The following is a 71,599-nucleotide window of genomic DNA, read 5'->3' as shown; positions in this document are numbered from 1 at the left end:
CTCTGAACCTGACAACTCAAACAGCATTAAACCTGCTGGAGACGGTGGAAGGGCGGGCAGAGGAACACAGATAAACACGCTCTATTAACACAATCAGGATAACAGCGCCGCCCTGTAATCACCTTGTCCAACATTCCCATCCTCAGATTTTGGAGTAATCCTTTTTCCCCCAGTGAGGGAGACGAGGGAGACCGGGGAGACGAGGGAGACGAGCCTCCCAACAGCCAATAAATTAACATGTTTTTACATGGTGTTATCATGTGCGTTTTGGATGGATGTCGTTTGGGGAGGAGTTGCTGTGCTCGTCCCCGCCTGACAAAACAGCGGCTGTAGAACAGAGGCTTTACACGGGGAAGTAATTCATACAAGTGAATTAGGCTGAAGGTGAAGATATACTGTACACTACAGATTGTTATTTAACAATGTGACGTCCATCGCATCAAAGCCAAGTTTGTTTCGAGCTGGTGCACTGGAAAGGGATTATAAAGAGGAAGTATGTCAAAATAAAATCAGCATATTTACAGGTGAAGATACATAACATGAAACAACGCCAACCACCAGGAAGTTTGCCAAAGTGCTTCATGCAAATATTGAATTTTCAGCATTTCAGCATCAACATGATGAAGTTTGATTTAGGGCTGGGACGATTATCCGACGTAATCGACGTTGTCGATTATAAAAATTATTCGACGTGGAATTTTAGTGTCGACACGTCGTCTAAAACCACACAGGGTAAATGTTCATAGAACAAAACCGGAACTTTCTAATGGGACCGTTTATATCCATCGTCTTTGGTTTACCCGGATACAAATGCAGCGCACGGACTGGGACAACACGGTGACATAATTGAAGTCATTGACTACGTGAATGATTTGCGTCTGTGTAATCTATTTGAACAACACGGCGGCGTCTACCAGCAGTACGACGGAGCGTGTGGAGCAACACGCGGCAAAAAAGGCTCGCACACGGTCCTCCAAAGTTTGAGAATACTTTAATCTTGACACCAACGGTGCGGTAGTCTGCAGACTCTGCAAAGTGCATCTGGCATATCACTCTAGCACGACAGTCATGCACGAGCACATAAAGAGGAAACACCATGGTGCAGCGAGTCAAGATGTTGGACGGTGCAAATTGTTATATTAAATGACTAACTTGAAAATAATTTCAATAAAATTACTGTTAGGTTAATAAAAAAATAATCGTTAGATTAGTCGAATAATTGAAAAAATAATCGCTAGATTAATCGTTTAAAAAATAATCGTTTGGGACAGCCCTAGTTTGATTTGTCAGCTAAAGGGTCTGTTCACTAAAATGACTAAATATTATATATAATATAATAATAATTAATATTCTCCTCAATCACCTGTTTCAATTTTCTGTTTCTGAGAATCCTCCATGATCAGGAAGGTTAGGAAGGTTCCTAACTGAGTGAAATGACCCAGAAGTATCAAGCAGCAGCCACAATAAAAGCTGGTTGAATCCTCTAAATGCTGAGGAAAGGAGCTTCGATGCTTCCTATCTTATCTCTTATCTCCTTTAGCATAGAAAACACTGAACCTTCCTTTACGAAAAGAAAGGAGATAATGCCATCCCGGCAGACACACGTTACGGAGGAAAGCAGTATTTATCTTCCATGTATTATGAATTATGTTGGTCGAGGTCGAGGAAAAGTGATCGGTGAGTCTGAGGAGCACCTGCCCGCTCATTGTTGATCTGCCCATCAGTTGTCAGTTCTGGAAAGTCACAAAAATGGGGCACCACAGACCTCCATATCTGACGTCCTGAAAAAAGCAGGCTTACCACTTTCAGACTGATTGCATGTCTATGACCTGATTCAGACAGAATGGAAGCGGTAGAGAGAGGGAAGGAGATGGAGACAAAAGAGGAAGAAGGGGGTTGTAAACGACCATAATGAAAAAGAAGACAGGAGAGCAGATTGTTTTTCCAGACTCTCTTGTCACTCATTGATTTCCTGGTGTGGTTTGGCAGGCGATACAGGACTCATCTCCTCCTCACATCTCCTAAAAAGATGAAAGATTTTCGACTTTTATCTCTTCTCTCTCTCAGGGAAATAAAACCACAACAGAGTCACAGTGCTCCTCCGACTCACCTGAACACTGCAAGTCATCAGTCAAGATACGGAGTTCAAACTCCCGTCTCTTTCCAGCATCTCTGTGTCAACAGGCACCAAGAGCCCTGAGGTTGACTCCTATTACAAAGACGGAGAGACCAGGCGTGTGCAGACAGACCCGGCAAAGAAAAGCAGGCAGACAGACAGGGAGTCTATTCTCCTCTCGCTTCCTGGATAAATATTTGATCAGCGGAACTCTGATGGGTATTGATTAGAGCCCTTATCCGCTCTTTATTGATCCCTACTGACTGTGATCACTATTTAGACGAACACACACACACACACACACACACACTCCTGTAACCTCTGAATGTCAAATCAGAGTGAAAGGTTAAAGGCTTAAAGCATTTAGCTACACTGAAGCCTTTTCTAAAGAGATGATAGTAAGGCTGTTCAGAGAATAACACTGTAAAGCACTGATACTACAGATAAAGGAAAAGATGCGTTTTGTGTGTGTGTGTGTGTGTGTGTGTGTGTGTGTGTGTGCGTGTGTGTGTGTGTGACCATGCCCTGTGGTGTATATAAGTAGCCACTATCAGGTTACAGTGCTTTCCCACTCTTAGGCTATCAAACCCTCCCTACGAGTCCTATCAACAACTAAGATTACATTACCGTGACGTCCTTGAGCCCCATGTTGGGTGACCCCTGCTGTAGTGCTTACACAAGCACCTCTGCCTTCAAAAAAAAAAAAAAAATGATGGGAACTACCATCACAACACAGATGTGTGCGTGCATGTGTGACATGTGTGGTTTGGAGAGGAGGACCAAGAGTGTCGTTTGCCACTTTAATCTGATCATAGCACTACAGTAACATTGTGATGTGAGGTGAAACACATTATCCTGACCTGACACCACTGTACAAATCCAATAAAGCCAGCATCAGGACCAAGCAGTGGACACTTTGAGAATAAGGTCGCCTCTAGACAAACAAACGGCAAGGTACTACACTGGTATGGGGATATTATTATTACAGGTAAATCCAGTTTGACTATTCATGAGTCTGAAGGCTTATGACTGTTTATGATTCTGTTCAGCAACATTTTACAACTCTGAACAGTTATCACATAAAGTTGCCGTCACCCATAGGTTTCTGAAGAGTGGGCTGCACCGCCGTCGCCATCTTGGCAGTGCCTGACTCCACCTAACTCCCGGCTATTCCAAAAATAGGCAAAGAGGTTTGTGAAAAGCAAGCGCTCAACCACTTGTCACTCAAAGCGATACGCCCTCAATTATGCAAAATTTTAAGCCTTAATAAAATTTAAAAGTAAGTTATATATAAATTCACCCCCCGTTGTTTTGTTGTCATCTTGTTGTTCATTTCTGGCTTAAAGTTTAAAGAATTTTAACATGAGTCTATGGGGATTGACTCACTTTTGGAGCCAGCCTCAAGTGGTCATTAGAGAAACTGTTTCTTTCGTGTTGGCTTCATTCTTTAGCCTCGAAGGTTGCCGCTTGGTATGAACACAGCCAAATGGCTCATCAGCTGCAATGAAAAAACTGAGGTGTGATTTCACAAATAAGGAATGAAATGAAACAAGGCAGGAAAGGTTAAATCTACGAGAAACGAACACTGCAAAAGCAAAAAAAAGCCTAAAAATTTTCCCAGTGACTGACATTAAAAATATGTACCTTCCTCGGTACCAATGAATTCTACAACCAGTCTCTCTGCCAGCATCCTTCTGAAAAGAAGGGACACATTATTCCAGTGGACTATTGACCCTTTCAAACTTATTCATTTGGTTTGCGGGGAGTTGTGACCATTCATCCTTGAAATTTACTGTATGTAGTTGCCTTTTAGTCAGAATAATCTTTATTCTAAGGCAACCAACTGCCCTCAAACCTTTATTCTATTTCCTCATGATTCATTTACAAGAGTAGTGCAGTAGTGAGAGATGAAAGGGGGGAACAGAGAAACAAAGTGCTGATGTTGGGATTGAACTCCAGTCTCTAGGGGTTACCATGTGTGGGTGGGAGACAGTGATGTATTTTTTCTCTGCGACATTGCAAACCAAATCTTTCAGACATGAATGCAGCCTCCGTTAATCGCCACTGAAACCTCTGCAGGGAACTTATTATTTTCTCTAATCATGGTATCATTTCTGATCTGTCGAAAGCACAGTACCGCCTGACATTAGGTCCACTGACCTAATGAATGTCAATACCACACCTGAAACACTGGGAACGTGCAGCTCTTGCAGGTTCTTGCAACAACTTAATCAGGCCGAGGCAGCCAAGCCAAGCCATGCGTGAATCAATCACAGGCAAACACATCATATTTGATTCCATTTGATTATACTGATCGACTCTGACAGAGGGTAATATGTCCAAGTGGGGAAGGTAAAATTAAAGGTAACTGAATTCCAAGGATGCAGTTACAGCCTGCTGTCAGTATGGGCAAAGGCGCCTTTAGGCAATATTCACTCCTACACCAAGCTATACAAAAGCCTTCAGGCGATCGCAGTGAGAGAGAGTCACGTCTACAGTTTTTTGATTTCTTGAGACCAAACCTCATTAGAAAACTTTACTTTGCTGTAATTTTTTTTTAATCTTGAATCCTATTGACTTTATTCTTTAAGCTGAAGGAAAAGAATATTTGGTTTTCATTTATTTTTCACCACATATTGCATTAGTCTCTAACAGTTTCTTTGACAAATATTTTACTTCATTAAGACTGTGTGTTCCACTCTGATTTGTGCGGCTTTGCACATTAAAGATTCAGCCTAAAAATCTTGCTTTATTTATCTTCATTTGACAATTTATATCCATTTTTTTTTCATTAAATAGAAAAAGGCATGTAGCCTGCCTTGCATTGTTATTGCACCTCACTGCCCCTTTGTGTTCTGCATTTAACAATCAACCAAATATCACACTGTTGAGACACCCTTAATCACCACAGGGGAAATTCCTTCACAGTGACAGCACTAAAGCCATCTATATTATTTTATATCTTTGGCATGAGCACAAAACTTCAATGGGCTCATCAGCAGCTCATTTATTGAACAGACTGCTCCCGTCATCCCGCTTGGTTACTTATTATGGCAGTAGAGAATCGTAGCAGCAAACATGACACAGAGATTAAGAGAACTGAGACTGACCATGAGTCCACATTTCATTTTGTTCACCTCAGCTTTCCGTACAAGACAAACTGCTTTCTATCATATGTCAACATCAATTTCTTTATTCCATAAATCAATGGGATCTTGGGATCTTGGAATTGTGTTCATATTGCTTTCCAAAGAAATAGCAGCTTTCTTCACAGAGAGTAAAAACCTGCATTTTGAGGCATTCTTGATACGTCTTATGAGCAATTTGTTCTCTACTGAAGACATTAAATCACTTCAAAAGCAACCAAATACACTATTACATCATAATGCTGTTGACATTGGCCCTGTTCTCCATGTATCCAATATAAAACAAGACAGACGCTGGGCTTCAAACCATCCTTAATGTTTTGATAGCTCATCACAAGTCAACACTCATCAGTTTCTGCACAGCCTTGCAGTTACAATTCAAGAGCACACTTCATTATATTATGAGAGTCACTGACCTGTGACAAATAGATTCCCTGGCAAAAAGTGATTTGTTTTCCTTGTATATAGCAAGAGCCTTTGATATCCGCATTCTGCCTTCATCGCCCTGCGCTCCACACGTCTTGGAGATGGCCGAGGAAAACCAGGTGCGGATGATCAAGTGTCTTTTTCTAGCTTCTTGATCTCAGGCAGGAGGCCACAGTCTGGGCTCAGCAGCTGTGTATACACAGCACCTGGATCAATAGCAGCAGAGAGCCTGTATTGATTATGTGTGTAAGTGATACTAGAATGGGGGTTGTTAGGGAAGAGGAGGAGGGAGGCGGGAGAGGTAGGCGTCCTGGATTAAGGTAACGGGGATACAGCCTTGTGGTGACCCCAATGAGCCGTGTGTGTGTGTGTGTGTGTGTGTGTGTGTGTGTGTGTGTGTGTGTGTGTGTGTGTTGCTATTTGGCTTCCCTGTTCTCTCACATGCTAGTCTGTCATAGAGGACACACCCCTGGTGTCCTGGTCTGACCCTTGCGACTAGACTCTCAAAAATGTTGAAGTCAGTTCTGGACAAAATTCAGCAAAACTACTGTAAAAATTCTCTGCCATTAACCTGTGATTCTGCTTTTCTGCTGTTAGATTTTCAAAAAGACAAGCTGAATACTTGGAAACCATTTTCATTTTAGCTTCCAGGTGTTAACTTTAAAGTGGATGGAAAATGTAAGTTCAACCCAGGTGGCGAAAAATGCAAGAAATCCACTGATGTTAAAAGTCCAAAACCTATTTGCACTTCAATCAATTCCATCTGCAAAAAACCAAATAACTTGATAAAAGCCAGTGTACATTATATTTGAAAACAAGATATTCAAACATTAGTGCTTGGTTATTAGTGTGGGCTAATGCATAAATTGGATATTTCTGAAAATACCTCTAAAAGCATCATTAATGCACCATTTATATTAACAATAAGACCAGCCACATGGCGCTTCATTCACAAACAGCCTGAGCCTGCAGCACTACTGGCTTTCAAAAGACATTATAAGGGCATATGTTCCAATTCAAGGCATTGTAACCCATTTGAGTACTTAAGTTTTGTAGACGTGATATAGAGTAGCTAAAAGCTCAATTTTAACAGTTGAAAAAAAAAAAAAACTGTTCATTATTATCCTTGTGCCATTTATATATTTCCTAGTGAGCTTCCCCTTTCAACTGAAACAGAAACCATGACCTGCCTGTCAACCCTGCGGCCCTTTATTTACATTGATTGTGTCTTTGCTATAGACAGAATCACATGAAAAACATCTGTTCTAACGCCAAGCTTAGTGCTCCCTAAGGACTTGAATGGCTCAATTACAACAGAGCTCCATGTCCGCAGCACCACCCTCCAAAACAGAGCTGAGACAGCGCCCGGCACCACCTCCTGGGATCAGAAACTCCAGATCCTGAATGTATCCAGGACCACTGCGATACAGGTATCAAATATCCCTGTGGCATTCCCACTAATGGGCCGTTACACTTACATCTGAAATACCATCAGGGTGCTGAGACATTTCAATCAACCATGGGAGCTGCTGTGTGGACAGCAGCACATCTCCACAACCTTCAAGTAAAAATCATTTGAATTCTGAGCATGTTCCCGTCAAATGAACCGCCTGTTCAGAACAGACACAGATCAAGTGTCTATGATTAAAAGGGTCGGTACTATCTTGATTTTTCTAGTTATGAGAGGTAAATTTATCCAACAAACGCACTAAGTGATTTCACAGCCAAAGTCAATGCAGTATCAGGCACATTTTTTACATTAACATTCACACATTTCCTCGATTGGAGCCACAAAGAGCATCACGTCCGCACTAATTCAACAGACAGTAATCGCACCAGTGAGTAACAACACTGAGCATCCAGAATAACTTGGACCCTACTAACTGCCATCATATTGATTATTTATGAAAATTGTTAAGTTTTTGTTGTCTCCAAAAGGTTGCTACACTACAGGAAAAAACAAAAACACAAACACAACAAAAAGCACACTTGCTTCTCAGTCAGTTATTAAGTGAATTGTGACTATTTCAAGTGTGTTTGCAGTGAGAGAAGATTAGGTTGCTTGTTGCAGCTAAAAATGTCTCCAATGAGCAACATAATTATTTTAAATGAAACATATTTTTGTTGTCCATATCTGCAGTTTGTTACTCAACATGCAAATCAATAAAGTTAGAAAATACATCTAAGCAGCAAGCAGTGTTCTTCGAGTACAGAAACAAGCAGTTATAATTAGCTGCTTCCCGCTTCAGTGTGCTGAGAAGTTATTCATCCTTCAGATTCAACACTACGTCGACTCCCTTGCAGCGCAATGACTACAGTGTGCATTAAGATGCAGAGAAAAGAAGCAGCGGTGGGGAGGTGGAGAGAGAATGGGGGAAGGTACTGGAGACAGGAAATCATTGTCTGATTCATCACTCAGGTCTAACAGATTAAACACGGAGAGTCACTGGTGGAAGATCTGTTCCATGAATAAAATGGGATTATTTATTCAGAGAGATAAAAGAAGTGTCAAGGTGTAATCCCTCCATAGGAATGCAAATAAATTATCTCATGGACACTACACGCCAACAAAGGCACTACAATGGATGAGCTTGGATTTCATAAAGATGTATTCAGTCAGGATGTGTACACGTTTCTGTAAACCTGTGGTACAGTGCTTAAACCTGGGTTTATGTCTTTGGCTTTTGGCTTGTTGTAATATGAACCCACTGTGTGGTGCTCTTCGATTCTCTGACAAAAAAATAGATTAAATTTACAGCAACAGTGAGAACAAAAATATAATTTTCCAGCTTTGAAAGAATAAAAAAATAAATAAAAAAGGCCCCATGTTCCCTCAGTGCCATTGTTCATCGTCTCAGTGCCAATTGTATTTCCTACAGCCCTGCAGGCAGACCGTGTCCAGCAATATTTCATTGGACAACACATGGTAGAAATCTCTATTTCTTGTAACAAAGGAGGCTGATGGAGAGAAAGTTTGTCCAGCTTCCCTTCCCCGCCTCTCTCCAAATGTGGCGGATTTACACCATGGGCTCAGTGATGGAGGTAGGGCCGAGGTTAAGAGGCTGTAAAGTGTGTGTATATGTGGGGTGGTGGTGGGGGGCGGATTGGCTGGAGGAAAGAGAAGAACCTCCATCTCCACACTCGGGGCTACAGATGAAAAGCAGCACCTTTTTTTTTTTTTTTTTTTACCCTCATCCCTCCTTATCACTTGGAAAATTCCTGGTGTGTAAAATTGAATTCCGGCGGTATTTCCCAGGATCAAGATGAGAGGGCAGGGATTGGTGAAAACATAATGTGGAGAAGCTGGGACAACTGCTCTTAACACTGCTCAATCCCTCTCTTTTACACACATTCACATTCACAACCACACACACACACACACACAACAGTGCCTCTGTATTCCTAGAACAAAGGCAAAAGTGGATACACATTAAGCAAATGATGCAAACAAAAACCCACTTCCAGCATCACACATGCTGATCCGGTGGCTCTGTGATGTTGCATGTGTTCACACCCGAGCAGCAGCAGCAAACGACAGGAAGAAGCCCTTTTGTCGTTTTTTAATCTAGAATTTCACCTTCCTGTTTCTATCTATTCCAGTCACATATACACACACACACAACCTGAGCCCGGAGCTATCCTAACAGGTGCTGCACATGGATTTTCTTTTATTTTTTATGAGCTTGAGGTGGGAAAAAAAATGGCATACCTAATAATATGAAATATATCCACTGGCAAAAACTCATCAAAATAACTGCTCTTAGAGGAAAAACAATTAAACGGTGAAAGTGGTAGCAGCATTTAAGTCTGATGGGGGGTGGGCAGCTTTAAAATAAGCTCTCCCCAGATACAACAAACGCTAGGTCTCAGCTTTAATTATAACCTCATTATTCAATTAAATGAAAGACAAAAGAGTCCTTAATTTATAAAGACTGTTCCCGATTCACAGCCACCTGCTCAAACGATGAAAAAATGTCTCGTTCTCGATGCGTATGTGTGGATGTATGTGGATACAATGACCACAGCACAGAGGAAATCCCATCGCCGCAGGAGCGAGCTGAAGCACCTGTTCATCGGCCGAGCACCTCCTCTGAACCAGACTGAACCAGATCTTACCCACTGACCCCCAGACAGGGATTACAATGTTGTGTGAGTCAGAACAGCCGGACCATCACACACCCTGCTGAGTGTGTTACTGTCAACACCGTTTCTCCGGCCATACACACACACACACACACACACACACACACACACACACACACACACAGAGTACAGAAGCTGAACTCCAACTGAAAATGTACATACAGTATACTGGTGATTTGTACGGTTCAAATTCAGCTGTATGTTGTACTGTTGCCCATTCTGCCTAATGAAACAGAACATATTTTTCTCAAGTCTGTCTTTTTTCCAGCAGGGTAGAAAATTAATGAAGGCAGACGGCAGAAATACTGTCTTAAACTGAACTAAAAATCTGTTCATGCAATTAAAAATGAGTGGAGACATGCAGGTTTGATGTATACATTTACATTTCAATAAGTTATCTCATCTTTTATTTTGTTAGATGAAGATAGACACACAAGTTTATCTTGTTTTATATTACTGTCTCAGTAAAACTGCTGTCGTGTTTTGGCCACTGTAGGCGAAGATGATTCTCATTTAGAGACAATGAAGTGATTTTTGTTCAAGCAGAAAAACATGTCTCTCATTATCAAATTAGTTGCAATTCTAGAAATGACATCCGTATATATTTATTTTTGAAATGAATCATTGCTGTTGTACAAATTTGCAGAATCACCAAAAATGAACAGCGAATGTTGTAAATCCTGAAGCTGGTCTGAACATGACCATAAAATACAGATTGAAGATGTCTTTCCAGGGTCATCAAGGATGTCCTTCCTGACAGGAAGCTGAGCAGGCATTTGGTATGTGATGGGTCAGTGTATTAGGGGGCCCAGCTAGCCAATCGTGTTGCCCCGTAGCTGAAGTCCAGGCCATCCCACCAGCCTCTGCCACCTGTCCTTCACCCTCCCTCGGGGTGTGGGGAGAGGGTGACGGCCAGATGGCTCTTGAGGTCCAAGCACCATCCTGAGTGCAGCATCCTCCCCACCCCCAGCCTCAGAGCTCCTGGTCCCACCTCCACCCTCTGACCCTCCCTCCCTTTCCCCAGTCCAAACCCCTGAGCCCCAACGCTCGTCAGTGCTGCATGACTGAGCAAACACAGTCCTTCACCAAAATAAATCCCCCGTCTCTCCTATGCAGCTGCTTGGTTTGCAAGAAAAGCTTAGCCGGTGCCTAAAAGAGCCTTCATCTCTACTGGCAAAGCGGCGTTCATGACATTAAGATTTTCACTATCACAAAGTGCCAGAACCTGCTTCTGATGCTAACAAAAAATCTTTAAGAGAAAATGGTTTGTGTCTGTTCCAGCCACAGAGTACCTCAGCTAAATAAGATAATGAGTACTAGCCAATGCGATCTCTGAAGATAGTAATCATCTATCTGAGCCATCCAGTCGGGCCGGCTGGAGAGGAGCAACTGTTAAAGAGGGATAATGTCTACAATAGGTTCTAAATAATCTCACAAGGCTGCTCATTTGTCATCACGCTATCCTATCTCTCTGATATTACATTCAATTAGTTTCAGATACCAGCAGTGCAGGGCTGCTGGCACGCACAATCAATCAAACGCTGTCAATGACAAATCGTCACCCCTCTGGTCGCTCTCTATATCTAGGCAACAGGCCAACGTAGCAGTGGAGACATGATTGGGGGCGGTGATCACCAAGTCTAATGGATGTCTCAACCTGGGGTCAGAATCCAGCGTCAATTCTCGCTGAGAGCAAAAAGATGGGCCCATCATTCAAATCCGTTCAGGTCGAAAATATGCGCAGTACTGTACGCTGCAGACGGCTATGGCCTTCACTGTTTGTTAGCTTGTTTAAGAGAATTATGCAGGAGGGCACTGACTGCAGTAATCTGAGTGGTGGGCAGCACAGATGTTGCAGTCCTAATGAACAGGTTGGCAGCTGAGGGAGGGTACGGCCACAGTGACCTTGCCCATATGTCTGGCTAAATGTCCACTGTTGGGAGGAAATACTGTCGAGAGAGCAGTAAAAAGTTATTTTTCTGTTGCCTACATTATCTTTACGAGCACAATGATCTGATACAACTCAGGCATATGTCGTAATGGAAACATAAACACCTTAACCCTTTCAGAATGAAGTTATGATCTGAGAAAGATCAGCATCTTTCCTCAATCTCTGACAGCTGAAATCCACATAAAGCAGGTAGTTACAACAACTGCAATCTACTAGTGATCTGATACTCCAAGCAATGAAGATGTTTCCATGTACCACAAGCCAAACATTGTGGATTCAAGACACTGAAATGAGTTTCATTTGCAGGATCCCTGGGCTCAGTCTCAGGAACATGCTGAGGAGCTCAGAAAAGTGGAGGAGGAGATGAGAGCAGAAACGCTGTGACTTTGCAGAGGAAGAAGCCAGTACAGGTGGTTCAGCATCTGATCAGGATGCCTCCATGATGCCTCCCTGTGGAGGTTCTCCAGGATCATCCAACAAGGAGAACAACCCAGGGCTGGATGGATGGATGGATGGATGGATGGATGGATGGATGCTGGTGTGCATGTAAGCATGCAGGTACTTAGGCTTACTAACTTTAAGAGCATTCTTCGGTTTGATAACTGTCTTTACATCACTTTATAAATCAGATTTTAGTGAGGATGACTGTAATTTCCCACCATAATCTGTCAGTTTAACTATTGGCTGGTAGGGCTGGGCAATACAGCCAAAAATGTTACCACAATAAACATTTTCATATCAGTTAATATTGATCATTATTTTTCATTTTTAATTACCTATTTGTTAAATAATATCGTACATATCGTTTTATCGCCCAGGCCTACAAGCCAGTGTCTCATCATCAAGTCTCACATCACTGGACCACTCCAAGTCTGGAAAGAAACTGAAGTTTACTAGCCAGGCGTCTCCCGCTGAGTGTGTAACCTGAGGTTCAGGATTAAGTCCATCTTGTGAAGGAAATAAACAAAGCCATGTAGGATTTCCCACTCATCTGTGTCTCTTAACTAATTATGAGAGTGTTACAGAATGACTGCAGCAGAGCAGTCAGCGACACACACATCCACCGTAAACACCTCATTATCCTACAGAACCCCACCCAACCGCATCAAACGCCCCTTAATGAGCAGTCAGAAACTAGACTGGTGAAAATAAATACATAATTTCCAATGGCTCTGATTGAGCAATTAGTGTCACATTGCCTTTCATCTTCATTGAGCTGAATCAATAGTAGATTCCATTAGAGAATGGTCTCTGTCACCTTCTGAATGTCCTTCGTCGTTTGTATCAGACACCAGTGGAGTCGGTGGAGATCTGCTGTCGGACTCGTCTTTGGTTTAAAAACATACCGAACTATTGAAATACTGCACATTTTTTCTATTAATGTTCTCCCGATGGTCTGTTTGAAGACCTTGCACTTTCTCAGCATAATGAACCCCTGGCTGTGCATAATGAACATACTGTGAACATTAGAGTGGTAAAACTGGACTGTATCCATACAAATCAAAGAGCAGTTGAATAACATGGCATTCAGTGTTTCAGTAGCGCTCCCTCAAGAGCCGGGCTGTATGGGAGGCGGGGATATCCCATATGCTGCACAGACATTGTTAATCAAAGATGGGCTCAGAGCTCCTTTTCTTTGACTGTGCTCTAATAAATGAAGCATGCACGTATAGACCTGGAGTTCACAGGTGTTTAAATCTTTTTAGAACCTAATTTCACGCTGGCTCTCACAAATCTGTAACGGAGAGGAGACGCAACGCATGAATCAAAAATGATGAATATGTAATGCTGTTGTCAGACAAAAACCTACTTTTTAGTAACTCAGAAAGGCAACCTCTTCTTCTTTTATTTTTTTAGGGAAAGTAATTTCCATGTTGTATATGTTTTTGGGAACCAAGTAATATTTGGTCAAACCAAACGACATCTGATGCATAGTAATGTGAACGCACCAATTTATCACCAAACACCCCACTTTCCATGACTTCTTCAGTGCTGCTGGGGGTTTCTACCAGGTTCTTATGTAGATAAAATTGACATAGTCTACATCTTTAATCCTTCCTTGAGTGCAGCTCTGCAATACATAACACTAGATATCACATCTCATGGAGTCCTAGTCCAGTGATATCAACTGACTACAAACAGGCAGGTTTCTGATAGTCTGCAGTTCTGCTCCGTCAAACATTGAGCCCCGATTCACCACAACACAATACATCCCTCTCTGCTTTCCCATGTAGGGCCGTGATTGCTGCTCAATGAACATTAATATACGGAGCAGGGGACAATTGAAGGAGTAAATCTACAAAGAGAACAAAATCCAATTACCTCCTACTGGGGCGAATATCACATATAGGATCGTGAACTCACACAGCCTGGGTAATTGTCTGGGGACATTGAATCTTACTGCATGAGGAGCCTGGGGTAATTCTCCAACAATGAGTGTCCGTGCGTCCAGGTTCCTACCTCAGTGCTTTCAATTTATTTAAGTCGGCTGATGTCCATTAAGAGGGAAGGTGAGTATTGGCTAAGTCTAGCACAACCTCTCTTCCCTGGAGAGCGCCGGGCCTCGTCTGGTCCCCCCAACCGATGATGACGCCACGTTTGCGGCTGCAAGTGAGGCTTCTGATGAAATCTAGATCTAGATCTAGATCTAGATCTACATGTTGCTGCTGATAATTCATTGAGCAAAAACTCACTTTATGAATGGTATCAGGGTCCATTGAAAAAAAAATGTTGTAGATATTTAGCTCCATGCTGCATCCTAAACACTGGAGATACTGAAGCCCTTGTGCCACTTCGCTTCCAGAAAGAGGCTCGGCAGTCTGGAAAATTGGAAAACAGCAGCTGGGGCTTTGGTCGCATCAATTAATATTCATGTTCTACATAATCCCATGTGATTAATTTAACACACCTGATCGAATCAATAATTTACAGGGGGAGGACCAGGGAGGACGGGAAAAAGGAATAAACCTTCTTATTAAATCTGATCCCAGGCGCACCTTTAGCTGAGGGACCAGAGTCCAGCAAACCTCCACACCATCTGAAACGGAGCCAGACTTAGCTAGTGACCAAACTCAAACAGCTGTCTACTCTTCAGCTGCTCCGAGTGGTGGACCCCACGTGTAGGAAAAACCGGATGAGATCACCCACCCAGAGGAATTGGGGATCCCTCCTGTTTTGCTACCTTAGCTGTAAACACATAGTAAACAGAACGGTGGATGTGGCATTAAAGCTGTAAGTCAGCTGAGTCAGCGTCCACAGCATGAAAGCAGAAGAAATTCAGTCCGCCACCACATTAAAGGGTTCATACACACAAGGAGCTGTCAGTTATTTTCATCCTGCAGAGGACCAAGTAATCCTTCATCTAAAGTCAAGCCACAAAAAAACAGGAAAACCAGAGCTATGAGGTTTGCATACAACAACAGCACTACATCAACATCATGTGGAAAATGCAGAGCGAAGCTGAAACGGGGAAAATGAGTCGCGGTATCAAGTGCTCCATCAATCTTAGTGCAGACTGCTGAAGTAATTCTACACAACCACAGAGCATCAAAGAAGACTTAACAGACGCCTTGATGCTTTCACTCACTCTTTGGCTTTGAATCAATCACGTTAAGCTTCCTTTGACACCTCGTTTATGTAGCAGAGGTCGAATCAGGTCAGAATGCAGATATTCAAGGTATTTTTGATTTTGCAAGAAGACAAACAGTTTTTCTTTTTTGTTAACAATTTTGAATCTAAATGTACAATTTCCAAGACATTTGGAGTTCAGGGGATGTTAAGTTAAGTAGCAACAGTTTTGTTTTGCTTGTTGACCACCTATGCATCAACCTATCCGGACTCAGCTGTCAACATTCAAACTCTACCTTCAAAGATTGCTTGTCCACTCTACACTCAAAAGCACTCAGTCAGCCTTGCTGTACTCTCAAACCGTCACACATCACAGAGCAGACAGGTAGATCGGGAGGATCAAAAAGAGGATCAGTCGTTAACTCACCCTTTTCTGGTCCTCCAAGCAGTGCAGCACAGGCTTCCTCCTCGGGTGCTGTTGTGGACTAGCCTCTGCTCCCGCCTCCATCTTCCCATAAGTGAGTGAGTCCTCAGGTTCTTCCACAGCTAAATATCCTTCTCGGGAATGAAGGGAAATACCTGCTCACAGTATTTCAGTCCCCTTCCCACTTGGTTCCCAGTTGTGGTGCATGAATGTCTATCCAAAAAAAAAAAGAGCAAAAGCTGTCTGTCCATCAACTTTGTTTCATGAAAAAGATGGCACCCAATCTCTGGGGGGATCCAACCTCAGCCACATGTCGTGTCTCAGTCATATCGTTTCTTGATGGTTTTTCTTTGCAGTTCCTGGTGAAGAGGGGCTGGCCTGAAGTGAGCATCAGGGCAGAGAGCAGGAACAGAAGATAGGCAGGATGGTTCTCTCCCCGAAAAACATCTTCTAATCTAAAAGGAGGATGCGATCAACATGATGTGAGGTTCAATCTGTGTCCCTCTGGACAGACAATGTGGGCAGGTTTCGGTTTCCATGTAGCAAAATGAGCAGACTTCAGGGAACATCCACCAGTATAAAAAGAAAAAAGCAAAAAAATGTCCAGCGAAAGCAGATGTGTAAAAGCTGGTGTCACTCACAGCAAAGGTCACATCTGGTATCCCAACAGCGAACAATTGCCTGTGTTGAGAAACAAAACAGAGTTAAATTGAAGCATCATAGCAAAGGCTGTGGTGTCAGAAAGAACTTGAGATACTTGTTCAGTATCAGACTATGAATTATTATACTAGGTAACATATATATATATATATATATATATATATATATATATATATATAATATGGTAACATTATTATTATTATCAATACATTATAATAAGTTAAAGTTGACTTGTGCTGACTGAGTATTTACAAGATTTTTGTTTTATTTGTTATTGTCAACACATCCAGAGAAAAGACCAAAACCAACAAATCATTAGTCCATGTCTCAATACTTCCCCAACCTGTCTGCAGGACTCAGCTACAAGTCCACTCCATCCATTCCTAGTCACATTACATTAAAAAAAAGGTTAATAATTTCCATAGGCAGCTGAGCACTGTTAGTTTTAGCAAATGTTACTAAAACTGGAGAAAACTGCATATTTGGAGCTACTTTCAGCCAAGGATTAATGCACATTTTGTGCTCTTGTGGGTATTTACAGCAGCAGGATGGAGTGTGCAAGATTGACTCAAACCAAATGATACAGTGCACACATTCATTGCAATAAAGGAACATAATCCCAGTGCAACAGTGTGGCTCACTGATGTGTTTTTAATACTTTTGGAGCAAGAACTGAAGTGTACGGCACAGGGGAATGAGATGTTGGCTATATCAGACTTTAAACATAGAATACTTGTTTGCAGGATCAGTTCATGGTTGGTTGCAGTCTTTTCATGGGATTTGCTGGCAATAACAAAAATGCACAACATCACCAGCAGTATCCTTTAAATGCTGCGCAAGGACCATTTGTATCTAGCGCTCAGGACATAGTTTACCCAACAAACCGCCGGCTAATTGCTGCAGGTGTGGGCTTTTCAACAGTCACGCCATGAAAAAACACTTCTTAAATCCTAACTAGCTAACTTTTTCGTGGTCACAAACTTGCTATCGTGCTATGCAGTTCTTAGAGTTATCGTAAACGTGACTTTTTAGCCTCCGTTTGACAACAAACATTAACTCAAGAGTTACAATGTGGAACAAATTGCTTGCCGAAGGTTTGAGCTACTGCAGCATCCCTGCAGGAGAATCTGCGAGCACTCACAGGCTGCCTGAGACACTGGCTGCTGCTCCGAGCTTTCTGGAAACTGTTCGTAATTGGCTAAATTGACGAACAATAAAGAAACTACGAGGAGAAATAAACATTATACAAGAGTTTCCTTGTGAAGAAATGATGCTCACCCCGCACTTCTCTGTTTCTTTCCTTCCCGGTGGAGATGATCCCTGCCTCGTGTGCTGCGCTGTCCGTTCCTCTGGCTGCGAGCGGAGCAGCCAGCTGCTGCATTCACGTGCTGTAGGAAACATCGTGATGGTCAACAATGTGGACGTTGTCGCCTCACGATTTCTTTGCAGCACAAACCACAAACTCTTTTAAATATTACCAACAAACATGTTTTCTAAAAAATTGCTTTAAATGTGCTTTGTTTTGTCCTTTTTTGTGCTTTTCATTTGGTAAAGCAAATTGTGACCTTGTTTTGCAAAGTGCTGCAAAAATAAAGTTTGTTGTATATCTTATTTTACAAGTGAGAAGGGAAAACAGCTGTCTATTTCATCCTTTCATGATCATTTTTACTTTTGTTTGACTGTTATCCCAAATAACTGTCACAATTTTTAAACTAGAGAAAAAATATGCTGGATGTGACATCTCTCAGCAGTGAAGCACTTAGAGATACACACCAGCATCAACTGTACACAGTTCTCCAGCTTTTTAGATAAAGAAAATAACTGATATATACCAGCATCCTTAGGTTTAAATTCTAAGGAGAAATTCTTAAAAGACTTCATTAGAAATTGTCGCTATTTTCTGTCATTTTACAGAAAAAAACGATAAAGAAAGAAAATAATTAAAGCTGATGAATTGATCTGAAAATAGCCGTTATATGTGGCCCTGTGGAACATAAATAAACGCAGGAAATACAAATACATCTCTGGCTCTACCTCTGGTAGTTTTATAATTGGAACATAATAGCTTTAAAAAAAGAAAAACGGTATAAAGTTGAAAATCGTAACCAAAGTATTAAAGATTATTTCTTGGTCCAAGGCAGACCTATTTACCATAGATACCGATTGAGTTTTTTTTTTTTTCTGATAAGCAGAGAGTTGGCCCATTTTTAATCAAACCCCTATGAACTACTGTGCTTACCAATTCGTAGTGGGTACTCTAATTTACGAGGGGTACCTGATGGCAGCATCAGGGTCCCACTCGCTTTCTCTTACATCCGTAACATTACGTCACTAGATGCTTCGAGCTCCGCTGTTCTCTCTCAACATCCTTGAAGGCGCCCGTCGGTTTCCATGGCGACTCCGGGTACAGAGAGCTTTACTGCCACCTAGCGCCAAAATAGAGACACGACAACAAGATGCGGAGCCTCTTCAGTTGTACTCTGATATTGATTCATTTTGAAACTCTGAGTGACTGTAATGCAGTTCATGCTAGTGTCAAAGTTTTTTACGAACCAAACAATCAATTATTAAAAAATAATCAGCAGATTAATCCCTAGAGACAATTATCACCAGTTGTAGTCCCATACAAAAAAAATGAAGCTGCACCTCAACCAGCTAACAGTAAATGATGCTTACATGAGTAATAATTATCTAATTACATAAAAGTATAACGGTCACAGGGGCTTTTTCTCTGCACTTTATGTTTCCTACTTCCTATGTTTTCATGATTATACTTTGATTATACATGATAATTTGATTGCAAGCTTTTTCTTAAGTACAATTTTCAACGTAGGACTTATCCTTCTCTATATTTGCAGTGCCATTACAATACTTTTATTTCAAGGATAGGTTCACAATTTAAGTCTGTAAAACAACATTCAGATGTTTTGCTTGTTGTAATCAATCCTATTCATACTGGCCATTAAAAAACAGTATTAAAATGCATTTTCAACATAAGTGATGCAGTCCTCATTTTGTGCACACATCCAAAGTTTAAGCAGTCTGAGTTAGTCAAACCACACTGTTATCTTCCAAAAATACCTTTTTTTAATGAAAAATTCAGTATTTGTGTTTCATCGGACAGTCTAAAAGAGGGGATTTTGCATTAAAAAGGCTGCAAAATTTGGAAGATATGCATTTGATTTGATTAATCTGGAAGGTTGAAGCCTCATGTTAGATTCAGATAAACTTTTAAATACACATTTGAGAAGGAACACTGGGGATTTTGCCCTCTATAACTTACATTGAAAGTAAATAAGGAGTTTTTAATGGCCTGTTTTAATATTCATATAGGCACCTGAGTATTGTTTTAAGGCAGACTTGAAAGATTGTGAACCTCTCCTCTAAGTATAGGACCTGAACACTTAATGGACTACACAGACTGTGGTAGGACTACGTGCGCCTGGTCTGGGCCCGCCTACATCCCTACATGGAGGAAGTGGAGGTTGGTGTTGGGCTGACGTGAGCAACATGCTTATACTGGGCGGGCCAAATGCTAGTGGTCACCCACACAACTGGGCAAACTTCTCTCCACTATAGTAAAGTTGACCAAGACGGAGGCCACTGTTTACAAGCAGCGGGGAAAAAGAAATCCAAGACCCGTGCACATTTTCTACTATTTCACTTTGGGTTTATACGTTTCTACTGCTGCTTCATACGCGGAAAAGTGATCTTGTGTTTAAAAAAAAAAATCCACTTCTGCAGGCTGGAACTCAAGGCACATTATCGTGAAGATGGGACAATACCACTGAACAAGGCTTATTTCGTGGATTTGGGTAAGTCTACGCATGTTTGTGAATTTGTCTTGGCTTAAAAGAATAAAATCAGAGCGTTTCGTTCAACTACAGCTGTTTCGGTGTCCCTGGGTTACCGCTTCGCCCCGGTAAACTGATTTCCATGCAGGCCGTGTAACTTCAGCTAAAGTGCTTATTGTTTCTTCAACGTTTTAACTTGAAACCGCTGCCATGTGAGAAGTTTCAGGATTATCCGGTTTTTCCGTGTTTCGTTACGTGAGTTAATGTTAGTTCTAAACCTTATCGGGCGGCGGGCGCTCGTAGCTGGCTACGTGACAACAAACGTTAAACCGTTAACCGCGACTAAACATATTCCTCTTAAACACACAGCGACGTTGTCCTTGTAACGTTAGTGCTGATTCGGAATTTGCCACAATACGTATCTAAGTTTAAAGCAGGCCTCCGCTGGTACGGTACAGACGTTCCGCGCCAAGGATTTCAAAAACAGTTTACCTGCGCGGGACAACCTTCACTTCCTCTACGCTGGCTCGCGCCGCGCTTCCATTGGCTGCTTCACACAAAAAGGGCGGCACCACTGCGTCCGTTGGGCCCGAGGATTCGACGGAACGTACGTCAGTTACCGCCAATATCTAGCTGGTGTTTTGATTAGATTTAAACTGATTTTTTTGATCAATATTACCATCCGGTAAAGACCGGGGATAAACTAATTTGACGATCGGTATATTATTGAACTCACTGTTGTCACGGTGATCTGAAAATGTTGGTACCCGACAAATATATTGCGCTAAAAAAGCGGTAAGGCTCTCCGAAATTATATACTGTGTAATATAATAATTAACGAGCTGTCTTTATTAACTTAAAATCACTTTAATTAATGATGTTGATTAATACCGCAGGCAAGCTAGAATAATTCAGCATGTTTAAAGTTTGTTAGGTGGAACAAATGTTAGCTAGTATAAGTTGATAGCTGATTTTGGCCTTGATCTTATGAGCAAAAAATTGTTGGGCCTCATTGACCGTCACTATACAAGACAGTTTCCTTATTTTCAATTATTAAGACAAGCTTTACAATAAATGGGCTCTTAATGAAGTCCCTATTGAAAATCGGGACCATAAAATGGAAGATATTCATTTTCAGATGGTAATCCAGACCTAAACTGTAACAGGAGAAAATTATAATTAAAAAAGAAAAAAGAAGATTTTGAGAATTGTTTGATATCATCCCTAAGATGAATCTATCACTGTATTAATGGCCAGGTAACAGCAGCTAATATACTCCATTATTAAATTCTTATGCCAAGGTGGAAAATGTCAGGTACAGCGCTTGAATCTCAAAACCTGAGCCAGAAATCTCACTCAAAGGTCAGTAAGTTCAGAGGAATCCACATATTTCTTCGATATAATTTGTTCACTTGTTTTCTATGAGAAATACCTCAGTAGAAATTAGTGGGCTTGTATCATAGTCATTCATATTTTTTTGTTTTTGTTTTCCCCTTTTGCTGACTAGGATGATAGCTTTGTAGCACCCCTGGTTCCTGTAAAGACCCCAAAGAAAGTATTTGGCACGTGTGCAGTGTCAGTGGAGAAGCAGCTAACCATGGGTCCACTTACTACGCCTAAAAAAGGAAGGGAAGTAGGTTCTGTTGATCCCTGGACGCCGACCTCAAACCTTAAAATGCTCATCAGTGCTGCTAGTCCTGACATCAGGAACCGAGAGAAGGAGCTGTGCATGGACAATGACGGGCGGGACGGTCTTGACTCTATACAGGTATTAAAAAATATTCTATATGCATACAACATATGATTGATATTTTCTGATAAATCCAGGTGTTCAGAAGAATATTGCTCTTAACTGCGGCTCTCTGTTATCTTTCTGTAGGACACTGAAAATGGAGAAGAGTCAGAGAAAATGATCAGCAGGAAAGAAAAGAGTCTGGGTTTGCTCTGTCACAAGTTCCTCGCCCGCTACCCAGATTACCCAAACCCCACCCTCAACAACGACATCTGCCTGGATGATGTGGCCACTGAGCTCAGTATGTCTCCTATATCACTTTTAAACTGTTTAACTAAAACAGTTACACAATATCCATCCATCAAGATCAGTCTGTCAGATATGAGGGCAGCAGCTAGCTGTTACTTTCATAACTGTCTAATCTGTAAATTGTGTTTCCATTTGCGGACACCAGAGAGTCAAGCAAATACTCACATTTCAAAAACTGCTAACCAGAAAATGTTTGTTTTTTTTTTTTTTTACAAATAAAAGTGTCTGTGGAAAATTGACAAAATGTAATGTAAAAATTGTTGTAAAAATGACAACAAAATGTTTTATCATACATGTTGTTTAATTGTAATTGTCATCATGTTTATGTAACACTTGTATGGTAGTTAAGACAATACAGATAAAATAGTGTATATCACCTCACGGTCATGATACTGTGATATGTACCAGAGGCCTCTCCACCAGTGCTCAGATGTCTGCTGTTTTCTCATAAACACACATATGAGTGTTTGTGGTAAATTAACACATTTATACCAGATAAACTACTGTAGTTTCCTGTAAACAGTCTCTTTTAATAATCGCAGTACTGGCTCATTCATTAAGATGCTATAATGTGTTTTTTCCCTTTCCTCTGCACAGATGTGGAGCGCCGGCGCATCTACGACATCATGAACGTGCTGGAGAGCCTGCACATGGTCAGCCGCTCAGCGAAGAACCGCTACACGTGGCACGGCCGCTCCAAGCTGGCTCAGACTCTGGCTATTTTGAAGCAGGTGGGCGAGGAGCACCGGTACGGTCAGCAGATGCAGCAGATCCGGCAGCGCCTCCTGGACAGGGAGTTCGATTTTGACGGCGAAGAGAAGGAGAACGAGGAGGTGGTGGAGTTGGAGAGCGGGGAGCAGGGACAGAAGGAGCTCTTCTTCGTGGAGCTCCCAGGAGTAGAGTTCAAAGCGGGTGAGAAGCTTTTAGGCCCTTTTAAATATTATTCAATTGCAGTGCCACCCTGAAATTGATGTTTAATCCACATGCTTCATGTTATAATATATGCTTCCAGATTTCATGAAACAACCCCTTATAATCCCGTGAGAGTCTATGGAATAAAAAGTGCTTCATGAAATTAAATATTTAAGAGAAAAGGACAAGATTAGTAATTCATATTAATACTAACTGACTTGCTGTTTGTCCTGTCCAGCCTCTGTGAACAGTCGGAAGGACAAATCTCTGCGGGTGATGAGCCAGAAGTTCGTCATGCTCTTTCTGGTGTCGAATCCTCGCGTGGTCAGTCTGGACGTGGCTGCAAAGATCCTGATCGGGGAGGACCAGGGTGCAGATCAAGACAAGAACAAGTTCAAGAGTGAGTACAGAGCCCGCCATATAAAGTATGCTCCTCAGTATTACTGCAGGGTTTAAGTAAAATGGTGCTGGTGCATGATTTTTTAGATCTCATCTTGGAGAAAAGCCATTTCTTTCACTACAAGCACATTCCAGATGTCCTGTGTTTTTTGTCTTCTGCTTGCACGAATAACGACAGAGAAGACCATTACATGTGGTTTTAACAGAAATGTACAGATGGTATAAAGTTTGTCAAAGCTGAAATCCAAGACATTACATCTGTCAATAAAGTATCCAAATGTGTTTCTACAGTGTACAGCTATTTAAATTCAGTGTTATTACATGTACATGCACAGTTGCAGCTTCCCATGCTGATTTAAGGTTATTTAGACCGTGAGCATGCATTTTGAAAGAGCTGGGGAAAATGCATCAATCAATGAATAGAAATACTTCAACACTGTACCAATGGATGCACAAATTTTGTATGCAGTTGCTGTGGCATGTGTGATTAATTATTTATACACTTATTTATTTATTTATTGGCGGAATATGTTGCGTCTGTCTGTTGGCAGTTAGATAATCTTGCTGTTTGCTTGTGTGTTTGTAGCCAAAGTGCGCCGGCTCTATGATATAGCGAACGTGCTGCGGAGCCTGAAGCTCATCGAGAAAGTCCACGTGACAGAAGAGAGGGGGAGGAAACCGGCCTTTGAATGGGTCGGCCTTGAAGAGTTCCCACAAGTCAAAGGTATCGCCAGACTTCTTTTATGTACAAACAACTGTATAAGCTGAAATATATTTCAGGACTTTGAGTTGTGATAGCCGGTGCTGCCTGCGATATGTAGAATTATTACCCCCTAGTTTCACAGATTAAACATTAAACTTGTGTTTCAGACTTGGAGAAATCCACTTCCGAATGCCCACCCAAGAAAAAAAGTGTACTGCAGTCACGTGCCACTGTAGACAACTGTGCCAAAAACCTCTTTTCAACACCGGGGGCTAAACGCAGTTTCACCCGGCACCCCTCCCTCATAAAGCTGGCGAAGAGCATTCAGGAGGACCGACGCAAGATCAACTCGGCCCCCAGCAGTCCCATGAAGAGCGCCCTCAGTGAGTATAGACATGTTTCTTCAGGCAAGGTTGCTATTGTGGTGTGACGACTCATACATCCAATCTTTTCCTCTTTTATCTTCAGGTGATTCATCAAACACAGACTTCCCAAACAAAATGGCCCAGCTCGCCGCCATTTGTAAGATCAAGCTCGACCAGGAGTCTGTGTAAGTTCGGTTCTGTTTATTCAGCCTGAACTGTTTGTTCCTTATGTTCAAACATCATTTAACCCAGTCTGCTAAGAGAATTTAAGTGTCGCATAAGGGAACCATAACCTTATTCGGTTGTTATGCAATGTTAATGTTACTCTTCTCTGAAGTTATTTTTTACGCCGCTTGTTGTTTGTCATGCGACTGTTTTCCCTGCCGTAGATTTTACACCAGTGTCGTTGTAGATCTATGGATTGTTAAACGAGAGTCCTGCTTCTGTTCCAGAACTAGAGCTGAAGAACCAAAACCTGCTGCTGCCGAGGCGGACGTGGCTGCTGCGAGGCTACAGCCAGTTTCCTCTAATTCAATGGAACCGCCTCAGGCACGGTTACAAACTCCAACCCAGGAGCCTGGAGTCAACACTACTGTCCACCTCACCCCACACACCCCACTGGCAGCCCAGCCCGCGGGCTCCATCGCTTACATCCCTGCACAGTGTTCCCCCCTCATCCCTGTCCTGTTACCTCAGCAGCGGGGGAACGGCTCCTACGCCGTGTACTTGCACCCTTCTTCCCTCAGGCCGAACCCTCTGGCCAAGCCGCAGCCAACCAGCCTGGCCGTGCGCTCTATGACCTTTGAAGATAAGACAGGGCAGAGCCCGACGGGCCAGTCTGTAGCTAAGAGCCAGCCGGTCTCCAAGGCGACAGACGACAGCCCCTTGAAACTCAAACGGCTGCGTTCAGATTCAGCCGCAGAGAGCAGCCCCTCCAAAGCCAAGAGGACCGACCCCAACTTTAAGGTAAAAGAAAATACATGCTATTTCAACCTTTACATCAACAACATTTGGGTTGATAAAAGGAAAGTTGTTCTTAAATAAAACATTATTACAGTTTGGGTTTTACTCTTGCAGGAAACTGATATATCACTTTCAGACATTTACAGCCATGTGAGAGTTCAGTTTGATACCTAAAGACAAATGTTTTTGTCTAGAGCCAGACTTTTGCATCGATGCTGAACAATTGAAGGATCATAATAGTTTTCTTTTACCGTGATTAGCATTAAATCGCTCACTTTGTTGGCTCTAAAATCTGTAAGTTTGAAACCCACCACAGGGCAACACAAAAGGCATTCTGGGACTTCACGTCAAGAAACGCATCACAAGCCGTGTTAAAAACCAGAGAGGAAAACATAAGCAGACATTTAGCTTTTTTTAAGGAGCCAAAGAGGATTGGAGTTAAAGTAGAGAAGAGCCAGAAACACTGCAGAATAATGCATAAGAACTTGTTCAATTAAAACTGGTTTCAGATGGATTGAATCAGTTTATGTAAATTCTACCAAAAAGCAAGCGGCTAATTCCTCTACAACAAAACCTTTTTCATCAGTAATATGCAAGTTAATAATAAACGTCGTTAATGTAGCTCCTTGTCTCTGACGTACAGTATTTCAAACCTTCTGTTGTAGGACACGTCTCCAAAGCTGTGTGAGATCCTGCAGGCCCGGCTGAAGGCCCGGCGCGGCAATCAGCTCTCCAGCCGGCCTTCGCCTCGCGCCCTCCACCTAGACCCGGAGTTTGTCAACACCCCTGGTGGAGCTGTAGCCAATCAGACGCTAGAGCAGAGCCTGGAGACCTTCCTGGACAAAGAGGAGAAGATGGTTAACTCGGACAGTGAGGCGGGATTAACGCCAGTCAGGGCCATACCCATTACACCCGGACATCTCCACACTGAGGTGAATGCACAAATGTGCTGCTGTCTGAGCGTTGATTAACAGCAGGAAGGCTTTTGACAACCTTTGGTTTTTGAGCAGTATGTGTGACGTTTATTTCTCTGCCCATCCAGACTTTAGTACCGGCCGGATATCTGATCCCCATCTCCCAGCAGTCCCTCATCAGTTACAAGGAAACTCAAGGTTCAGGTGGAGAAAGCAACAAGGCCTCGACTCCCACTTACAGCATCTACCAAACTCCAACTGCAGGTAAATATGGGATAAAATGTTGATTTGAGGTCCAGACCCCAAAGATATTAAATTTACAAAGATTAAAAAAACTGAAAAATACCAAATCCTCACACCTCAATCAAAATTGTTGTATTACTATAACTGTAGCTTAGAGTAAGAGTCTAAACACATGAACAACCCCATCAAGAAAAGAGACTGGACTTTTCTTCTTCTGTCGTCAACAGGCTCCAGACCTGCCCCGGCACTGGAGATTACGCCCACCAGCCTTCGCCGTCACAGACCTGCTGCTGCTGCTGCTGACTCTCCGTGCATTGCCCAGCAGGCCCACCACCTCCACAGCCCCAGTCCTGCCATCCTCAACTTCACCCTGCAGAACCTGGGTCTGATCTCAGGCTCCAGCCCAGGAAATGCCTTCGCTGCCCCGCAGACACCAGAGCGCGCCAACACCCTGCCCAGCCCGCTGCCAGGGCCGCTGGCTCTGCAGCAGAGAGGCATGGTTTTCATCAAACCTATCTCCCCTGTGCCTGTGCAGCAGTCTGTCTCTGCACAGCCACTGGCCCTGATCAGCGTACAACAGGTACAAATAAACCCTGCTGTGTTTAAACAGTAACTGTGAAAACTGGTAAAATGTCATGTGAGGCTCTGAAATCTCAGGCTCCGTTGTAGCAGTTTTAATGTTTTTTGTAATGTTTTTAAAGTGCCACAACTTTATAGAAGTAAGATACAAAAACGCTGTAGTGCTTCTTCATGTTAAACATCAACCTGATTACATGAACAAGTTGTCAAGTTGAAATACTTAATACACGATAATACATGTGTGGGCGAGGGAGTCTTCAGATTTCATTTTGAACCACTGTAACCTTTTCAACTGGTCCTTTTTAAAGGGCCAGTTAGCTTCAGTTTTAAGTGCTGGCGTTCTGTGTTATCTGTATTGGCTGCGTCAGACCTCGCTGTCAGCAGTTTTCATGAGAACTGTTTGTCCGAGACAAGTAGTTCCAATGAAAACCGTCCGCAGTGAGGTTTGTAGATTATCCAGAGTAACAGAAACACTGCTGATTTATTTATTTATTTATTTATTTAGTTTGACCAGACCCCTGTGGAAAATCAGCAGTCTTACTAACTGAACATTGTCTGTTGTCCAGCCTCTGATGACCACCCCCAAAGGGACCGGGCTCCCCCAGCACAGCTTCTTCCACACACCAGTGCCCCTCTCGCCTCTAGCTACCGTGGTAACCACCAGCGGACACCAAGGCACCAAAACTGTTTACATCCCTCAGAGAAAACTGGACGTCACCACCGAGGACTCCTGAAGGCCCTGAAGGAAACCCTCTAATGTCTGTGTTCATTATGTGTGTATGGGTGTTGCGTTTGTGTGGTTGGTGGGTGGGTGGGATTTTTTTTTGTTGCATTTCACATTATTCATTACCTCTGGACATTTCACAACGGCCCCACTGCCTTCATTCTTATCACAGCCAGTTCTAAAAATAGCTGCCGTGCAGACTTTGGCTGTGGCCCAGTGGACACTGGGAAATTTTATATATATATATATGTATATATATATATAAGTTCACCAGGTACTCATGAACACTATTGTCAGGCTAATTTGTGATGCTGGTAGAAACTGTTAGGGCTAAATTTACATAAACCAATGGAGGAGATTTACTTTTCTTGTTTTGTTTTTTTTAGTTTTATCTGCTAATGTGGTTGATGTGAACACCATTATTTCTTCAAATTACCAAGAGTCGTAAAAAGCCACATCAGTACTATAAAGAAAAAATACACCCAAGTCAGATGGGTGTTTTTAAATGAAAGTTTGAATGGAAAATTTGTTGATTGATCATTTTGTCGCTAAGCAAAATCTAATAAGTTCCCTTTTGCACATATGTACATGTTAACTGTTACCCTTTTAAAATTTGATTTTTCTGAGAATATGTGAATATTTGTGATGCATTCTGAAACTAATCAGATATTTTGATAAGTTTAATTTATAAGGAAATTACCATTGTTTCCTTTGTCCTGCTAAATGTAAAATGCTAAATAAATTTTTATGTTTTTTTTCTAAGAACATACTTGGTTTTTTCTTCGGTCTACAGTGACACTTCTCCACAATTTGAATTATCTGTTAATAAGATCATTTTATGATTCATCATTTATATTATAATAAATTTAAGAAAACAGCCAAAAAGGCAAGTTCCCACTGGCCAAAGTGTGATACCTTCAAATTGCTTGTTTTCAGTCCAAAATCCAAAGATATTCAATATACAGGGATATAAAACTGAAAAACAGCAAATTCTCACATTCTGAAAAACAGGACACAGAATACGGAGAATGTTTCTTTGACAAATGACAGAAAAAATTCATTGATTATAAAAAAATGTTTATCATTTTCTGTGAACTGGCTAATGATTCGTCATGGTCTCCAAAGGATGGATTGTAATGACTTTTCATCCAGTGTCACCTGCAGGTCAGAGGTTCTATTCTTTCATCACAGGATACTTTAGTTTAATTATAGATTATGTCTAAAATCACATCTATCAAAAAAACATATTCACATGTTCGTCAAAGAGTGTCCAACACAGTTCACACCAGGATGCGTCTCTGAGGAGTCACAGCATCAGTTCTGCTTTGAATGAATAAACCCTCTGGAGTCATATTCATCACTCAGCATGTTTTATTAATGGTAACAAACTAACTTTATTCATAAATCATAGAGACAAGCTGAGAACACCAGTTGGAAGTGTTGATGTGGAGCTTTCACCCATTTCATTTATGTCTTTTAGGTCGTAATAAATAAGAATCTGAAAGCTATTCATTTTCACTGACTTACAGATTCACATTGACTTTCACCGAAAAAAGGCACAAAAATGAGTGTGAATTAAATCTCCAGTCACAACTCTTTTAAGCGTAAGGACGGTTGAAAAAGCGCCAAACAAAAGGCAAAACATGGATGCAAGAAAGAAAATTAAAAGATTGAACTTAAAACCACAGCTGAGCCAGAGGACTGATATTAGCTTTCACCTCATGTTCACAGGATGAGAAAAACTGGAAAATGTTCCACCTGTTAGCTCCCCTACACCATTACCCCATACACACTTCAAATGGAAACGAAGAAGTTCATTAACTCCTCGAACCAGATATAAACAAGGTTGTACAGTTTACTTTTAATTAGCTGAATGGATTGTCAGTATTAGTATAAAGTTTTAAATGCATTAGTTTACCAAAGATGCTTTGCAGGCTTTTTCGTTTGTTGACATTTTCATTTTTGCAATTCTTTTAGACAATATTTACATTTTATAGCTCATCATCATATTTAATACAGTATTTCTAATTGATATTTATATATTACTTTCTTTATTGATAAATGTAAATTTGGTCCTTTTATATGTGACATTTATTTGAAGCTCCAGTCCTGAACTTTCCAACCAAGAGGCAGTTTTTACTTGCCTGATAATCAGAATGAATTCCCATTTTGTTTCACTTTATTTATCCTGTTTCAACAAATCAGAACTACAGGCAATTTATATCTTTGGCCTGTTTTTCCCAGTTAAGATTAAGTGCACAAGTTAAATTTCTGTTCAATATGATTTCAACATGACATGATATGTCTTTAAAAACAAACAATACAGATGATAAATTACTTTATATTAAAGTAAACAACATGGCCTCCATCAGGCCAAACCTCTAGATAAATTCTCAGCATTTTTTTTTTACCCAATCAAGCATTTTGTTTTCCGGCAGATAATGAGCATCAACCATGTGTTCATATTCATGTGTGCATTTGTCATTTACATGCTTTGAGTCCCCATCATTTATAAATGTAATGCTACAACACACCATGTCGCTGCCTCCCTGTTTGCAGCTGTCAGAGTTTAGTTTCCTGTGTCTGTCCGTGAGTCCAGAACAAATGTTTGCGGGGCTGTGATGAAGGGTCAGAGGGCTCTGCTCTGTCACGAGTTATTTTAGGAGGATAGTTTCATTGTCGTGTCACCGGCGGACGGTGGTGATGGCGAGATGGACGGTATATAAGCCACCCTGGGGTGTTCACTACCACGCAAGGACCGAAGAATACAGACTGGATTAAAGGTAAGAACTCCTTTGAATTGTATTAAAGTTTCCTGTTCGTAGTTGAGTGGTATATTACAACACAGAGGTAATGTGGTTTATTAATGATTATTTTAGTTTTTATTGGTGGAATTACTATTATTATTATTATTTTATTTTTTATTTTTTTCTTTTTGACATGAACATAGACGTCAGGAATCAGTTTCAATGTGAAATGTCTGATTCGTCTCAAGAAAATTCAAAACTTTCCAGTGGTGTTTTACTGTCAGGCAGCGCGGCTTTTGTCCGTCTGGTGTCATTGTAAAGCCTCTGTTACTGGAATATCACATACCAGTCCTGTGAGGTGATGGGCAGCTTCTGATATGAGCGGGAACTGGAATGTCAAACTGAAAAACAGAAGGCTTTTAGTGAAGCTGGAATATGTGGGGGGCATTAGAGTCAAATATGATGAGTCAAAGTCAGACGAAGACCATCAAAACTGAGGAAGGAAACCCTGAGGAACCCGGCGGAAGAGTTTGTTTCACTCAGGAGATAAAGGATGTTGAAGAAGAAATCTGACGAACAAAGTCAGAAATCAACAGATTGATTCAAATGAAGCTTGTCATTAGTTGCAGTTCTATGTTAATATTGTTTATTTTTGGTTCCTCTAAGATGCCAAACTGGGGAGGGGGTGCCAAGTGTGCAGCCTGTGAGAAGACGGTGTACCACGCCGAGGAGATCCAGTGCAACGGCCGGAGCTTCCACAAGATCTGTTTCATCTGCAGTGAGCAGACCGGTTCTTCCTCCATCAGAGAGAGAGAAAGAGAGGGAGAGAGAGGGAGAGAGAGAGAGAGAGAGGGAGAGGGAGAGAGAGAGAGAGAGAGAGAGAGAGAGAGAGAGAGTGTCATGGTGGACCAGCAGAACCGCACAGTTCTGACATGCAGAGCGATTTAACACCTCTGTGCCCTTTCCTCATTCTCTCTTATAGACTGCCCTGTTGTCGACCAGGCCTGGTTTCTTCTTTTCCATCATAACATCTTTTACTCTTCATCCTCCTGCTGCTCCCCTTCTTTTCTTTTTTTTACACTTTAGCCTAGGCTGACCACCTTCTGTCAGCAGTCACTCACATTTCACCCTTTCAACCTTTCTCTCATGTTTTAGTAGTTGAATAGCTGCTCTCTGGGTCTGACAGCCCAGTGGAGTTTCCCCTCCTCTTCTTCTGTTTTGGCCAGAGATCGTGGTCTGAATTTCAGTTGTGGTCGGCCTGTTGTGATACAGCCAAAGCTCTTAGGCCAATACCAGACCTTGCAGCTGCAGCTCTCTAAATCAGGGACTCAGACAGTGGACACCTCCAATAGGTTTACCGCTCTCTGCACAAACACCAACGCTGCTGACTGCTGGATTGTTCCAGCGGGAGCTCTGAAAGGTCTCTGCGATAAGCTCATCCAGCTGCTAAGTGTTCATCTTTTCTCCAACATTCCCCTCACACTCTTCACTCGTCCCACAAATAGAAACACAAGACATCTGACTATGTGTAATGCCACCGCTGACTGATAAAACTACTGAGATGGGAGCTTTATTTAACCTCCATTACTCCACCGTGACACTCCTCGGACCACTGGGCAAAGCCTTTCACCCGGCCAAATATAGCCAAACAATAATGGGTTCAAGTGTGTATTATTTGTGTGTCTTTCACACAGTGAGCTGCAGAAAGGGGCTTGACAGCACCACAGTCGCAGCACACGAGTCTGAGATTTACTGCAAGTCCTGCTACGGCAAGAAATATGGGCCTAAAGGCTACGGATACGGGCAAGGAGCTGGAGCTCTGAGCTCCGATCCTCCTGGACAGAACGCACACCTGCAGGCTCATGAGTAAGAATAATAATGTATGTTGGGCTTCCATTAAAGGGTCAATTCACCCAAATCACAAGGAACATCTTTATCAATTATCGTCAGTGGGATTAAGTCATTTGGTCGTTAGGAGGCTGTGATATCCATCTGGGACGTTTCTGCTGAAACACTTTTCTCATTGCCCTTCAGTCTTTGGTGATTTGGGTGAACTCAGCCTTTAATTATTGAAAGTGTGCTGGCCTCCTGTATCATGAAGGTTCCCTCCTGAACACAGCTTGAAGGGAAAGTCTTTCTAATCTTTTTTTTTCTCTTCTCTAGCTCTAAACCAAGTCCTTCTGCAACAAACTCAAATCCAAACAAATCTTCCCAGAAGTTCGGAGGGTCAGATCGCTGCCCTCGCTGCTCCAAAGCCGTCTACGCTGCGGAGAAGGTGATGGGAGCAGGAAAGGTGAGGAACATGGGCGTTTTTAGTTCGGCATTTGTTGCTTTTATTAATACTGTTTTGTTAAATTCCCACACATTTCTAAATACTCGAAAATCTCTAGTTCAAAGTTGGCACCGCTCGCTTTCCTGTTGCCCCAGCAGACCGACAATCATTGTAATTCAGACCTCGTAGCTCTTTGTGTTTTCTTTGGGCTCAGTTCTCAAACAGAAACACTGCTGCACTGTGTTTACAAATGTAGAAGTTATTATTCTGGTTTGTTTCTTCACCATTTTTGACACATAATCACACCATCAGACACGTGATTTATTATGTTTTCAAGGCCAAGTGTGTGGAAGTTTCCTTGAACAGAAATTCAGTGTGATTGTACAATTAAAGGCACAGTCAGACTGAAATCCGCTGGTATATATCTGCTTCCTGCGATGAACTGACCCGCCTCCTTCAACCTGACTGAACTTTGACACACAGGGCCAAACCACACAAGTGAATTTCATCAGTCAGATTTCCGTTTGACTGTGTTAACACTTCTGTATTGTTATGTAGTGAACTTTGCAGCCACCAGGGCTAATATTTTACCTTAGCTTTTATTTATGTTAGCTATTATTAATGTGTGTGTGTGTGTGTGTGTGTGTGTGTGTGTGTAGCCCTGGCATAAAACCTGTTTCCGCTGTGCTCTGTGTGGTAAAAGCCTGGAGTCGACCACAGTGACAGACAAGGATGGAGAGCTGTACTGTAAAGGTACACACACACACACACACAAACACACACAATTAGAAAATCCAAGAACATGCTGTGTATCATTAACTCAGTATTGTTTTCTGAACGTCTCCTCAGTTTGCTACGCCAAAAACTTCGGCCCAAAAGGATTTGGACTGGGGAACGCCGCCATGTTGGAGGAACGAGAGTGAACACCGTCTGCTTTTAAAAACCTCACTCACTCACATTTACTGTTACACTGCAGCCGTTTCCATTCGGACTCACCTCCTCAGCTTCGTTACTTTTCTACACTGAATGATTCTTTGTGAGGAGCATCAAGATTCTGTGTAACTGTGATCTATTATCTTACTTACAGCAGAACAACTGGGTAATTGTTGCATGACACACGGTTCATGGTAAATTCTGAATCCACAATAAAAACCGTTTTGATACTTCAACATGTATCACGAATGGAGTTTGTTTATGAAGACTGATACTATTCCTAGAAATAAAGGGAAAGAGGACACAGCATTTAAATAGAGCCTGAGGTCCATGTCTTTCATTTCACTTCATCTTCTGTATCTCACACACAGGAAAGAGCAGAACGAATCATCACTAGAATAGATCGCTGGCTTTAGATAAGCCTTTTGTTTGTATCACTAATTACAGTTTCTGATGATTACAACTGCAAAACGACTTTGTCCAGCTCCTGCTTATAAGTCGATGAATTTTCCACCACTGCTACCTCCAGCTGTGAAAAGACAATTAGCGTTACCACATCCAATCAGACTTAATTATTAACAGAATCTTATTTGCATTCATAAATAGTTCAGTGCAATGTTTAATAAGCATAACGAAGGCAACAAGTGTTTTACAAATGGAATGTGTTACTTTTTCCCAAACAATTATGTGTGGGCGGTCATGCAGAGCAGGACCGGCTTAGAGGTTTTCTTCTTTTTTTTTTTTTTAAACTAAAATTGGAGCTGTTATCTCACACTATTAAATTAGAGGAGCTGACAAACGCATAGAAAAACAGCTGCTCCAAAAAAATGAGCTCTGTTCATTACATGATTAGCGCCTTTGTCCATGAAAGGTTTTGGATGAAAAGCATCCAAGCATTAAAGTGAAAAACCTTCTTCCCTTTATATCTCCAGCGCAGTGACCCAATTATACTTCGTGTGGTTGCTGATGATCTGATACCTCAACCAACAATTGTGACACAGTGACACCTTTAATAAAAACAAGCTGCCAGGCATTTCCTGTAGCAAGGACTCATTTAAAGCTGCTGAAAGACAAGACTGTTTTTCCTAAAAATGCAGCCAGGAGGTCTATTTTGCTAATCAATTAATTGTCAAGTCATTTTTCAAGCAAAAATTGCCGTTTTCAGTCTCTGAAATAGGAAGATTTTTCTCAGTTTTATCAGAGTAACATGAATATCTGACAAAACCTGAACATTTATGAGCCTCACCATTGTGGTATTTGCTGACGTGTGTTGTTTCTGTTATCTTGTCCACCCTCTTGAGGTCCTTGATTCCACACAGAGCAAGTTAAAAAGACAGGCACGACATTGCTTTATTGAAGTAGTATAGTGGTCATTCATTATTAAACACATGCAATCTTACAAAAGTCATAAAACCAAGTGTTTACATGTACAAAGATCCTTTTTCCTTCCTGAACAGATGATAAAAAATAGGCTTGATGTGTTCATAAAAAACAGCTCAATACTTCAATTACAATTTAGGCCTTTAAAGGTTGAATTAACCCAAATTAAAACAATTTAGATTTTCATTGTGACTTACATTGGTCAAGTATAAGGCAGCAGCAGTCTGTACAAAGAGCAACTGAATCAATATATCTACATGTTGCTTTGTGTTGTTCCCCAACTTCTAATATTGTGTTCTCTCTTCACAAAGAGCCAACACATAAAAAAATAAATAAATAGAATCTGTGCTTTTGGTCCAGAACCACTGTTTTAATGTCTGACCCTTGACCCTGAGCGAGGGGCGGCGGCGAGGTCAGACCATGTCGGTCAGTCCGAACATGTGCTGGTCGCGGCCAGGCGGAAACTGCTGCGTCCAGTCGATGACGGTCGGTTTGAACAGGCCACAACAGCGCAGCTGGAAAAAGGAGACCAGGTTCCGCACCACGCCCAAACTGCAGGGAGACGATCAGACGATTCAGGACTGGATGCTCAGTCAGAGTCAGTCAGCTGATAAATTTACTTTTAACGTCATGTGCCGCATCATCTCACGTTATCATCTTTGCATTCTTAGATACTTGTTTTGATGCGTGTGAATATATTGGACAAATGACATATTCTGAATTTAACCGAATCACACTGGATTGCGTGTCATTAGATGGATTAACGAAACAAAAGCAGGACTTCATCACCGACAATGCATTACTGACCTTTAAAGAGTGTACAAAATGTAGGTAATTTATTTTTCCCTGAAATTTGTGACCTCATCCTGTCAACTCGATGCAGCTTTGTTTGCAGGAGCTTGCAATTTTGTCCAATTCTTGCTAACATTTCCCCACAAATCATTAAACTGGATAATTCTTGGTGCAAACAGATTAATGCCTGAGAAAATTCTTTGTACTTAAATAACAATATAAGTAATATCCCGACAGGAGTGACCCAACACAATCTCAAATCACAGCCACGCCTTTGTCAGATTTACTGAAATGTGCTGAGAAACAGGAGTTACATGGCAGATACAACAGATTAACTGTTATCAGCATGTGTGTGCACATCTGCTTTTACATGTGCAATAATGAGCGTACACATGTTCAGCGATTTAAGTCCTGATCTTATTTCCACAGAGACTAATGTCAGTGGTATCAGTAATAAATAAGGGTGAATGTAGAATGAGGCGTTTATTATCGCACAAGAGCTTGACTGAAAAGCGTAAAGCTCCTGCTGCATCATAATCACAACACAGCAATCTAACAATTAACGAGATTAATACTCTGATGTTAAAAACTACCAACTGAAAAAGTATTGTGGCAAATAATACCAGCACTAATAACCAACTCACTTGTATGGATTCTGTTTCAGGGAGACGGGCTGTCGGATCTTCCTCTGGTGAGACATCAGATTCGTCCGCTCAGCTGTGGTCAGTCCCAGGAAGGCAATCTGTTCCCACAGAAAGGAAACATTAGGATAGAGAAGACATTCGTTGTGTGTATAAACACAGGAAATCAGTAGACTGTAAACAGAATTTCATTGCTTTAGTCAAGTGGAACATACAAAGTACTTATATTATTAAGGCAAGAAAAAGTAAACGAACTGTTTGGAATTACCCAAATTTATTTATAAATTTGCCCTAAAACATGATCTTATCTTCATCTAAGTTACAATAATGAACAGACAAGATCTATTTTAACTAATAACCCACAAATCATTGTGTTGTTCTTCTCCATATTGAGAAAAATAATTCAGTGTAGCTGAAAAAGTATGCAAACGCCACAGCTAATAACGTCAACAAAAGCTAACGGACTCACTTATAAAAAACAATAGGATCTTTGGGAGCCATAGAAAACCTTGAGTCACCTGGTAGAGCTGCAGGAGCAGGATCAGGCCGGACCAGCAGGTGTGGTAGAAAGCCAGCACGAAGATGCTGAGCAGCCAGGGAGAGCAGCTGACCAGGGCAGAGACCACGCCCCACAGGCCCTGCTCCTCATAATGCAGCACACAGTGAGTCGACCAGTCTGGAAGAACATACGCAGCACAGGCATGTGTATCCAGTGTTAAATACAACACAGCGTCAGATACTGTGATTACACTGTATGTCGAGTCACTCACACACGAGACAACCATAGAACATCCAGGCTCCCATCAACATGAGGGACAGCAGAAAGAGGATGAAATAGTGATGGTTCCTTGCACCTGGGAGAGAAGAAGAAGAAGGTGGTAGATGACAAATTATCTGACTCCCAAAAGCTCAAAGGTGAGTGCACTTCTGAGGGAGCTGATACTGATATAAATGCTGGTCTATAATAACTTGTCACATCCTGATAAAACGCAAATGTAACATCCTCAGATTGGACATTGAAATAAAGTTACACACTGTGTAAAAACTGCAGTAACTGATGATTAACGAATTACTGAACTCTATTACATAATTAACTAGTATAAATCTAAAAACAATTCTATAATTAATTATATATTGAAAAAGTTTTAATATTCAGCAGTTACAGAATCAATTTGTTGTAATTTTCAGCTTCTGCTGATGAATCCATATCAAAGATTTCACTCACTAACAAATTAAATTATCTATCCATGGCACTTTTTGTGCTGATTTTTCTTTAACAGATATCTAAGTGTAAAAGGAAAGTAGTTGCTTTGACAGAATATAAAACAGGATTTTCTAATCACATTCCCAAAGAGTTTATAGTCTTGTTAGTTAAGTTATGAGATTATATTCAAAACATGACTTTGATTAAATCAAGTGGAAAAGGAACTAATTATCTTAATCATTCAGGATTTAACACAGTGGAATGGGGCATTTTTGAATGAATGAAAATAATCTAATGTATAAACCAAGCCCAGTCTCACCACCATGAAAACTCTGATGCAGCTAAAACATTTTCAGTTACTAAAACACATTTTGAGGATTGTTCATGATGTTCATGGAAGTACGTGCTCTCAAACTAGAAAGAAGTTCAATGTGTTCTTGTCTTTTCTGGCGGTTACAGTTACTGCCTCTGTCTGACGTACCGATGCAGCCGTTGGTCCAGACGGAGTGGTGGTCCTGCTTCGCCACGCAGGCGTCACAGTTGAAGCAGTGGTTCGTTCTCATTGGTTTCTTTATCTGTGAACAAAGGGAATCAGAAGAGTTGTTGTTCCTGTTTGTGTTGATGGCACAGTGTCGTAAAAAGTGAATGTCCTGTGTTCAGAGCTTCACCATGCAAGAAGTGCAGAATATTCTGGGGTCCAAACAGCCGGCTTCAGCCAACACCAACACATTCTGACGACACAAGAACAAAACCTCAGCTCAGTTGTGTGTAAAACATTCACATGGACGATAAAATGATTATGTGTAATAACCCTCACACCATTTTCTTCTCCTCTTCGGTCGCCTTGACGAAGCCCGGGTCTGTCCTGCAGGTGCGGAGGTAGTAGTAGAGCAGAGCAGTGGCATTCAGTGTGAACAGAACCTGAACTGTGGCGCTTGGTCCATGTGGGGTTTCAGGTTAAGAAACGTTTGGTTCATTAGATCAAAAGACGAAAATATCAAACATGACATCAGACTCCAGGAAACTCATCTGATGAGTTCACTGGCATCACAGTCATCAAAGCCTGGTTTACAAAGAACGACACAAATAGCTGTTTTGTAACCGCTGTACTGCAGGGGGAAGTTTGTTTAAAGAAAGGATATCTGGCAGGAACCAGAGGCACCAGGTGACGAGCATCCAGAAGATCGAAGCCATGAGGGATGTAGCTGGTAGGAGAGACTGAAAGGCTGGTGTTGGGAAATTCCTGTTTAGACACAAACATTTCTCATTGAACAACCAGTTTTGTATAACACGCAGGTGGAGCGCATTTACGTCCAATTCAGAACAATCAAGAAAACAACTCTGTGGAAACATGTCCTCACCTTGAGGCCAGATTCATCACACCTATCACACAGGCCAGCAGGATCGCTTTGAGCAACCAGGACTCAGAATTCATATCAACTATAGCGCCCACACTTCCAAACATGGCAGTGCAGAGCAAAAACTGCAGAATGACCTGCAAAAATGCAAAAAGAGGATCTTACAGAAAGAGGCAATTTTCACACTAGATTTTAGTTCATGTTTAGTTCATGTTCATCTGTAATTTGAGATGTGGTGTGTGTGCGCTCTTTAGTGTTTGTGTACCCTGTATCTGTTGACGATCCGCAGACAGCGTGAGTTGGAGCGAATCCTCTCCTGCTTGATGTGGTTGAGCATGTGGATGAGCAGCGGGCTGTGAACCTGGTGGGCCAAATCGATGGGCGTGTGACCCTGAAACACCATGAATACTTGCATCATTATTGATTTAAACATAAGATAATATAAGTGTTTATAATTGTGCTGCTTGACCATTGACCTACACTGGGCATGCATGTGCCAGTGTAACAAGGAAGCAGATTGTCTAGTATTTCAAATGAAAGTAGAAATATAAGAATTCTTATATGTGTCCAACCTTTTGCAATTGCAACAAATTGCTAAATGGATTCACTGTTGATGCCAGACGGTCACCAAGTCCACACACATCCAGCAACATCTCTTTTTTCACAGATTGATAAGCATCTGGATTTTCGATGGTCATTTCATTGAGGCATGTGTTACTCAGACTGAAACCCACAGTATAAGACGTATTGTTTTTGCAGTGTGACTTTTGTGAAGCTTACGTTGATGTTGTCCGCGTCCACACTGGCCCCGGCCTCCAGCAGGATGTGGGCGGCGTCTACGTTTCCTGCCAGCACGGCGCAGTGCAGCGGAGTGTTCCTGTTCACTTTGTCCACAGCGCTCACAGAGGCATTATTCTTGATTAAGAAGTTAGTGGGTTCAGGCCTACGACAGAACAACAACATATTTAAGATACTACACAGTAATGTCAAGGTGTTGTAGCTTCACCACAGGTTTGTTTTTTTTACAGACATGAGAAACTATGATTAATTATCATGCTTTTAAGCGATCAAAGGTTTTAGTTCATGTTTTTCCATTAAGTTTGAGGTGGAGTCATCTGTTGTTACATGCCAGGCAGATGCGTTTTGTTTTCTTGTGTTATTGTTGTTGCTGCCTGCCAGTTGAAATTGAGGTTTTGTGATAAGAACAGTATGTGTGGGGAGGGTTTTTTGGACATAGGTAAGTTTGAGGTACCCTTTCCATTTTTGCATTCACATAGGTGACCTTTGATGAAAACACTAAGTTTATTGGTTGGTGCCACCCGCTGTATGTTTTGGTGAAACCCTGCATTGACACAAAGGAGCACAAGTCTTGTGAATGAGTAGAAAATCATTTACATGTTGGAGAAAAAACTCTTTATGACTGCACAGCGAGTCGAGAAGGCTCTACAGGATGTGGGCACACATATTTCCTTGTTAACGATCAAGAAAGAACTTCATGAACCTAAAATCAGAGGATTCACCATAGGATGCGAACTCCTGCTAAACCACAAAAACAGAAAGACCAGACTGCAGTTCACAAAGACACACAAAAAGAAACTTTGTGGAGAAAAGTTCGATGGACTGATGAAACAAAAATCAACCTAGAGGAGATTGTGGATAAAAAAGGAGCATATACTGCATATTGTGATGCGATTGTCTACATATGTCACAAGGTTGTGACTGGCCAGTGAGCCCAGTCTTGGAACATAATGCATGCTCTCATGCGCACCCTGACTGACAGGTACAGAGAGGGCCGGTACAGAGACTGACAAGTGTCTGCAGATGTCTGTGGGTCACAGATAAAGTGAAAGATTTCAAGCAGTCAATGACTGCAAAGGATTTTACAAAAAAATGTTTAACATGATGATTGTTTGACTTCATCTGTCCTATTTCTTCTGAACCCCTAAACTTTGGAAACTAAGTTCTAAAATGGCAAAATCTCACACACAGTTCTTTCTATATAGACGTAAACCTTCTCGTATTAAAGCTGAGACTTGGTACTTTACCACAGTATCCACTGTTTATCCAAATACTAGTGACTTCTGGACTGAATCTTCTTATATTTTTACAGTTTGTTCACATTGTTAATAGATTCAACAAAAGCTCTAATACAGGCAGGTTTTTATTAAACAATGGAATCAGTTAAGACCTATTCATGTACTTAGTTACTAGTTTTCCTAAATGTAAATGTAGTGGAAAAAGTGCAACATTTAAAGGCATTTTTCTTTAATCAAGGCAAAGAATAAATAAAAAAGAAAAATGTATCCCAAGAGAAGCAAAACTTGTGGTCTTTGGTTCTACACCTCTGTTTATTAATACACTATTATTTCATGTAAAACATGTGGGCAAGCAACGTGTACACGACACTTTCAGATTCAGATGTACTGTAAATGGAAAAACCATCACAGACATGATCTCCATTCAGTGTCAATATTAAATATTTAGCTATTTCTATGATTACTTTACACCGGTGGGGTTCAAAGCATGTCTGTAAAGGAGTACGGTGCTCACCCAATAATCTTTTGGGCTGCTAACATCAGCGGTGTCTGTCCATTGCAGTCAGGCCCATCAACTTCCTGAAAAACAAATACAAAAAACAAATGAGGCAAATAAGGATTATCAGCCAGGAAGAAATATAAACAAACCAACTGAAAAAACTCTGTCATGAGGAGCTGACCTGTCCTTTAGCCATCAGATAAGCTGCTATGGCCATATGCTGGAAGAGGATGGCCAGGTGGAGAGCACGGTAACCTTCTCCATCAGCGACGGAGGGATCCGCTCCATATCTCATCAGCTGGATCACCATGGGGAGGTGGCCCTGCCTGTTGTGAAGAAAGCAGTTAAATCACTGAATCCACGTATCATCCCCCAGGAAATGAAAGCTCTTTGACTAGTCAGCTGAAGAACTGAAACAAATTTCAATTTCTAAAGGCAAAGCTTGTATCCACTGTGTTTCTATCTAGATGTATTTACAAAACGATGGATTAACAATCATATAGGATTAAATTTTCCCATTTAAACCGAACATAATGACAAAATACTTAATCATTTAATCATTGATTTGATGATTGTTGAAAGCAAGTTTAATCTGTTGAAGATAAAGTGTTTCCTTTTGTTTTTCAGAGTTTATTAATAAAAACATGAATCTAAATTTGAATTAATCAAATTTAAATAAACTCCATCCCAGCTACCAGTCCCTTTGTTGTCATACAGTCACCTTATGGCCCAGTGAAGAGGAGTAGAGTTCAGGTCTCCTCCGAGCTGGTCGACTATCGCCCCTTTAGAAATAAAATACCTGTCAGAAAACAGCAGAGACAGAGAGCGAATCAGTGTTAAAACAAAAATCTCAGTCAACAGTTCACATTTCACGTGGGAGCTTCTTCTATTTCAGTTCAGTTGTCCTCTATTTCTTTACTGGATGTTTTTGTGGAGCTGTTCATTATTGCTTAAAGGTGGTTCATGGTTCAGCTCAGATTTTCCTGACAGTGAAAAATAAAACACTTGAATTCCCTGAGGAAGGACTGACTTTGTTTTTAACTTCGTTCAACTGACAACGGCAACACCAAACCAATTATGGTACAAACAAAACCCAAGAATGATCTACAAATATGACTGAAACTTCATGGGCCTCTGAATGAGTCTCCTGAATTTACACCTGAACTCCTAACAAAGCTCTCATTAATATTTACAAGTACAACCTTGTTTTTAACATAGTGCCATGTTTTTATATTTAAATAACAGGTTTATTATGTCTCTCTGGGGTGTCAGCTGTACTGAGACAGACATGATATTTGGACATCTTACTTCACCAGCTCTGAACGGTTGTTGATGGCCGCCCAGTGCAGCAAGGTCACGTTCTCTTTGTCCGGCTGCCTGACGTCATATCCAGCTTCCACCAGCTCTTTACAGCGCTCCAGGATACCAAACCTGAGAGGATCACACAGAGAACAACATTTTATAACACACACCAATAATAATAGATACCAGATTAATACTTTAAGTTGCACTGTGCTCCAAAATAATAATTACAGAACCTTGACTAAAATGAAGAGACCTACTGGAAAAAAAGAAAGTAAGCTGTCAGCTGTGCATTTAAGTATAAAACCAGATTCACTGAACATTTTTTCAGTCTGTGTGAGAAAAACTGCAGGGCATGTACACACAGTTACCTCAATACTGACAAACAATAAGTGAAGTGTAATGAATAGATGGACAGGAGTGGCTCTGCAAATCTTTTCAAGAGGACTGACCTTTGTTCTGCTACACCTCAACTCACTGATCAGTTAGTGAGCAGCCTGCACTTCAGTTGGCTGCAGTATGAGCTAAATTATATTTGCAGGTTTGTGAAGCTATTATTTCTTTGAACTGTGTCATCACCTTCTGACTGCCACTTAGACACAGAGCTCTGAAAGCCTTTGTGCATTCCTTCAGTTTCGCTGTACAACTCTTGCACAAATACATTAGTCAAATACCTGTCAGTGCCAGAAACAACGAGGTGTGTTGTTACTTCTGTGAAACACAGTTTTAACATATTTGAATTTTTTTTTTTTTGAAGGTACAGACTCAACTCTACTCGCTTTTGGTACCAGATAATTATTTTTCCACTGCAGACAGAAGCCTTTCAATGCGGTGCTGTTACTACAGCATCGACACACAAAGCTATTGAGGCGTCATCTTCAACGCAACACACACGTTAACAATGGAGGCTATCAAAGGGATACCAAACAGAGAAACCTCTCCTCAATTGACCACAGTGTGGTTTTGCAGGTGGCCATAATAAAAGTTTACGTCCTGTCTCACACAACGATGGCGCAGCAGTGACGATTCAATCAGGAGTCTGCAGTGTTTTCACCTTTTGGTATCGCCACAGCGGAGGTGATTCCAAAAAAAGTACCAGGTACTAAAACAACTTTAACCTGGTGGAAAACCAGAAAAAGTCTGAAAGAAATCTGAGGATATGAGTATGTAAAAGTCTACATTCTACATGTTTTTAATCTCCAAGTGATTGGTTGAAGAGCTGCAGCACAGACAATGATGGTAAGTGAGAATAGTTTCCGGTGTGGTTGCGGTGGTGAACCCAACCCAGGAAACGTTTTAGTATGCTGCATCTAAAATAATATTTAAAAAAAGTTTCTACATTTTCTGGAAATGAACAATTTGATCCTGAATACTGACATAAAATATAATCCTTTATCATATTATCTTCTCTCTTAAGCGGTAAAATGTGTATTTGACACAGCAGCTGCAGACGCAGTTGTAGTGATGTTACAATTTAGATGTTGACAGTAATAATCACAAAAAACCCAAAAATAATACTCATGTTGCAACAGGAATCCTCATGTGCACACATTAAATGCCCATATCGGACAGAGATTTAATATTCCACTGCTTACTGTGTTGCCTTCACTATGTCCCAGCTGCTGCTGTCGTCCATGTGCGACCGTTTCTTTGGCTGCTGAGTTTGCTCCACGATTTTGCCGAACTGTCCGTGAAAAGCTGGCATGAAGGGATGCCCCGTCCCGCCGAACGCAGCCGCTCTGGGCCCGTGACTGTGACCATGACCTGCATGTCCATGGTGACAGCTGTCATGGCCGTGATCCTGCTACACAAACACAAGGGAAATACACAGAGTTGGTTCTAAAATGGTCGACATGGAAATTTCAAACTGGCAGAGCATTGTGACATTGCTGATTTAAGTCAGTCACAGTGTGTTCACACTTCTGGAGCCTTTAAGTGATGAAAGCTGGTTCACTGATTAGAGGAGAAAGGTGATTTTTTTTTTTTAAAGGAAGGAGGTGTCACTTTGAAAAATGGGTGATAATGAGGTAAACAATGAACATTCAGCTATAAAGATTTGACATGAGCTGTATTTGGCTGTATGAAAATGTGAGATGTGATCTGTGAGATGATACAAATTAGTTAACCCTCAAACCCCTCATACCATGATAGTTTTTACTTCATTTTCTCTGTGCTTCAATTTTGATTCATTTATTAAGCAAGAATCCCAACTACCGTCTGGTTTCAGCATCAAACGTAAAGAATACCTACTTTTAGGCTGCTGGTTGGATGCATGTTTGTCTGACATTTTTATAGACTTAATACATAATGAAAAAATAAATAGATTAACTGATAATGAAAATAATCAGCCCTAACAAGATTTAATTTACTATGACAGAGAATTTTATCCATTTCACCATTTCATTAAATGACTGTGATAAACATTCCATATTGTTTTTGTAGATAGAAACACAAATCTGTAGTATTTGGAGAAGACTCAGGTAAGACTACAATAGGTAAATTACTGTGTTTGGTGCTTCTACAACCTTCATTTCAGTTTTCTGCCATAGATTTGGGTAAACGAGTTTTGTATTCTGGAGTGAATTACACCGTTACTAGAGCACCACCAGCTATTCTTGTCAGTCCAGATGTTGATGTTGATGGTACACACATAACAGGCTGCTGCCATAATCCAGACACATGGCTAACTTAACATATGGCTAAAGATAAGCTGTCTGGTTGTAATACATATAAACAAGTGGATTTTGATGAACATGCAGCAGTGGTGAAAAGTAGTATATTTACTGAAGCAGGTGCAAGTACAACATTGAGGTAGTTGTACTTTATTTAAGTATTTCATTTTTCTTTGTATTGTATATTTCACCATATTTCTTAAACCCCATGTTACTAGTTACTTCACATACTCAGATTTTACATTAAAGACAATATATTATACACAGTTTGTGAGATGTGATGCTCTGCGTCTTGAGTAAGTTTAGTCCTTAACTGAAAATTATAAGTTCATTAGCATTATTAAGTTATAAAAAAGTGATTTTTGCAGTACTCAATCATATGTATGAAATAAACAACTCAATATGCTTTATTCTACTTAACTTATTTAAAAACTTCATGTAAAATAAAATACCACCAAATACATAATTTCTTTGCATAATAACTACCTTTACTTTTGACACCTTACCTCTACATTTTTCTCTGTACTTGTAGAACTTGGAAATAAGGACTACAGTTTCGTATTAATAGATAGGTTAACAATTTTTCAAGATTGTTTTTAAACAACAGTCAGCTGCTCAACAATTTCTGAGGTGTTGTTTACTGTAATCATTCCTCCTGTTCACACTGGCTAGTAAAAGATCAGTTCCTAATATGCTTCCAATGTAAGTGATGCAGGGGAAAATCCTCTTCTTTTTCAAAGCAAAAACTTATTTAAAATTGATCTGAAGTCAATATGAGCCGTCAGCTATCCAAATTAGATAAAGTTGTGCAACCCTGCTTTGTACAACTTTGAGATTTAACCAATAGCAGGTCATTCCTTTCATCTGCAGATCTACAGAAGGTCAGCCACGCTTTTATCTCCTGCAGACTGGACTATGGCAACACTCTTCAATGTGGTGTCAGCAAAGGCAAAACATCCAAATACTAGAGCTGATACAAAATGCTGCTGCCAGGCTTGTTCTAACAAAACCACATCACATCAATCCTTGCTGCCCTTCACTGGTTACCTGAGGGGTTGTAGAATTGATTTTTAAGATTTTACAACACTTGAATGGTCCCACCCATATCTGTGATTTGCTAGCCCACTATGAGACCACTGCATGCAGCTCAACAGGGAAACACTGGTGAGCTACAAAGAAGAAACTGTACAACAAAAGGATAACCATTTGATTTGATTATCTCAGCATAAGCATCTGATAAGTTTTTGAATACAATATTATACTGGGCTGTATGACCAGGAAGAATAATTATAGACAAGCAAAACCTGTTTCTATTTTCATATGAGTACCTGACTATTGATTTAAGAGACACATTTTTTTTTAAGGTGTCCTTAAATAGGCAAAGATGAGGGCAACAATGCAATGAAATAGTTAAATATGCATCATCATCATCATCATTATGTCAATCAGACGAATCTTTCCGTAGCGTGGACGTCAAAGGCTTTATACGAAGAAAATTAGCCAGTTAAATCTTACTGAGGAATTATTTAGCTCGTACTGGTTAACGTCAGGTAACTAGCAGCTTGTTAACAACACCCACCTTCAGCTAACAGACTAACTGACAGTTGGTGTGTCTCGATGTGTATCAGTCAGATCAGGTTATTCAGCGTTACAGCAACTTACCGCCGAAAAATATACGGTAAGCTAGCTCGTTAATGCTAACAACCTGCGGAGACAGGAGAATTAGGGTAAAAATACACGAGCCAGGTCTCCACCAGATGAACCAGCAGCACCAACAAGCCGGGCAACAGCAGCAGATAATGGATATAAATCGACTTACATTGCCGTCCCCAGTCCAGTCCATCTTGTTGTGAAGGAACGAAGGGAAAGTTCCTGTCGCTGGACGGGCCAGAATCAACGTATGACTTCCGTTCTTTGTTTTTCAAAATAAAAGTAAAAATGTTTTATTTAGCCCGGATACGGATAGCGCTGCCTGGAGGAAAAACCTGCCGGCAACCAACATCATACATCTGCAGCAAGAGTGGCCAACCCAAAAGACACTGACCCCACTCACATTGCAGGTGTGTCACACTGACTGTTAGTGGAAAGACTGCGGAGGAGTGGAGGGAAGAGATGAAGAGAAGACAGGAGGACAACCTTTTCTATCTTCATTTATAACTTTTAATTAACATTTTGTATTATTATTATATTTCATTTGTTGCATTTGGAGTGGTGTTTGTGTCTCATGATGATCTCAGTCCAGCTCTGTGTTTGGTCTCCACCAGCTCCTGCGGGAAATCTGTCTCTTTACCTTCTTAATGCTCCACTATGTTCACCAGCTGCTCTCAGACCATGTCTGTCTGCTGTTTGCTGCTGAGGAGGTAGTGGACAGTGGCTACAGCTGAAAAAGTATATATATTCAAAGATGGTAATTGAATCATTATTTTACTGCAGTCTTTTTTTTCTTTTTTTAAATTATCTTCTTAAATTGCATTCACAAAGGTCTTAAAAACTCTTCAATTTCAGCTGTTGAAACCTCTACAACACCAAGATAGCAAGTTAAAATGAGCACAGTGCAAAGACTGGATATTGACTGCTTCCCTGGTAAAAATGTTGTAAATAATTTCCATTGGGCACAATGCTGTTACTGTATGTAAGAATTAATTTACTAATTTGTGCTTTCTTTTATTCTTGCAGCTTACATCATGTGCTGTGGTGCAGTGGATGGATGGGTGACAGGCCCTGGAGAGAGATTATCAGTTTCAAGTGTGCTTGATTTTTAGTTTTAATTCATATATATGTATTAGGTGAACGTGGTTGAAACTAATGCAGTAAAAAAGGAACAGGCCTACAGTAAGTCCTCCTTCATGAGGATTATAATGTTTGGTATTTACTGAATCTGTTTAAGTGTACTGGGGTATATACTGATACATGTCTTGCTGTGGTTGTGGGGACAAATTTGGGGTTGAAACCATCAGTGTGAGGTTATTTTGGCCAGTTATAATGGCTTCAAAAGGCTTTTTGAGGGACACCTGCACCTGAGGTCAGTGTCAGGATAAGTCTCTACGACATGAATGGAACTGAAAGTAACATCCTTTATGCAGATTGAAACATGAGGAGTGAAGTACAAGCACTAAGCAGCAGGCACATTCAAAATTTCTCCAGGAATTTTCTACTTTTCTTTGCTCTTCTTCCGTTTGAAATGCAATGGTGATTGCCATTGGGCTTTTGTTTTACTCCCACCTACAGGCCTCTTCCTGCTCCTGCCTGAATTATTCAACAGTGAAAATTAATTTTTTAAAGCATCATTGTAGAAAAACAACAAGCGTCCCCATGGAAATGAACAGAAAATCAAGGTTTGCTTTGGGTGGAAAAAAAAACAAACAATACATTCATATTCAATAAAGAAAATGGGGCGGCTCATGCTTATGATAAATTCATCAGAGACATATTGGATTTTTAAACTGTCTTAAAACAAACAAACAAGTCTGTGAATAAAGGCTTCTTCAGCTCAGCTGCTTCGGTATCATAAGTGAAAATCATTTGTAGTTTCTGTTTGGAAAATCACAACTCTCTAATATTTTTATATTTACAGAGGACATCCTGTCCACTGATAGCTCAGTCTGTGTGTCGAATTTGAAACTCAGCTTAGTGAACTCAGTGGTGCAGTGTTTTTATTGTATGACACAGAGGGAGAATGAAACGGACTTGGACCGCAGCTGAGATCTATACTCAGACTCAGGGGATTGCTCAGAGGCAATAAACTACTGATGTTACTTAAGCAGACATTGAATTAAAACCTCTGCTACACACAGGTTATGTGAGCACAGTAAGATGAGCCTGAAACATGAAGATGGATGAAAACATGAACGTTGGCTTCACGATCAAAAGCTGCAAACCTCAAAAAGTATTCAGTAGGTAAATATATCTATATTTGAGTTTGATGAAAAATAAACAGAATAAGTTATAAGGGTTTATTTTAATATACTCACTCCTGGTGTATGGTTGATATTCAGCGACTGGTCACAGAGACCTTGGTGTTTTTTTTTTTGTTTTTTTTAAATTTCAAATCAGAATCTTTGTGTAATATTTGATTATATTTTATATTTGATTTACTCATTTAGCAGACACTTTTATCCAAAGCAACTTACAAGTGAAGGACAACGCTAAAGCTTCAGTGCAGTAGGAGAGCTTGGTGTAAGTACAACATCTATCCAAAGCAGTGCAAGAAGATCAAGTGGAGAAGTGAACTGATAGTTGGTGCATGATATTCACTAAATGCTCTAAAAAACCTTGTTTTTATTTATCTTTCTTCCTATTTAAATTTCTGATCAGAATCCTTGTGGAATATTTGACTCAGATTTCAAGATGGAATAATGTGAAGAAACATGTAAAGCACATGTAAAGATCCTTTATCCTGAATGATCTGTAATCAAAAAACAGAACAAATGTACCACCTCTAATGTATTAAGGACTGACAGAGATGTTACCAAAGGTTACCACTATGTGAGGCTGAATTTCAGTGAAATGCTGGTTAGGTGATGCACAAAACAATTGTAAATTTCCAATTCAAAGTAACAGTGCGGTCGGAATAACACATCATCATCATCATCTTTAACTCAGTATAGAATCATATTACTCCCATTACTTTTAGTGACAAACTAAACTTCACTTGTGTTCTGTGAGAGCCTCTGTGAGACTTCACAGAATCTGTTTCTCTTTTGCATATTTATCTCTGCAGCAGATCTGCTTCCTCGTGCTGAAATCACAACGTGTGTCACAGAGATGAAGTCAACTACTCCTGTTGGAGAGGAGGCTTTTACCTTCGCCTCGATAAGTGTTGTGAAGCTAAACATGGAGCACAGCCTCAGAAATAATGCAGGTTAAGTGACCGTCACCATGGAGCTGTTAGTACAGAGACTGTGACCTGTGGATGAACTCAAACACAAACATGGAAGCATGAAGTGGAGAGCATCTGCTTTACTAAACACAACTGGACATTTCCAAATAACAGTTTATAACTTCTCATTTAGAGTTTTTTAAGTTGGTCAAGCAGCGCTACAAAGGCTTTGTGAAACCCCCAGTCTCCCAAAAATATAAAATAATAAAATTCACTTCCCCACGTTTTCATGCAGAAACAATATAGTTATGTGGGTATTGTAAGATGTGAGGAGACAGAGCTGAAGTTAAATGAATTTGTTGTTTTTATTTAGATTTTTAATCCAGGAATTAAAAAGGTAAGGACACTGTCGCAGTCATTCTTAATCACTGTGTTACATGCTAAACAATCTGCTGTGTGAGGTTCAGATAAATGGTGATAAACCGAAGAACTTCTCATTGAAACACTGCACGTCCAGGTGAAAAGCAGTAGATGGCGCCACTGTTCAATTCATGATCAGAAGGATCTCTGTCTGCCAGGCTGCAAGTATGTTCATCAGCTGTGTTGTCAATATATACAGGTGTTTTTGGACTGACTCCACACAGACAGGATTGTGTACAAGTGAATTTAGTTATCATTTTGTAACAAAGCAAAAATGTCTGTCCCAGTTTTAAGTCTCCAAAACCTTGTCTTCATATCATACATCACACACTTACCTAGTAGGAAAAAACATGTAGAATACTTTAATAAACTTTGTAGTAAAACATGCAAAAACAATAATATTTATTTTTCAAAAGGATCCAAACAGGTGAAACATGCAAATCTTATCTTTGCAGCGTCTTTGGAGAGAAGAGCAAGTCTTTAAAGAGATTTAATCTCATCATGATTGCACCAGTTAAATGAACACAAAATAAACATATTATATATATTAAGATTCAACCTGTAACATTCTGTGCCTACAGTATGTCACCATCCATTTGTGTATCGTCCGCCGTCTTAGTGGATGATCCTTCCCTCAGTTGGACTGCATGTTTGTTTATTGCTGGAGGGTTTTCTGAACATGAATAACCAGAAGAAAAGAAAATCAGAAAAGAGATCTTAAATGTGTTTCATTTATTTCTCCTACACAACTATGAAATCTGAGAGAAAACAAAATGATCTGTCAGGTTTTTTTTCCAGGAGAAAAAGACTCACAAAATCCCAAATTACAATCCTTTTAAGTTTCAAATAAGATCTCATCAAGCTGTGAAATAATTCTCAAATTTTCTCACCCTCTCTGCCTCTTTTTTTTTTTTTAAATTTCAGACAGAGAAATCAGAGAGCTCTCTATATGAACTCAATCTATTCTCATCCCAGCCTTTAGTTTCACAAATTCATACATCTCATACTAAGCTCAGACAGAGCGAACAGAGAGCTCTCTGCAAGCACTCACTCAATTCTCATTCAGACTAAATGTTTTAATCTCAACCCCTCATGTTGAAATCAGAAGTTTACATAAACTTAAAACTCTTTTTTTAACCACTCCACAGATTATTATCTTTTGTTTTGGCACATCTATGAGGGCATCTATTTTGTGCATGACACAAGTAATTTTTCCAATAATTGTTTGTTTGAGGGACTAATGTACTTCACAAAATAGATAGATAATAAGCATCATGAGGAAGGAAAATGATGTGGAATAATTGAAGCAACATCTAAAAACATCAAAATTATATGTTCTTATTAAGTGTTCAGTTTTGTTCTATTGACCACGTCTTAGTTTCTAAGAGTTTATTGCAGATTGAGTCGTCATGTATTATTTTGACTTTGTGACATAAAAAAAAAAAATGAAGTGAATGAAGACGTGCAATTTAATTCAGCGCACCAAAGCGTCAGTTTGCTCCATTATCCAACTTGTACAATGAAAATCGAACAAGGAAGTCGAGAGCCGGAAACAGAGACAGCTCGTCTTCAAAGTAAAAGTTGCGCGTTTTTAAACTATGGCTTTGAACAAACGTGCTGGTTGCAGCGGTCAATTTAAGGAGAGCTACGCTTAATAATAAACAAACTGTTTGAATAATGAACATAACTCATAACTGTTATAGCTTTTTCCGCTAGCCCACAACTGATTGTGGGAATACATTTGACAATTTAAGAATTGACATTTCTTATTGCTGTGCCCCAGAACAGATTGGTGAATATTTGTGAACATGCTTCACTCTCCTCTAAAGTTGGAAACCAAAGGGAGAACCTTAAAATGTGCAATGTCTCTATAACGATGAATGGGGCTCTGATGCTGTGAAGCCCTAAAATGTTTGTCTAATTTCTCACAGTAAGATTAGTGTTTTATATCTTGAACCTTAGGTCCAATTTAACATCTGGATGAGACCTGTTAGGAGGCGCACTACACAGCTACTGTAGATTATGGGTTAGTGAGGTAACACATTTCTCACGGTGGTTCAAAGTAATTTCAGCTATGAAAACAAGCCTTTGGCTTTTTTAACATATGAAATTTGCAAGTTTATAATTCCAGAGTAGGTTTTTCTATTGTATTAGTTCATCATTTGCACTCATTAGCGCTTAATGTGGGGGTTCAATTAAAAAGTGCATTCAACATTTTCATTTGTCACTTATGCTGTTTAATAGATATTTTAATGGAATACGCAACTGTTGAAACAAAACAAAGTCAGTGTCCTTGTGTTGTCTATGGAGGATTTGGGGATTACATCGGGTTACCTTCAGTGCCTGCAGGCCGGTCGGTAAAACCCCTAAACGGTGGTCAAAATTATTTTCAAGGAGTCAATCCACAACTTGCCGAAGACAGCAATGGCTGATGTCAACAGAATCACAGAAATGTTTTTATTAACTTCAAGTTCTAAACTTGAGAAAGGCTAAAAGTTCTTTATCGAAAACTACTCATTCGACTATCAAGGCAGGTCCCCTTATGCGAGGCTAACGCTAGGCTAACGCTGTACCTCAAGTCCTATTAGTAAGTTATATGATAAGTTCATTGTGCTACAGTGACTCACTATCGCCTCTTGAGGAACAAAGTGGTATTACAAGATGAGACGGCCTGTTCAGGACATCTAGCACTAGTTACACACTGAACCTTTTTAAGGCAATCTGCAGTCACTAATTTCTGCCCCATTAACCTCGTCACCATTCTGTTCAAAGGAATGCATTTTAATGGTTGCTGTATATTGGGTAAACTTTTAATAAAGGGCTGATTTTGTTTTAGCATTTGTAAGTGTTCTTGATTTTTAGTTTTAATTCATATTTATGTATCAGGTGAACCTGGATGAAGCTAATGCAGTATAATGAACAGGCCTGCAGTAAATCCTCCTTCATGAGGATTATAATGTTCAGTATTTACTGAATCTGTGTGAGAAGTGTTGGTTTATTTTAATGATCATTGTGGAGGCTGTGATTGTAATTGTGGTAATGTTTAAGTGCACTGGGATGTACTGAGAAGTGTTCCTAATATTTTGTCAAATCTAAATCCTATAAACGGGATGGACAAAATATTAGGAACACCTCTCAGTTTGGGTTAGTTTATATACACTGATGTCCAAAAGTCTCAGACCACTTTCCCATGAAGCCTCACATGTTGCTCCATAGCAGCTCCAGCATCGCTCAATTTCATTTACAAAGGAGAATCAAAGGAGCCATTAAAAACACTGAATCCAGTTCATCAGGGTATCTCCTTAAGTCTCAGGTCGCCGTGTCTCACTTATTTCTCCTCGTGAATTTTGGGACAAAAATATGAGAAACAGCATTTCAGACAAAATAAAGCCTCAAGTACGACTCCTGCTGCTAACTGTCGTGTCTCACCTATTTGTCCTAGTCAATTTTAGGAGAAACATATAAGAAACATATCGGACAAAATAGAAACTAAAGTGAGTCTGAAATGAGGGTCACAGTTTTGCATCCTGAGCTGTAGAGGAGCTTCAACTCAGTTGCATCCATTCAAACCTGGGAGCTGAAGTATAACTGTAACTTGCTTTTGTTTTCTTTTTAGCTTATTAACTGATTAACGTTTTGGTTAGAGATCGAGTCTCCTGAGATCTTGATAAAGATACTTAGCTTTTAATTACATCACACACTGATGCCAAAAAAAGGGGTTTTTTTTTGCATTTGTTGTCACTTGCCAAACATTTTCCTGTTGATCTGAGCCACTCGGATTATTTAAATGTGGACCTTTATTTTAGTATTTAAAAGAAAAGGTTTCATTTCGATTAATTTAACATGCAGCTTAGATACACAAGACCAACATGAGTGCATGTGCCAAATCAGTGTTTCCGTGTGTGTGTGTGTGTGTGTGTGTGTGTGTGTGTGTGTGTGTAGGCAAACCCCCAGCAGAAGTAATTGAGCTGTCAGGAGGAAGTCATAACAGTGAAGAGGACTAAAGGTCAAGATTGCTATGGTTTGCATGAGACGTGAGAGTCGTGAAATAGAAAAAGGAATTACAGTATTTTCACGAAAGGAAAAGGAGGATTGTGCATTGCTGTCAATAAATTTAAGGCCTTTAACTTTGGTTTGAGTCCGCACTCCTAACCCAGAAGACACTGGGGTCATTTAAAACAGGTGATTAAGGAAGCAGGGCCATCCAATGAAAACATGTAGAGGATGTGTGTTTCACTGCTGATAGAGGGGAGCTGTGTGAACGGACTTTGCTTTCATTAAAGCCTTTGTGGAACTTAACAATGCTGATGTGTGAAAATGTCACAACCACAATCTGGGGCTATTTGTGCTGTTTTTGGTCGGTTATCAACAACATGTTGGCCTTTGGAAACTCTCCCTGACTGTTCATGAACAAATTTGTTTTCTGTGCTTTTATAGATGCATATTATCTCATTTAAATGGAAATGATAATTTACCTTTGCTTTATGTAATTATCATAAAAACTGTATATATTGATATTCTGGCCACTGAGGGGGCAGCAAGTAGGAAAAAAGGTTCGCGCACCCAAAACAACGATTGTTCCTTTCATTCAGGTTCATTGTGGCTCCCTGTAGTCAGTGGCCTCTCCAGACCTGCATCCCTAAAATAAACCCACACACAGGAACTCTTCCCAGCATAAACCCCATAAATATATCGGCTTTACCTTTACTCATAAAAATATACATGGTTTATACAAGAAAATCGCTATTAACATACATTAATATAAGCTATATTTATACAGTATATATTCTAACCATCATGAGATATTGTAGTTATTGTAGACAAATCACAATATTAGAAAATGTCCTACAAATTCTCTCAGGAAAACAGGTTTAGTTCATTTAAATTGGCAGAAGTCAGGGCTTTTAATGTGAAAATACGGTCATATTCACATTAAAGAAGTAAGATTTATAGATAATAACCTTTATGTGGTCAGACCACTTTTTTCTAAACCAACACACTGAGTTAGGAGACAGAGGAGAAATAAGGTGAGACATTAACATCCTGTTGCAGTGGTGTTTCTGTCCACCTGATGAATGTAAGTAATATTCACTTTCCTTTTGACTCCTGAGGTAGTTTACGTTACAGTGAGTCTGGTCTCTGAAAACATCTGCCTGTTACAGCTGCAAATGAGTTTGAGAGAGGTGAGAGTGAGAGATGGTGATGATTACATGTGAGTTTGCCACTGCAGTGATACCGCTCACGTTACATGTAGTGATTTGATTTATTGTTAACATAAAAATATTGAGTAGTGCAGCTTTAAGAAGTCAAATCTCACTGTTGTTTCCCCCGGTGAGATTAAAACTGAAGGGATTTGTAAGTTTTTCAAGAAGCATCACGATCACTTGGAAACACGTGAACCTGACACCAGAGTGTTTTATCATAATGAGAATGAATAAGTCAGTAATATGCTGAGCAACCTGCTGTGTTCACAGCCAGCTTTGCTCAGACTCTCCAGAGATACTGGCAGATATGAAAGTGAGAAGACCCCAGCTGATGGAAGTTAATTATGGTAATAAATTATGCGGTGGCCGGTGGGACTGAACGTTGCAGATCTGTCTGTTGTGACTGTTGGACTCTCCGCCGGTTGCTTCGTTAATCAAAGGAGGAATAAGTGTGTTAATGCGAGCCAGTTATTTTGCTGTTTAATTAGGAGAATATGAGATGGTGGGAGATCGAACGTCAGAAAAATCTTCTAAACTACTGAACCAGAAATATGCACCTCAGTTTCCCTGGGACGAGTCACTGAGGTTTATCCTGTCTTATCTTGTCTTAAATGGAAAATCCACTTCGCAATAGCTGCTAAAACTTTTGGTTCTAAATGAAGTGAGAATTTTGAAACAGCCATAATGGAGCTGTGTACCAGAAAACATCATCCCCCTCATGTTTCTCTGCAGCACACTGTGCAACACCCAGCGCTTCTCTGTGCCACCATAGATCAACTAATTAATTTCCAATGCCAAATTATCCTAAATTATACTGACAGACTCACATTGCCTAATAAGCACATTATGTAATCAGGGAACTTGAATTCAGACAAATCCAATCAGATCAAGGAGACTTTCTAAAAGAAGGGAGTCCTGAGGTTAAAGAGAAAGATCCTGGTCTCGGTGAAAGGTTGAAAGGTTGAAACATAAAGTCAAGTCAGTCTCATTCATATAGACCCAAATCACAAATTTGCCTCCGAGGACTTTACAATTAGCAAAGCATATAACATCCTCTATCCTTCGACGCCTGACTTGTTTCAGGAAAAACTTAAACAAAGTAAATAAATAAACTTCACAGAAAAAGATGCAAGAAATCTCAGGAGGAGAAACGGAGGAGTGATCCCTCTTCCAGGACGGATTGACGTGCAGTATTACGGACAATCAAGAAAATACAATATTATTGATTGTAAATGTTAATGAAGAATATGATCCGGGAGGATGTCACGCATCTTCCAGGTGCCACCAACAGATGGGACCTCCTCTCCACCATGAGGACCTGGAAAGAGGACAGACCACACAAACTTACAGGACGCAAAACCAAGCACATCATTCACATGTGTAGGAGAAAGAAACAAACATAGAGGGAGAGAAAGAGAGACGAGGACGAGGAGGAGGCTGGGACTCCTGGAGGATGAAAATCTGATAATTGTGTGTGAAGAAAAGACTGAAATAAATAGTAAAAATACCATATGAAAAATAGATTGTCAAAAGAAGACCTCTTCCTGTTCCCATCATGCACCTTTATTTACTTTACTTTAGCTGTTACCGGAGACCTCAGCCTGTGTTGATGACTCAGTTCACAAAATAATATGCAAAAATAAAACTATGGCAGAGTCTTACTATTGCTTCGTCCCTTGATAACTTGTGACATCATTACACAGATTTCACAGGGTCAGCCGCTCATTGCATGCAGCAAAATTTTAGAGGAAAAAAAAAGACAATTCTAAAAAGTTTTTTCCAATGTGTCAAAAATGTCTTTGGAACAGAAACATGAGCACTGAACTGCACCAGTGTCTCATAAATAAATTCTGACTTTGAAATGCCTCCAGACAGCAGGATAGTCTTGTGATACGCTTCCTCCACCATAAATCTACATCTCTTTGGTCTCCCTGGTATCCTGTCAAATACACTAAATATTCCACACATCTCCTAATTAAACACACAGAATTAGGACATAATTCCAAACATTATAAATACAAATTCCCTTCAGACTAATATAACACAGCCAGTCTGACTCTTCCGGTGCAAAAATGAGAAGCAACAGAAGCAGTGGGTACATGTACTGTACCCCCCCCCCCCCCCCCCCCCGCTTTGGGAGTTCAACGGCAGGGTCACGGTCTGCATCTGAACCAGAGGACCAGGGGATATTCAGGGTTAAAGGTCGGCCCCGAACTCGTCGCCTTTAACAGCGAGGGTCACAAACTAAAACCCTGCTTGACCTCTTTAGCACTCTGCATGGTAATACTGAGAGAGGGCCGCTGGGGGTGGGGGGTGTGTAATGTTTGAAATTAGTCTGTTTTAAAAGACTGTTACAGACACATGCAGAAGTAAATCAGTGTGAATATGGACAGTTATGTCTGTGTGGAGAGGAAAATTTACAAGGCAAGAGAATGAAGATGATGAATGAAGCTAGAAAATCAAGACACTTAAGACTGACACCGGGTGTCGGTCAGAGTTCAGGGTAGACACGAGCTTTGTTTTGCTGTTTTGCTCTCTGAGTTCAGGGGCAGAGTCAAGCAGCAACATTAAATGATGAGTACAGTGGGACAGGACGGGTCAGGGAGCGACACTCAATACAAGGCTCCAGGCAACATTCAAACAAAGGATACTGCAGTTAAATCACAGTCATGCCCGCAGATTTGCAGAGGTTAATGTGATCCAACAAATAAAAGAAAAAGTACATTATGTAATCCATTTTCCATTTTAACAGGCCGCTGATTCTCTCTTTGGTCTGTGTTACAAATATACACATCACAGCTAACGTGAGCCATGTTCCCATGAACGACGAATCTTTATCAGTAAATTTTCAGATTACATTGAATCACAATTGCCGATGAATAAATCAGCGGCTGTTAGCTGGTGACTGGAAGTGTTGTTTTCAGCTGAACTTTGATACACAGTGGGCTGCATCACCTCCTCGTTAAAAGTTATAATAATTTGATAACAGGCTACTGGGCTATTAACCTTTTATATAAAGACTGGTTTTGTATGGAACTGAACGTGACACTTTGAACTAACAACAGACTGAACTGCAGGCGGTGTGATTCAGCGCTGAACATCAGACTTTTAAAGCACATTTAAACAGTAATGCGACAGCTATAGTTTAGTGAACAGACCACAGTCACTTTGATTAGTTGTCATGAAATTGTACCAGCTCAAATTTCAGTTTTCTTCCTGAGCAAGTTTTCTCTTACGCCAAATGTGGTTTCTTGCCGGGAGTGGGTTGTGCTGATTGTTGCTTGACAAGAGCTTCAGCCATTGTTGTCTTATAATATATATATGTATATATATAATACAAGAGGTTATAATTCGCCTTCTGAGCAGCGCTAGGTCGTCAGGGCAGAGTGGAGGCTACAGTGAGTCGCTATTGGAAAGTGAGGAGATTGGGCCAGGATTAACTGATTAGCATGCTAACTTCAGTAGAAGAAGAGAAACGGCAGGTTCTTAAAATACTTAGAAAGAAATCCAATTTTAACACCCACAGTTCCATTAATACCTGAGCAAACTACAGCTGGTGATGAAGTTCATGTGGAATGCTTCAAAGCCCCAGAACAGCTACTAAATGGACCTTGTGGTTACATTGTTTTTCTCAACCTGCACCTACAATAAAAGTTACACCTTACCTTCAGTTTCTTGTCTTTCCATTCAACTAATAGTTATTTTTATACCCGTTTAATGGTTTTGTCTCTGTAGCAGCAGGATACCTCCAACATCAAAACCTTTTAGGAAATCTGATGGGAAATCTGCCCCCTGCCAACATGTCTGCCATGTTTATAAAAGTGACATGACAGAAACTGCAGATTTCAGCAACCAATTTAATCTTAAAAAATAAAATAAAGAGTGATATGACCGGTGTGTCTGGGTTCCGATATATATTCTGCTAGTGTAAAAAGAAATGTTGTTGCTTTCAGATGTAAATTTTATGTTTTCAAACTTCTGACTTTTAGGGAACCAGGAAAAATCTGCTTTGAAAACCGGAAAATCATCCATGCGGAAACATACAGACTCAATATCTCACTCAACTCTCACTGAATATCTCACTTCAAATATCTTCTTTGAATATCTCACCTCTGTGATTACATTTTTTGATTTAATGAGATAAATCAGTGAACGATCATGGCTTTAATCTGAGTTCACCTCATCGTATGTCGTTCATTAAAAAGAGACATTACCCCCGTTATTTCCTACAGTCGATGTGTGTCTTTGTCTGTTTGGTTTAATTCGCGTGAGAGTGTGTTTGCATGTAGCTGTGAAAGTGGGCTACTGAGGGGAGGTTTTGCAGCTTGCCACTGCCTCTCTGTTGCAGTGCCAGAGCTGGACAGGCGGGTGAGGAGTTGAGGGAGGAAGGGGCTGCCGGTGGAGGGGAGGGGTGAGTTGGTGAGGGACGGACATCAGAACAACAAAGGGCAGCGGGGGTGATAATCCCACCTAATGCCCCCTGTCTGCCCCATGTCTGCGGTGGCTCTCTGGTGAGTGGCAGATTGAGTGCACTCATGCAAAAGGTTACTTGGGTGATCAAGTGCTCTTCTCAGGGGTGGGGGTGGGGTGGGGGGGCAGTACAGGCTGCCTATCTTCAGCAGCCGCTGTGGGGCCTCGTTCGCTCACTGCACCAGTGGCGGCATTTTCTGCAGCTGATTCAGCAGGGCTCGGCCCGCTGTGTCGTCAGTGGTCATGTATTATGTAACAGGCCCTGTGCTGTCTGGACAGTAAACACTCGCACACTGGGACACTCTCAGACACGACACAGGGGTCAGGCCGGGACGACGCTGCGGTGGGAGTGTAGTCCAGTTTGCAGAATTATTGATCCATGCTCTCCTCCTTTTATCTCCAGCCATCCTACAGTATACCCTCAGTACATACTGCAAACGCTTTTACCCTTTAACAATTTTCAGATACTGTTTGATCACCTTTATACTTCGGCAAACAACAGCCCATGTAATATAAAACATTAGTTATTTTGGTCATTTCCTTATTTATTTGGACAGCAGCTGCAGTCAGCTTCGATTCACAGCAGTTATATTGGATCCCGATGGCAGACTTAAACTTAAAGAGAAACTTCTCTTGCTGAAACACCCAGTTCTCCGCTGCTGATCTGTGTGTGTGTTTCAAACTAGGTTGATAATCAAATTGGCTCCACAACGCCTTATTGTCTTTTTTTAATTCACAATTCACAGCTCTACTTCTGGTTTCTAAAAAAGGTTAATGAAAATATAGTTTTAGCATGATTTAACGTATTGAACTGAAAGGCAAAAATATTATAATATAACTACAGTGTTGTAAACTTGTGCATGAGTGTGTTTCCTGTGAAAGTACCTCTGAGGACACGCTGGGAAATGTAGGACATCACCAGGGTAGAGTGAATTTGGTATCAAATCAAACAGCAGCATGGCTCTGAGAACATGTACCGGACCCAACAAACATCACAGACCGACAAATAAAACCATATTCGAAAAGTAAATTTAACCTTTTGCAACAGTCTGACAATTGTCACATTTACCTATGTTGATAAACCGCTCGTATTGAGCCTGGAGGACATGACCTCCCTCTGCACAGTAATGATTTCCATTAGCACATGAAGCAGCCAGAGATGAACTTCAGAGGTAACCTTTTTCTCGAAGCACTTCGCCACATGAAATTGTTGTCATACTGCTGGCTCATTGTCACGACTGCTTTAATAAAGAGCGTCTTAGAGCGGATATGTAAATTCTCTGTAGCACAGCCGACTCTGCGAGCCGGCGTATGAGGTGAGCTTAACTCCGGGGTTTTAAACGCCTACTGTGAGATAAAGGAATTTTTAGCTGAGGGATCTGAGCGAAGGGTTGGCAACTGTCTTCACTGGACGGCATTCAAGTTTGTGTTTAATCTGCTCGTGTGAACTCTGTCGCTGCGGCCATCTGCTCACAGCCACAAAAGCAGTGCACCAATGCAGTGCGGTGAATTATTCAGATTTCTCACATGAAAACCAGTCATTTCACAAGTGGCTGTTTTCTGTCTTTGCGGGATTCCCTCGCCCACACAAACATGGACGCCCTGTTTTTGCAACTTAAGGAGAACTTGGCCAAGATTTTTCATTTTAACTTAACATGAGTTGAAATGCAGAGAAACACAATTATAACGCCCTTCACATTTCTTCATAGTCAATATATATTTGATATAATTTTGAGAGTGAAACTAACAGTGAAATACTTTTGAACGTGTCAGTTTAAGGGTGGAACTTTAAAGCAGATGGATGCTGCCTCTGGCAATCTGATTTCATCTCATACTCAAAAGCAAAGCCGTGTACCAACAGGATAGTGGAAGTGTGTTTTTTGAACTGTTAATTAAGATATCTTATATTTTTTATATTGTATTTTATTTAACTGACAAACAGAAACAGGGCAAACTTAGCTGACGTTACTTCTCTTGATACTCTGCTAATGGTGATGTTACTCTCCACCAGTGAGGCTTTGTATTTTTACATTAACGAGATGACATGCTAAAAATAAGCAGCCTAGTCCTGTTTACTTTTTAACAAATAAAAGCAAATAATTATGTTTTTAAACCGTAACTTGAAATATTACACTTGTCATCCATCCATCCATCCATTTTCTGCTGCTTATCTGAGGTCAGGTCGTGGTGGCAGCAGGTCAAGCAAAGTAAATCAGACGTCCATCTCTCCAGCAACGTTTTCCCAGCTCCTCCTTGGGGGACCTGAGGCCTCCTATCAGTTGGACGTACCTGGAAGACCTCCAATGGAAGGAACCCAAGAGGCATCGTAACCAGAACCACGTCAACTGGCCCTGAAGGAGCAGCGGCCCTCCTCCGTCCTCCCTCCGGATGTCAGAGCTCCTTCCCCTATCTCTAAGGCTGAGCCATGACACCCTGCCGAGGAAACTCAAATCAGCAGCTTGTTTCCGTGATCTCATTGTTATTAAACTTCAAGTTGTTCTGTGCATTTTTTTTCTCAATTTTGAGTTCTCCAGCACAGTTCCTGCCTCTGGGGATTCTTGTGTTGTCCAGTGGAGGGCTGCAGACAGACACGGTCTCTCTCCATGACATTTGACATTCACCAGCTGCTACTTCTCACGCGAAAAGCTAGAAAGGGAGGACATAACATGTTGGAGGTTCATGCTTTTTCTCCAAGTTAGACTCCAACAGCCCAACCAGTAGGAGTCGCCGGTGCAGTGGCAAGGAGGTGAAACCCTCACTGGCTGCTCACACGTGTACGTGGCCAGTTGTGTATGTTGCAATAATGGATGCAAAAAATAAAGAGGGTAGGTATACCGGACGTTTGGCATGGTCTGTACCTGCTGCCATATTCATGCGGGAGCCTTTGTACTCTGAGTAAAGGAGTGTGATACTTCAGCGGCTGGTATCTGACTGCTCCACACAGCGCCTCAACACATCATCTCTCATATGCAGGCAGTTTTTCTTGAGAGGAGTGAGCGAGTGACCTTGTGCAATGAGGTGAGGTTCTGTGGAGTCAGGGGAGCTGTACATTCTCAGCCCGACCACGACTCTGTGAGTTTGGGTCGTAACTCCAGGAAAGAGAGTGGCGAGAACATTGCGGCCGTGTCCTTGATCGGTGGCTCGCCCGGCGCGCTATGCGGGCTGACACGCTGTGGCACTTTATGGCGGATCGAAGCTGCTCAAGTTTAATGTGTTTGCGGCTGTCGCAGCTCTGATAGAGGGTGCAATACATAACACAGGAGTAATAGAGGAGGACAAGCCAATCAATAGCCAGAGAGGCCGTTTGACCTGCGCTTTAAAATGACAAATTTCCAGTCTTGCATCACTGAGAGTGTCTGTCTGCTTTCAGCTGCGGCCAACGGCGGCCCGGAGGGACGGTGTGCAAAAATAACCTGAGTGGACACGATGTGTGTCAGGTGGAAGAGTCTCACTTTCACTGGCGTGCCTTACAGCTGACTTCAATGAGTGTGTGTGTGTGTCAGTGTGTGTGTGTGTAATCTCCGTTTCAGGTTCAATCTCAAAAAGGCCAAACTGGCAGTAAGAGTCTTGTAAGTAAAGACTGAGGCTTCACCTGTGAAAAGAGGCTTTTGTAGACGCGGTCTCCTGTTTCCTGGCAGATAAAGCACATCTGCTTTACTGGGAGATAACACCATGCATACACTCACACAGCCCCTCTCACTCACACGCATACGTTCACCTTTTCTTTACCTTCCCCTGCCTCCCCACCTCTCCTCCTCATTCACATCTATTTCTGTAATTCCCTCTTGCTAAAGCGCTTCCCTCCATCTCAGCCGCACATTCCTCTGCAGTGTTTGCTCCCGTTTTCTCTTTTCTCTGCTCCCTTCATTTCTTCTCATACTCATCTTCAGTCTTTTCCCAGCCTGCCTGAGCACCAGCTGCTCCACATGGACGCGGTCCACTTTGTCATAATGTGTGTGTTGTCCTGAAGCGGCCTGTCCTGGAGATTACCCTGCCCTCTATCAGGGTGCGGCCTCAGGGATTAGACTGGTAACCCCATGGTTCATGTGTGTGTGTGTGTGTGTGTGTGTGTGCGTGTTTTTGCTTGAGGGCATCTGGATAAATGCCTCAGAGGGAGCTACCTGCTGTTGTTCGACCTGCTGAATGAACCATGATTATTCCTAGTCAGCTAATAATGAATCTATGGGCCTTTTATTCTCTTGAGTCAAACTGTCTTCCTGTGCTTTTTCTTTTTGCCATCAACAACCAACCAAAAATAATTTGCATTTAACAAACTTCGCAAGTTAAAGCGCGCCTCCAATCTTTGAGAAAGAAAAAATTAAAAACTCTTTGCAGACATTTTACATCTGCAAGGAGGAGAGTTTGATCACTGCACAACTTAGATAATTTGATCTGATTCCTCCCTGCATCCTCATCTTTACTCTTTTTGCATCAATAAACAAAATAACAAAAGAACATGTAAGCCATAATAAATCCTCCCGAGCTGCACAAACTCTCAAGAAATGTCAAGTGTCATGGACTTCCAACTGATGTTAAGCAGCAGCTCCCTTTTCGGCACAATTATGCACATTTCTGAGGGGAGATCAATAAGCTCTTACCTGGATTCACCTCATGCTGAGCCACCCTGTGTTTTAAAGAGCAGATTCTCAGCATTTCATTTTGGACTTTGGAAATGTTCAAACCTGAGCATTTCAACTCAGAACAAACAACATGTAATAATAATGACTTCAGTTTGACACAAATAACACGGACATCACAGTATATCTGCTTCGACCACGCAGACAGTGTTTCTATTTCAAATTTCATAATTGTGTGGAATGCAGGCTGACCTTTTCTGCTGATAATGTAATACCAGCATTTTCTATGTGTTTCATATTTTCCTATTTCTCTAACAGTATGAATATTTTTCACCATAAATTACAGTTTTAAAACACGTTGCCCACTTTTCTCCCCTGACTGCCGGTGGGAAAGTGTGTTGAAGTCTGGAGGCATCTCAGGGAATTCATTCACATACTAGATGTTTTTTATTTTATTATTTCTTTTTGCAGAGAATCATTTATGCTTTATGCTTTTCAGTATTGCCAGAATAATTTCATGATCCAACATTTTCCTACCCATTTTTCTAAAATGGCTGTTTTTAATGTCAGAACGTGAAAATATTGAAATTCACAAATGTTTTCTCTTTGCTTTGTCTGAGGAGAAAAGTACAGCAGGAGACACAGAGGGAGACAGGGGACATTTCAGATAAAATAAAAGCAGCATCACAGCATAACATTGATTTGACAAACAAGACAGAGCCAGAGCCATTGATTAGAAAATCCACTATTAATGACTTTGCTCAGCACAGCACACAGTGTTATTGCTGCAGAATCAGATGAGGAATCAAATCAGACAAAGGCAAACACAGTTTGGTTTGAGTGACTTTCAATATCTATGAATTCATTCAAATATATACAAAAAATATATAAAATATCAGACCAACAGTTTGGTCGCAGCAGCAGTGACATGTTTGTAAATGAAATCGCAGCACAGAATTACAGGTGCGACACTTCCGACCGAGCTCTGTATGTAAATATGTTTTAGTGTAAATGCGGATACTGCCGCTTTCCTAGTGTGTGATGGGGGATGGGGGGGTGAGGGGAGGGAGGAGGTGTGAAGGTGGTATCGGGGTTGGGGGGCTGGTCGGAGAAGCTCATTCATCAAGTCATTACGGGAGGTGGCTCCTGTGGTATTTCAGCCTGTCCATCATCGGAGGAGAAGGAGGATGGGGAGAGATTCCCACAGGAGGACCGGGGCTTGGCCGTCCTTCCTCCATCTTTCTTCCTCTCTCGCTCTATCTCTCTCTCCCCCACCCACCCCCCTTCACTCCCATCGCTTCCTCCCCCTTGGATGTCCCTGCCCTTCTTCTCCTCTGACAGCTCACCTTCTGACTGCTATTACTCCCCCTTCTTCCTCTCCTCCATCACACTGTCTTCCACTTTATCTGCCCCCTCTATTACAGCTTCCATCTCTCACCAATTCACCATCTCTCTCTCTCCCTCTCTCTCTCTCTCTCTCTCTCTCTCTCACTCACACACACCATCCTCCCTCCACATTCTCAGTACTTCCCTCACTCTCTTCCTTTTTACATTTCTCCCGGGAGGCAGCCCTTGACTCTCAGATGTCCCTTGCATGCCAAAAATTACTATTGACATTTCAATTTAGTGGGGTTTTTTCTCTCACTGCTCTCTGCTGATGCCTTATAGCAGGAGGACATTTACATGTCAATGGGCCAGACAAAAGAGAGGCAGAGTGTGCCCGCTCCCGTGTCCTTAAGACAGTGGCTGTAACACTGAATTTGTGGAAATCTGTGGTGACAAAGAGGCTTTGTGTGCTGGATCTCTGGTTTAGTAAATGGATTCTTAATATATAAAGAGCTAAACTACAGTGCCACTACACCTTACCACAGATACACTATGAATAGCACTGCAATATGTTATAATGCCAGTTAGAAACAATTAATAAAAAAAAAAAGGAAAAGCTAAAGCACAGCATGGCGAGAACAGTATGGAAACGACAACAATTAGACCAACACCATATTTGATTCACAGTTTGCACCACCAGTGTTGCATGTGGTTCGTTACGTTAATTTAACGTAAAATTGTGTCGAAAAATAGAAATTTTAGTCAAAATGTGGTTGGGAAGCTGCTGAGGCGTCACATCTTTGTTGACAGGAGGAGTCTTGTTTTGAACAGAGGTTGTGCGAGGAGATGCGGCGCCACCCACAATTATATGATTCTTCTCTGAAACAATACAAAGCGCCAAACGGCATTGACCTCCTGGCCCTATTCTTCTGTTCTTCTTAAGGTCTCTTTTTGCCTTCCTCTTGTTCTCTTTTATAATTACTGATTTTTATAACAATAGGCAAACAATGTTGTGGTGGGAAATGCCAGACTGACACGGACCCTCAGTTGTGGTATGAATGGAGCCTCGTGAGCGTCGGCACAAACGGGGAAAAGTGCGTCTGTGCCTTCATATGGAGGGATTAAGCTGTTAGTATACTCTCGCGTCAACATGCGCCTTCCAGTGAAGCTGATCTGAACAGCTGTTAACACTTTTAACACAAACTGTTACAACATAACCCCACTCCTAGGATCTGGGAAGATAGTGTTGACCCCCCCCCCCCCATGTCCCAGTGAAGCTCATTGCTGGAAGGTGAAAGGAAGCAGCTGGAGTCACAGAGGTAGCACATGTCTGTCAGCAGTCAGCAACTCACATCAAATCACACCCACTTGGCTCCGTATGTAACACGTCGAGGACGAAATTGCTGAGAAATTCACTTGTTTGAGCCCTGTCTGCTAAATTCTGCTCCATGTTGGGATGACGTGACAGACATACGAGAAGCTTTTCTAGGCTCTGGGGAGATTTTACAGATATAAAACCTTCATGATGTAAAAATCCAGTGAGTGGCTCATGTTTTGTTGTAACAGTAATGATGTCTATTGGTTGGTCAGGGCATCGTCTGGCAGGTGAAAAAGCAGCACTCCGTAAGACAACACGGCATCACAGTGTGGAGCAAATATGACAAATTAGGTGGAAGAAAAAGTCAAAAACAGTTTCATACAGGGGATGTATCCCAAAATTAAAGTAAAATCCACCTTGCGTGGGGCACCACATCTGTTCTGAGGGGCAAGATTGGGATTGAAGGTATTGATTGTTGGTTGAAGATGATTGGGGGAGGACGAGCTGTTGTCAGAGGCCCACAAATTTTAGCTGTGTCCCTGCACATTAAACATGAGAGCGGCTGTTATCCTTCTGGATTCATGATGTGTCATTTCCGCTGTCTTTACCATAGAAAGAGCTTGAAATGGGCTGCGTTCATGCATGAAAGAGTGTGTGTTTGCATGTTTCTGAGTGTGTGCGCCGCCTGAGTATTTTTCCCCTCACAAGAAGGTTTTTCATACATGCATCTTCATTTCTAAAGCCCTGTAAGGTATCACCACCTGACTGGTCCCGAGGCGCCGGGGCTCCCGCCTTGCTGTGATTATCTTAAAGGAGATGCATTGCATATGTAAATGTCCTGTTTTGGAGAGAGCTGGCTGCAGCTCAAGTGAGGGAAAAAAGCCCCTCAGCATTGATCTGCCCCTCTGCATTTAGTCTGGGTTAAGTGTTCAGCTTCCATTAGGACCAAATTCATGCAGGGGTTTGTATAATTATGCCAGAGTCAATCCCCATTACTCCTTAGCACTATCGAGCAGCTGCTTACTTTAATAAAAACACATGTCAAATTCAGGGAGAGGAGCGGCTGTGTGTATCTGCGTGTGTCTGTGTTTGCCAGCGTGCACGCATATTCCTGTGTTTGCACATAATTTGAATCAATACACACAGGAAGCAGGCATTAAAGCAACTAACCGGTTGCGGGCGGCGGAAGTAGCAAAGAGAACCTTGTGCACCGAATGTTCTGTCAACTCCACAATCCTTTCAATCAGTGCAACAAACAACTCTTTCAACATTTGGCTCTTTCTCCCCCAGGACATGATTCCTCTTTGCCTGCTTACTGGAGACCATCAATCTGGAGCTTCTCCCTTTTGCCCTTCTTTCATCATTCCAGATTTTTTTTTCTCCCTCCAATGAGAGCTTTCAAGCCCGACCTCTGTGCCCTCAGAAAGGACCGCTGCGGGTAACAAAGACTACCAACCAATCATGAAGCGGTCTGAGTGGCCTTGGGCGTGTGAGCCTCATGCTTAATGACACAGGAAAGCCTGAAATGGTTTTTAGGGTAGTGGGTTATAACTCCTCACATGCAAGCACATGCGCAAATATCCCTCATAACTCTTAGTTTGAGGCCGAAATCCATTTTATTTTGTAAGTAATAGACCACGTCATCTTCACCTTCTAGTGAACGTTGAGAACTACATACTTCTGTTTGGATTTGCTCTCTCTTAGCTTGCTATTTAAAGTAAAGTATGGCAGAACTTGGAAAGGTTTCCACCATTTTTGTAGTGTCATCCATTAAAGTCAACAACAAAACAAGAGGAGAGGATTGAAGTAATAGTGTGACATCTAGGAAAATGTCACTATATTCCTAATTGAGAGAGTCAGATGACAAGATTGATACCATTCTCACATCTAGACAGCAACAGATTTTGTTACCACTGGAATGAGCAAGGCTAGCTGCTTCCCCGTTTCCAGTCATTGTGCTAAGCTATGCTAAATGATCGTAGATTCATATTTACTATACAGACATGAGATTGGTATCAGGGTGCCTCCACACTAATACATTTTCATTTTAAAACAAAATTGTCTCTTTGACACAAGCGCAATTGTTTCACATACACAAACTTGAATTTCTTGTGCAGATTTATTTTCCAGGTTTACAAAGGTTGATTTACAACTACAAACATTGGAATTATTTGTAAACATCACTTTACAAGCTCAAAATCATTTTGACCCTAATTTGAGCCTGGATACATATAGCTACAGCCAGCAACAGTTTTGGTTTTCTGCTAACTAATACGCATCTCTCAACATAAAGCAGGCTATGTAAAACATTACATGGTTTTGGTTTAACTTGTAGTTTACTATTTGTATAGCTTTGGAAGTGATAAACAGTTGTTACTCATTACATCATCACTATAACATCCACAACAAATCAGACACAGCAAGTTTCCAAACAAGTATTTTAATTGTATTCAAGTCAAATAATCATCACAGCCATTGTTTTCTGATGCATTCGATATGACGACAACTTAAATGTAATGAACAGAATATAATTTAACTCATCTTAAACGTTAGACTATGATCTGTGTGGAAATGCAATTACACAAAATACAAACTGCTTTTAAACAGAAATTAAATCATTTTGTAGTTTAATTCAACCTGATTCAAGTGTATTTGTTCAGGTCTGAATGTAAACTATGAACAAATGCTCAGTGGTGAGGTTAAACAAAGACAGACAGAAGAAATGCTTTTGTGGATGTCTATGTGCAGACACAGCAGAAAACTGTAAAGTCAACGCTCCCAGTGTGTGACGCCGACAACTGCAAATTTTGAACCTTGTAACGTCAGACTGTGGGAACAGCGCTTTACAATTCTCTTCTCTGTATCAGGTCAGATCCCTAGACAAAACCATTCCTTCCTGTTACATGTTTTTGTTTAACTTCACCACTGATCATTTGTTCATAGTTTACATTCAGACTTGAACAAATACACTTGAATTTGTCTTGCAGATTTATTTTACAGGTTAACAAATCTTAAACTACAAACATTGGAATTATTTATTAAGGTCACTTTACAAGCTAAGAATCACTTTGAGCCTATATGTATGGGTCGAGTCATGCACATGACTTACCATTTCTTGCAGGGCAAGGTGTGGTTCTGGCCCGAAGTGGATTCTGCCGTCCCTGTGAAAACACAAAAGGAAAAATAAGGACATGTCAAGCAGCTCCTCTTTTGACTATAAAATGTTTGAGGCAGTCTAAGGACTTCAGAACATAAAAGATGTATCAATCATCCACTTAAACCTTATTTAGCATATACTGTAATAAAAACAAGACTTAATGACTAAATCTGAACAAATGATAAATGTACATGTGAAAAATTTGTAGAAGAGATTCCTTCCTAAAAACACATTAGTGGTGAGGCAACACAAAGACACTGAAAGATGAAGAGCTTCTGTCAACGTCTGTGTACATATGCAAAGCATAAAACTGTAAAACCTGGTGCTCAAAATTCCTGCAAGAGTGTGACACTGAGGTTACAAGTAGAATTTAAATTCAGGTGTGAAACTAGGATCTGAATT

General features: G+C 41.0%; 3 protein-coding genes and 1 long non-coding RNA gene across 6 annotated transcripts; 3 read left to right on the top strand and 1 right to left on the bottom strand.

The window, feature by feature from the left end:
* The first annotated feature begins 19,997 nt into the window (after positions 1 to 19,997).
* e2f8 (E2F transcription factor 8) lies at positions 19,998 to 28,835 on the top strand. Of its 2 annotated transcripts, none has more exons than XM_023406287.2 (13): positions 19,998 to 20,248; positions 21,735 to 21,995; positions 22,107 to 22,260; positions 22,866 to 23,180; positions 23,419 to 23,580; positions 24,166 to 24,303; positions 24,450 to 24,665; positions 24,751 to 24,832; positions 25,100 to 25,613; positions 26,276 to 26,542; positions 26,653 to 26,788; positions 26,995 to 27,347; positions 27,913 to 28,835. In XM_023406287.2, exons 2-13 carry the CDS (start codon positions 21,825 to 21,827, stop codon positions 28,078 to 28,080), a joined length of 2,676 nt encoding a protein of 891 aa, XP_023262055.1. In that variant the 5' UTR covers positions 19,998 to 20,248; positions 21,735 to 21,824; the 3' UTR covers positions 28,081 to 28,835. The 2 variants fall into 2 exon arrangements, with proteins under 2 accessions (XP_023262055.1, XP_087030134.1); XM_087174008.1 differs by lacking the exon at positions 19,998 to 20,248 and adding an exon at positions 21,497 to 21,589.
* Positions 28,836 to 30,755: 1,920 nt separating this feature from the next.
* Positions 30,756 to 34,258, top strand: csrp3 (cysteine and glycine-rich protein 3 (cardiac LIM protein)). The gene is made up of 6 exons (XM_023406291.2): positions 30,756 to 30,853; positions 31,484 to 31,595; positions 32,512 to 32,683; positions 32,981 to 33,110; positions 33,749 to 33,842; positions 33,939 to 34,258. Exons 2-6 carry the CDS (start codon positions 31,484 to 31,486, stop codon positions 34,010 to 34,012), a joined length of 582 nt encoding a protein of 193 aa, XP_023262059.1. The 5' UTR covers positions 30,756 to 30,853; the 3' UTR covers positions 34,013 to 34,258.
* A 1,089-nt stretch (positions 34,259 to 35,347) lies between these two features.
* zdhhc13 (zDHHC palmitoyltransferase 13) lies at positions 35,348 to 47,801 on the bottom strand. 2 transcript variants are annotated; one of them, XM_023406285.2, is made up of 17 exons: positions 47,726 to 47,801; positions 44,830 to 45,038; positions 43,241 to 43,363; positions 42,654 to 42,731; positions 42,114 to 42,258; positions 41,948 to 42,012; positions 40,178 to 40,340; positions 39,663 to 39,788; positions 39,401 to 39,534; positions 39,182 to 39,282; positions 38,859 to 38,983; positions 38,708 to 38,770; positions 38,521 to 38,614; positions 37,606 to 37,689; positions 37,354 to 37,511; positions 36,839 to 36,936; positions 35,348 to 35,954 (listed from the first exon to the last, which is right to left on the bottom strand). In XM_023406285.2, exons 1-17 carry the CDS (start codon positions 47,747 to 47,749, stop codon positions 35,816 to 35,818), a joined length of 1,929 nt encoding a protein of 642 aa, XP_023262053.1. In that variant the 5' UTR covers positions 47,750 to 47,801; the 3' UTR covers positions 35,348 to 35,815. The 2 variants fall into 2 exon arrangements, with proteins under 2 accessions (XP_023262053.1, XP_023262054.1); XM_023406286.2 differs by having other exon boundaries at positions 44,830 to 45,035; positions 47,726 to 47,798.
* On the top strand, positions 47,798 to 49,397 carry LOC147819127 (uncharacterized). Its single transcript, XR_015437248.1, has 3 exons — positions 47,798 to 48,313; positions 48,412 to 48,489; positions 48,583 to 49,397. It is a non-coding gene; the product is annotated as an uncharacterized LOC147819127 (long non-coding RNA).
* Positions 49,398 to 71,599: the final 22,202 nt, after the last annotated feature.

The sequence above is a fragment of the Seriola lalandi genome, unplaced genomic scaffold, assembly GCF_002814215.2.
Source record: "Seriola lalandi dorsalis isolate HSWRI2012SDOR001 ecotype SW California unplaced genomic scaffold, Sedor1 jcf7180002054299, whole genome shotgun sequence".
NCBI classification, from domain to species: Eukaryota; Metazoa; Chordata; class Actinopteri; order Carangiformes; family Carangidae; genus Seriola; species Seriola lalandi.
The sequence above is the reverse complement of the archived record's forward strand: the minus strand, read 5'-3'. Positions and strand labels throughout refer to the sequence as shown.

Excerpts from the sequence above, each read along its gene's own strand:
- zdhhc13 (XM_023406285.2), bottom strand. The coding sequence starts at position 47,749 with ATGGACTGGACTGGGGACGGCAAT. Across the intron at positions 43,364-44,829 it reads GACATAGTGAAGGCAACACA|GTTTGGTATCCTGGAGCGCT; the intron begins GTAAGCAGTGGA and ends TGATCCTCTCAG. Across the intron at positions 42,013-42,113 it reads ATCTGATGGCTAAAGGACAG|GAAGTTGATGGGCCTGACTG; the intron begins GTCAGCTCCTCA and ends TTTGTTTTTCAG.
- e2f8 (XM_087174008.1), top strand. The coding sequence starts at position 21,521 with ATGCCAAGGTGGAAAATGTCAGGTACAGCGCTTGAATCTCAAAACCTG. Across the intron at positions 24,666-24,750 it reads TCCCATGAAGAGCGCCCTCA|GTGATTCATCAAACACAGAC; the intron begins GTGAGTATAGAC and ends TTTTATCTTCAG. Across the intron at positions 26,789-26,994 it reads CTACCAAACTCCAACTGCAG|GCTCCAGACCTGCCCCGGCA; the intron begins GTAAATATGGGA and ends TGTCGTCAACAG.
- csrp3 (XM_023406291.2), top strand. The coding sequence starts at position 31,484 with ATGCCAAACTGGGGAGGGGGTGCCAAGTGTGCAGCCTGTGAGAAGACG. Across the intron at positions 33,111-33,748 it reads AGGTGATGGGAGCAGGAAAG|CCCTGGCATAAAACCTGTTT; the intron begins GTGAGGAACATG and ends GTGTGTGTGTAG. Across the intron at positions 33,843-33,938 it reads TGGAGAGCTGTACTGTAAAG|TTTGCTACGCCAAAAACTTC; the intron begins GTACACACACAC and ends ACGTCTCCTCAG.